Source organism: Alosa alosa, chromosome 19 (genome assembly GCF_017589495.1).
Source record: "Alosa alosa isolate M-15738 ecotype Scorff River chromosome 19, AALO_Geno_1.1, whole genome shotgun sequence".
NCBI classification, from domain to species: domain Eukaryota; kingdom Metazoa; phylum Chordata; class Actinopteri; order Clupeiformes; family Clupeidae; genus Alosa; species Alosa alosa.
In genome coordinates, this window is record NC_063207.1 from 3,264,601 (window position 1) to 3,331,838 (window position 67,238).

Consider the following 67,238-nt stretch of genomic DNA (forward strand, 5'->3'; position numbering starts at 1 on the left):
TTCAGATGCTAACTTGGCCTATCTAATTGGGTGCATCATGGGATAAAAAAAAAACATAATTAAGAAGACCCCAGACTGCTGAGCAGCTGAAATCCGATATCAGACAGGAATGGGACAACATGTCATCCTCAAAACTCTAGCAACTGGTCTTCTCAGTTCCTAAACATGTACAGAATGCTGATATATGAAGAGGTGAAGCAACACGTGCTGGCATTCAATTCAAAATGAACATATTTTTGTCCAAAAAACAATAACATTTGTCCTTAAACAGTTGATATGTTGCCTTTGACCTACTTCCGAATAAATATACTGTAGGGTTGACCTGATTTGTAAATCATAGCATTCTTCTTTTATTCACATTTTACAAAGCGTCCCAACATTCTGGGAATTCTGGTTGTATATTATATATTCAAACTGAATTGAGAGGCAAATACTGGACTGGTTAAGGAGGGAGTTTATTCTTATATAAACCTGCACTCATTGAAATATATGGAATGGCTTGATAGCTTTATAGGGCCATTCACACCAAGAAAGATAACTATAACGATAATGATAACTATAACGATAAAAGATAACTATAATGATAAATATAACTGTACAACGATAACTATAACTATAACAATAAAAGCGTCCACACTGACCAACGAGAAGGAAAGTCTCTCCTCATGTTGATGTTGAACCCTAAACCATGGCAATATTAACTAGACTGACCATGTTTTGCCGTTATCGTAATAGTTATCATTCTTGGTGTGACCGACCATTTAGACTGGGCTTCATGGGTCCACCGGTATGTGGGTTGTACTACAGCAATACAGCACAGTAGTGGGGCAAACGTGGCCTACTGGTTAGCGCTTCTGACCTTCTAACCGGAGGGTTGTCGGTTCAAACCCCGACCAGTAGGCACGGCTGAAGTGCCCTTGAGCAAGGCACCTAACCCCTCACTGCTCCCCGAGCGCCGCTGTTGCAGGCAGCTCACTGCGCCGGGATTAGTGTGTGCTTCACCTCACTGTGTGTTCACTGCGCCGGGCTTAGTGTGTGCTTCACCTCACTGTGTGTACACTGTGTGCTGTGTGTGTTTCACTAATTCACGGATTGGGATAAATGCAGAGACCAAATTTCCCTCACGTGATCAAAAGAGTATACTTATATACTATACAGTATGGGCTAATTGAACAAATAACGCTCTAACTCACAGATTTGAAAAAGACAAGTATGTATGTGGCATGCATATGCACGTGCGCACACACACACACACACAGAAAGAGACAGAAAGAGAGAGAGAGATTACTCTCATTCATACTGTAAAGTTGTTGTTTGATTAGTGATAGAAGGTGGACAGACTGTGTACACTCTGGAGATTTCTTCTGGACGTACAGTATAGGAGGGGAGAGAGCAGAATGTTTAGATAAGCGCACGTCCAATCACACACCCACTCCCCGTAACGTGACCCCACACCCTTACGTCTGCGGGAACAGCTACTGCTATTTAACTCCATCAGACCACCCGCTCCCATCACACCCAGCGACAGAACAGCAGGCAAGTAGCATCTCTACATTTCTATTATTGAGTAGCATCTCTACATTTCCATTATAGCATCTCTACATTTCTATTTTTGAGTACCATTCAAGCTTTTTTCTTTTACATTTTTTTGCTTTTCTTTTGGATTTACACCCTACACCCAAATTGTGTTTGATTGGAAGTTTCACCAAAAGGCTGATTAAGTAAATTCCTCCTCATTCTGTCAATGTCCGCGTATTAATAATGTCATTAATAATGTCACCTAAATACATAATCTGCCTCTGACTCATTAATAATGTCATCTAAATACATACTCTGCCTATGACTATAATACAACACTCTGACTGATGATGCAATATTTGTATGATTTTGAAAGATGTTGTTTGGGGGAGGTTAACAAAATTCTATAAATCTGATGACGGATGTGTAAATGATGTGATTGTGCTCATGTGTTCTAACAGAATAATGAAGACTCTTGTCCTGGCCCTCGTCCTCCTCTTAGCGGTCAGCAGTAAGTCCAAAAAATGTGTCATCTAATGTCCTAATGCTGTGGGACAGCCGTCATGTGGTCACCCAAGTCATTACTAATAATAACTCAATAGATGTGTCATCTGATGTCCTAATGCTGTGGGACAGCCGTCATGTGGTTCACCCCAGCCATTATTAATAATAACTCAATAGATGAAGTACTGTGTAAGGTAGGCTAAACAGTGGTATTTTTAATAACTCAATAGATGAAGTACTGTGTAAGGTAGGGTAAACAGTGGTATTTTTAATAACTCAATAGATGAAGTACTGTGTAAGGTAGGCTAAACAGTGGTGTTTTAAAGACTGTGTCACCTTAATTGTTTGTACCAACAAATGTAATATCCAAGTGCACACTGAATTTGTAATAGCAGGAGATGTGCAATTACTGTGAAAACCTTCCGGTAAGTCAACATGACAGATACGGTCACTAACTGATCGGTCATGAACCTTACAGTACGTGCTGTTACACAAACCTCATAGATAAACACACACACACACACACATATAGCAGCTGACTTGACAAAAATTGTGTGTCTGTGTTCAAGGTTTTGCACTGGACTGCAATCGCTGTGTTCCGGTGAAACCAGGAGGAACCTGTACTGTTACCACGGAAACCTGCCCACCTGAAAAAGATGCATGTGCATCAACCAAGTTCCTCACACCGCCCTGTAAGTCCCTTGTACCTATCTTTGGAAAACACACACACACACATGCACACACACACACACACACACACACACACACACACACACACACACATGCAGACACCATCACTGTAAAATGAAAGCATTGGCAACTGACCTGTCTCTCTGAGATAGAATGGAACTTTGACCCCGTTGAGATGGTGACTTCTCACATAGCCATAGTAACCGTGAATCATTAAGCTAGAGTGCTCCATAATGTGCCATACAAGCAGTTAACATTGACTTTTTCACTGCAGGAAAAAGAACACTAGAAATGCTTTGCTTTGGGGACTACACAGGGCACCATACTACACCATACTACAGACTACACAGGGCACCATACTACACCATACTACAGACTACACAGGGCACCATACTACAGACTACACAGGGCACCATACTACACCATACTACAGACTACACAGGGCACCATACTACAGACTACACAGGGCACCATACTACACCATACTACAGACTACACAGGGCACCATACTACACCATACTACAGACTACACAGGGCACCATACTACACCATACTACAGACTACACAGGGCACAATACTACAGACTACACAGGGCACCATACTACAGACTACACAGGGCACAATACTACAGACTACACAGGGCACCATATTACAGTACACTGGGTTGACTTTTTCACTATTGCCTATTTTCACTGCAGGAAAAAGAACATGCAGGAGGAGCATCCTATTGAGCCCTGATGAGGCTCTGATATTTAGTAGCCTTGATATCAGAGTCTATTCACCTCTGTAAACAAATTACTGACAGTCAAGGACGCTTGTCAAAAAAGTACAGGGAAGCTTTGGCCGCTCTGACGTGGAAGCATTTTACGTTCGATCATGTTCTATCTTACTACTTTATTTAAAGGCCGGCTATTCCGATTGGTTGCTGGTCGTTGGTCGCTGAACCGCGTCATAGCTCATTACCATAAAGTTGACTTACTTTCAACTTTCTGCTTGACGCCCAAGTCGCTCAAGACGCCCAAAAAAAACGCGCCGACGGATTTTCTGCTTCTGGCAGCTGAGAGAAGCCGGCTTCCATTGAAAATGAATGACTTCCTGACTCTTTGAAAGCTCAAGTCTGTGGCGGTGTGTATGTACAGTTATCCTCTGAAAACATTAGGAATAGTTTGCTTTGATGACTACTAGAGCAGCACAATTATCGCAACCAAAATCGCAATATGAACCAACGCAATTACATACACACACACACACACACACACACACACACACACACAGACACACACACACAAACACAAACACAAACACACACACACAGTCATGTGTATGCATTGATATTTAGGTTCTCCTCTCTATACAGATTCTTACTACCAGAAGTGCATGAGAATGTCTGACTGCGAGATGCTGCAGACCAATGCCTACATCAACATCAAGTGCTGCCAGAAGGACCTCTGCAATGTCTTCTAGAACCTTCCAGATTCCAGGTCCCAAAGGAGAATTTCAGCCCCTTCTGTTCCCTATCTAGATCTTCTTCTAGAATCTTCAAGGAGTTTCTAGAATCGCCCAATTCCAAAAAAAATATTGCAGACCTTTCAGCAAAGGCCTGGTTATAACTAGGACAAGACCGTTAGTCCAGTTCAGTAAAGAATGCCATTTAGTCTCCTTTAACTGAATGCTATAAAATGTAACTATAAAATGTTGGACATTTTTGGATGGTACTGTAATTTGCAAAAAGTAGTGGAGTATCTTTTTTTCCATCCTGTCTATTTTTGTTGTTGAATAAAAACAATATAAAAAAATAATGTTATAACATAACTTAATACAAGAACCAGACTCACTCTCTCTCCCTCACACACACACTCACACACACAGGCGCACACACACACACACACATTTCAATTCTTTATTTGGATTAGAAGATAAACTGTCGTATCAGATATTCAGACTCGGGCCAGAAATTAAGTCCAAATATCTTGTCTACAACGTAACAAAAATACACCATTATAAGTGCTGACGTCAAAAACGTATCCCAAAAAGAAGGCGCAAAAGTCCAGCAGAGTTCCGTGCAAAAATTCCTTTAATGACTACATAGCGCAAAGCCTGAGTGGATCGCACGATCGCACTCCCGAACAATTGTTGAACACCAACATTTATACCCCTCCTTAGATGCTGACACAACATTTGGCAACTTTGAACCCACAGGTGGCGTTATGAAAGGACCGTTGTTCGGTCTTGTCTTCGCAAGTCAGCACTATTGCTGCCAAGGATACAAACTTTTCGAAACAGTTTCGAAAAAGTTCAGAAGTTGACACAAAGTTCAAGGGTTTATACAGTGATCACAGGTCACACATCGTTCATGTTCACTCGTTTTCTCTCATACTAGCTGTTTTGAGTAGAGCCCGCCTCCGATGACATCTTTATCTCCGCAGCTGCAAGGCCAGGCATGCTTTTTTCAAACAGGCTAAGAGAGCGACAAAGAGAGACATAGGGATACAGAGCGCACATAGGGAGAATTCTGGTAGAATAGCTTCAGTATGTTAATAGTATTAGTTAAACTTGTTACCGTGGGCCCCGGCCGTGGCGTGACTGGCTGGGGCACCTGCACCGTACGCCAGCGACCCAGGTTCGATTCCCGCCCCAGGGTCCTTGGGGGTTGAGAAGTTCAGCTGTTACTGCACCGACGAACGGCACCAGCCAATCGAATTACGAACAAGCGAACAACAGACGGCACCAGCCAATCAAATTACGGTTACACCTTAAGTCATTTGCATAACTACCGTCGGGAATACCACTGGCATGCGTTGACAGAACGCAACTGTGTGTGGCATGCAATGTGAACCCTTCATAACCCTGAAGGGGACTTCCCATTGCATGTGCTGCACTCGCCGCTAGGTTGCTCTTGGTTGAGGTAATGTTCCAAAGATTTCTGTTGTGCTTGCCACCAAGCTCAACGCAAAACACCAATGACGTACACTTGAACTTCGACTGCGGCATGCGCAAGAGCGGCAAAATGCGGCAGGCCAGTTCTTGCGCGAGCAAGCCATTGAAAAGAATGGGTTTCAAAGCGCAGCGCTGCCATTTGTGAACCCCACTTGAGGAAACGTTTATGAAACGCTCATCACAATCTGTAAACGTAACGCTGGCTAACTTCACCTGCAGGGATTATATTATTTACTCTATACTGTATCAAGTTACATCACTGTTACAGGTGTATGGGAAATAATGCACTATAAAAACTGTGACCCTTCTGTCGAGAGAGATAAAATGGATCATATATGGATGGATGGGTGGATGGATGGAAAGTTGGATGAAAGCAAAGTGTAAAAAAGTGTCAGCTTTTGGACTGGACAGGAAGACGAGTGAAATAGATAAGAACAAGAAAGGGCAGTGAGACGAGAGTGCGAAACGAAGAGAGAGAAGAGTGAAAGGACAAAAGGAATACAAGTGAACAGAGAAGGACAAGACACAGTACAGGAATACAGGTGAACAGAGGACAAGACACAGTACAGGAATACAGGTGAACAGAGAAGGACAAGACACAGTACAGGAATACAGGTGAACAGAGAAGGACAAGACACAGTACAGGAATACAGGAAAAGTGCAAACAGTGAGGAAAGCTAGAAAGACAATGTCTCTCTCCAAGAAAAGAAAATGTCAGGTTAATGACAATATATTGAAAGAATTTCCATTTATACAGCCAGGTCATGATGAGGCAATAGCCCTCTATACGCTCTGCAATTCCTCTTTTACTGTGGGTAGTGGAGGAAGAATGTCTGTGGTAGAACACCAACAGACAAAAAAGCATAAAGCTGCCATAATTGCCCGTGCAGGGGTACCTACATTAACAACTTTCTTCAAGAGGGTAGAGCCCTCTCAAACAGAGTATGAGTTGGCTGTACAGGAAGGTTTGTTTGATTACCATACCATCAGACACAATCACAGTTTCAGGTCGATGGACTGCACAGCAGCACTGAACAGGAAGCTCTATGAGCCAAAGTTTTCATGTGCAAGAACGAAGTGTGATGCCATAGTGACAAATGTATTTGCACCCTGGACCATGACACCGCTAACCCACGATCTTGACCAGGCTTGCGTGGGGGAGGCATGTGGACAACCTCCAAGATCTGCACTCTTCTTCTGAAGAAGCTGCCCCAGAGGTCAGAAATTGAAAAGGCAGTAGCCACCATTGAAAGGAAATGCCCCAATGTAGCAATTAACGAAGATCAGCTTTTCGATGAGATATCTGGGGCCATATTCACAAAGGAGTACTCCTAAATCGCACTAAAAGATTTTAGCTAGGAGTTTTCTCTTAAAAGTTATTCACAAAGCCTTTCAGACCTACTCTTAGTAAGGAAAAATGACAACTCCTCAACTAAGAGTGAGTCTTCGTTGCTATGGATGACGATTACTCATGCACGAGCTTGACTGAAGTGACCACCTTGATTGACTGATGATTATAACGCTGGAATGATTCCAAACACCTCCCTTACGATGATGAGTGGCAGGTGACAGGTCTGAGAATGCGTGCGCTACACAAGGACGGAAGATGATAAATAACTGAATAAAAAGGCCTAGCCTAAATTAATAGAGTAAGGCAAAACAAATAGCCTAGTAGCCTAATGAAGCATACGGATTGATGCAGTATCTTTGCAACATTATTGAATTAATCTGTCACAATAGCCTATGCCTACATTTGCAAAGAGAACATTTTAATTTGATTCACAATTAAACGTTACATTGAATTTATATGTTGACAATGAGTAGTTTTGTTTGTTGTTGGTGGCGTTATTGCATCAGTTAGTTATGTCTACAATGCAAAATTGCTCCCTTGCGATTGGAAGCTCCTGTAGCCGACGATGTGTGTGTGTGTGTGTGAGAGAGAAAGAGAGAGTGGCAGACAGACAGAGCGGGTGGGGGGAGAAGGGAAATGAGATAGATAGAGGGGGGGAGAAGGGAAATGAGATAGATAGAGGGGGGAGGAGGGAAATGAGATAGATAGAGGGGGGGGGGGGGCAAGAGAGAAGAAGGAAAAAGATTTTTAAAAGATTTTATTTGATCAGGTCTTAAAGACATACAGGAGGTGGCGACCACACAGGGAAATCATTTGAGACGCTGGTGCCACTGAGTTCATGCATTTCTTTCACTCTCCGTTCCTCACTGCTGTGGATATAGTTCATTTCATTACTAAGGGTCATACTGTTGCTGATTGGGAAAAAAGAACACAGCTCTTAGTTAAATGTACTGTAATCATGTATTAGGGCTTCCTCTGAAATGACCTTGGTTTAAAACTGCTTCCACTAATTTACTTCAAACATTCCATCCACTGCTATGATTTCCTATGAATTAATAATCAACTGAGTGGAGAACATTGCTGCTCAAGGAGCTTCGTGATAGCAAAGTTTCCAGCTGAGAGCTGAAAAAGAAACTACTGTAAGATTGTGCGTCAGTATCTGCATGAAAATACTCCTCAGTGTTGGAGAACTGTGCCAACACAACATGATATTTGTCATTAAACAGCGGCCTACATCTGTGCTAGATATTTTAGGGAGGTCGTGTCACGGCGCAAAAACAGAATTAAGCTTTATTTAAAAGCTTCAGTAATGCCCCAAATGAAAAGCCAAGCTAAGAACGCTGAACTTGAGGCAGCGCAAGGATTTTGCTCTCGTCATCTGGCTAGAGAAAGGAAGCCCGGCATTGCTAAACCCATTCATGTGCAGAGGCAAAGAGAGGGACCCGACAGGTGGGGACTTACTAGAAAAACCAACTAACCTCTGTGGCGGCAAAGACCCTGGACTGTGGCACTGGAAACCCCAATCTCCCAGCCCACATGAAAGTGGAGCAAACCCATTTGCAGCCTGACAGATTGAGAGTGAGAGATAGAGAGCCTGTATGATACTCCCTGGGGATTACGCTGGGATGTTAAAGAGAGATTCTAATCTTTGACTTCACTGATAATAAAAATCTCCAAGATCTTAAACGAATTACACTTTTGTACAACAAAGCAATTCTCATTTTATGTTTACAAACTGTACACCCCATGGGCCTTATATCACTGAGCCAAGGGTCTTTACAAGAAAATAGTCTCTAATTGATATAATACATATTTTATTTCTTATATTACTGAGCCAAGGGTCTTTACAAGAAAATAGTCTCTAATTGATATAATACATATTTTATTTCTTTCCTGTGAATGTCTGTGAATAGATTGCAGAAACATTAATATCTTTATTTACTGTATGCTAAATAAAGAAATATGATATATGGCATATACAAATAATAATATATAGGAAATTATAATGAATTGGTGATAATAAAATCTAAAATGCATTGAAATGTAGCACAGCTGTCAGTGTCCACACAGTATTTCCCTGTATTTTCATAACATGTTTGCTATGCGGATTTCCTTCGGACTATATGGCTTAACATATTTAAATCTGCAAACTCCAAACACAGAGCTGTATCAGTTGCTCACAGAAACCTCAAGGACAAGCCTACCACTAAAAGCCTCATTCTGATACCTGGGTTGTGTCAGTATCAAGTAGAATGTGTAAAGAGAGTCCTTTAGAAAATCACTCTGAGCTAAAAAGCACAACAGAAAATTGAAGAAAATTGTTCACTCTTGCTTGAATAATGTTGTAGAGGCTCTTAACGCAAGCTACTACAGCTAACTAAAGCAATTTCAGACTGGGATCCTTTTGCCTTATATTCATCTCTTCCCCAAATAACCTAGCTTGGCTTGTCCCTGAATGCTGCTAAGAAGCCTATGATTAGAGTTTGATATTAAACAGAGGAGATTTGAACAAAGAGAAAAGCTGCATTTCTTTATCATCTCTCTATTTACTCTATAGCTTACAGACATCAAACATGTCACTCAGGCTTCTATTTACCCACATTCTGATATACTTACATGTGTGGATGTCATGCATTTCTATAAAACAATATTGACTGATTAATGCAAACAGAATCTGATGAATCCACTCTGATTCCCCCTCTATGAACCTCAATGTCATCCACTAACGCACCATCGCACCATATCTAATGCAATGAAGCACAGGCCTCACATCAGTAGGAACCTCAATTTCCCATCAAACACCTGGCCTTCATTCACTCTCTCAGCGCAGACATCCACTCACCCCCTGCACAACATACATGGACCATACAGTGATTAACTGGCAGGAGAGTGCAGCCAGAAACATCCCCTTGGCTTTCAATCAACCCATGGCAAACCAATGGGTAGTAGAGCCTTGCCGTCTCTCTCTCTCTGTCTCTGTCTTTCTCTCTCTCTCGTCTCTCTCTCTCTCTCTCTCTCTCTCTCTCTCTCTATATATATATATATATATGTGTGGTTTGGAAGGATTTCATTTGCCCAAAATAACGTTATATTTCATCTTTCTTTGTAGAGTCATAACTATAACATATGGCTATTATTACTATATCTGTAGTGAATATGTATCATTTTTGGCTTGTATTTTAAAAGGTTACACTTTGCAAAGATACATGATAAAAACTTGTTTAAAAAGTTGGTATAGCCTTTCCATTTCAAAATCTGATTGCATGCAGCAGTCTACTCTAGTGGATCACCACAAGCAATATACAGTGATGAATTATTTACTGTACAGCATTTCTATCCATCGTTAGTTGCAACAACTCTCATGCTTTGTCATATAGAACCATCAATCAGTCATTTCACATGTTCATTCATCCATCACAGTTTATCACCCTCTGTCTTATCCCCAGCACTCATTCATTCATTCATTTAATCATCTGCTCACTCGCTCACTGTAAATAACATTCTACCCCGTATTCCACACTGTATACGGTGCGTTACTCACAGTGCCCACGGATCTGCTTTGATGGCTCTCGCTTTGTTTCTGTGTGGAGATTAATCTGGGTGAGATTTGGCATCAGCTGCGCGTCCAAACACTGAAAACATCCAGAGCAGCAACATCAGCAGTAGTTTCTGTTGTCACAGTTTAGTAGAAGTAGTAGTGGCAGTGGTAGTGCTACAGTAGTAGTAGTAGTAGTAGTAGCAGTAGTAGTAGTGGTAGTAGCAGTAGTAGTGGTGGTAGTGGTGGTAGTAGTAGAAATTTAGATGAATTAAACCCTGTTGTAGTAATTCAGCAGAATTTACCTGTCATAGATTCTTTCACAAAATGTCATGCCATCGTTGATGATGTCAAGTAGGTAAGGCTGGACTTGTAACTGGATGGTTGCCGGTTCGAACCCCGACCAGTGGGCCGCAGCTGAAGTGCCCTTGAGCAAGGCACCTAACCCCTCACTGCTCCCCGAGCGCCGCCGTTGAAGCAGGCAGGTCACTGCGCCGGGATTAGTGTGTGCTTACCTCACTGTGTGTTCACTGTGTGCTGTTTGTGTTTCACTAATTCACCGATTGGGTTAAATGCAGAAACCAAATTTCCCTCACGGGATCAAAAAAGTATATATATATATATATAATTTCTAAAGAGAAACGTGTCTCCATCAGATCGCTCTCAATGCCATTGAATGCTATTTTACCTCTGTGAGTCATGGTCTTTACTTCACGATTGCACATATCTTTGGCTCTTTCTTTCTCAGGGACACACCACCTCACGTCACTTAAATGTAGAAGCATCTTTGGTCTCCTGTTCAGCTTTGACACCTGTCTATATATATATATATATATATATATATACACACACCACCCTTTCATGGACATACATTACCGTAAATATATGCTGTCACTGAATAGTTAAAAATTACATTTTATTGAGAGAAAGTCCCTTTCTAAAACAGGGTTATAAATCTGCTTTAACTTGAAAATAAAACATTTTACGTAAACCACCTGTTTTTTAAGAAACTCATATAGTTCACACACATACTTTTTTAAAAAAGGGAGAAAACTTTGATATTTGGATGCACTTTTTTATTTGCATGTTATCCCCCCTTAATTAGGGATGAAATACAGATGTTATATAGATATTTCATAGATTGAACTATTAAAAAAAAAATATATATATATTTTGATGACAGGGTGGACCGATGCATTTTGTAGGTGTGTGCACAAAATGTCCCCGTCAGGTAAATGTCTACCCGGATGGTCCGACAGGGTGGACAAGTTTGGACATATTTTGACAATGATCAGGGTGGACATTTTCACCTTTAGTTAACAGTTTACTCGCAATGAACAGTCACTGAGTCACTATCTAGACTTGTTGTAGAAGACAATTTGGTATAGTCATACCAACATATTATGAAAATATTGAATTCAAATCATTTCTGGCATATTTAGTCCCTACAGGGTGGACATGTTAATCTTGGACAGATCAGGACTTTAAGGCTGCATTAAGGATATTTCATCCACAATCAAATTAAAGCAACTTCATATGATCCTTCTTGATGTCAAATATAGACTTTTCACTACAATAAACTCATTACTAGATAGCTAACAATAAGATAGCTCTTCTGTCATGTTTCCAGTGTTGCCAAATAAGGCTGGAAACAGCAGGCTAAACTTCCATATTTGGAACACACGCGGCTGCATGCATGGACAGCGACTTGAGTGAGTCAGTGAAACGCGGAATTCTAAATACCAAATTGTGAAACGGATTCGTGGCGGTTTTTCAAAAGATCTCTAGGCTACTGCTAATCTTGCACGTAGCCTACTTTTATCTGAAGCACAGTTGAGTATCCAGCGGATTCAAATAGACAACAGGCAACTGACCCTTGTCTGGGGCACGTAACCCTCCCAAAAGTTTGTTTTGTTGAAATAACTTGAGGCAAAACCTCTGTCCTTGGTTCTGAAATCACGTGAATCGGCGATTATTCTTTGTCAAGACACACCCTCAGTAGGCTATCTGTAGCCAGGAAATCTATATCTTCAAATAACACGGAATCCAAATGAACTAAAACTATACTGCGTAGTTGCCTAATCAGGTAAACAATTACTCACAGAGACAAACGCTGGTATAAACTATACAAGGCGTTCACTACACTTCCCAGTGTGCTAAGCCTCAAGGCAGGATAGCCACCATGTTGTCGCCTGTTTCACTGACCTAAGGGGTAGGCGTTGCCCTGCACAAAGTATTTGGCATGCCTAGTTTGTCCTTTTTGACCCTTGTTGGTCAGAACTAATCATTGTTTGATGCGCCTGAAGTCATGAATACTTGCAGTGTGCTGCGAATTCCCTCGCAGGCGGACTGGTATGTCCGCTTCTGCAAAGGAAAGGAGAGGTGAAAGTTCACAGTGGCTTGGACATATCAGGTGACAATGTGGAGAAGTTGGTCCAGCGCTGCACTTTAATTTTCAGAACTTTTGGAATGACTAGCGAGGGAGTTTCAAAATATTGCGAGGAAGATGAGGACTTGGCGTTGGCGTACTACGACGATGACGACGACTTTGATACGTTCACGGACGGAGATGTTGACTGTAGCTGCGAGGACGGAGGTAACATAGTTAAATCTCGAAACTAATGCTCGAAACTTGATCTGGAGGAAAAAATACCGTTCCTGCTACAATGAGCAAACGGTTGGTTAAAGCTACCCAAACATTACCTCGAATGCGCACTGACGCAGATAGCCTACTAAACATGTTATTGCAGTGTACTGGCATGATATCAGTATCAATTGCATTTACAGTACTCTGTCATTCGCTGTGCATGGTCAGTGAATCAATAACACCGCTATAACTGACTACCGTAAAGACCCCGTAACATACGGCCAGGGAGGTAGGCTAGTGAGGCGCCTGAATAACTCGCATAGGAGAACGAAGGGTGTCTTCTTGCGAGGGGAGTAGACTACGACTAACATGTTGGCCTGTCGGTAAAATAACTGGCCTGGTTTGTTAAAACATTACGGGTGTATTATTTTAGATAGATCAATGTTACAAAATAGTTTTGCATCATAGAAAAATGTGCCTCGCCGTAATGAGGTCATGTCAGTCTACATTGATATTTTGACTAGTTATTGTTACATTGCTTGTTACGAGATGAGCGGTTAACCTGCTTAAATCAGACACTTCTGAGTTATGCAATGATACCAGGCAGACCAGTAGACCACTGACTGTTCATATATTCAGACATATTCGGAGGCTTCGAGTCTATGGTGGCCAGATTCCAAAGGCTGTATTTTAAGGCTTACTGCGCCTCCGCGCTCACCAAATGCAGCTCGCATTCCACAACAGGGAGCTATCAAGGTCACAGCCTTCAAATCAGCGAGCATGTGATTAGTGGGAGGCACTGGAGTGCCGGTATCCACTTCACTTCCCAACAATGTTGATGACTTGATCTACAACGTGTTACAGATCGCTCCCGTCTTGTGATACAAACTGACACTGGCAATGCCAAACTGGGAGAGGACCTATAGGAGGAGGCTATAAATCGCTGCAAATGTCAGCCAAGTACAGTATATGTCTATCATGTGCTTTACAGCGCTCACCATTTTTAAAATATTTGTTTTCACCAGCATATGAGTTGTTGCAGAAGGGTTTAATGAGACTCTCATGTCAACCTTGTTCACTGAAGTGTATTCCTGGAGTCTTGTGTGTTTTCATGGTCTGATCTCTGAGACCTCGTTCTTTATTGCTGTTCACTGCAACGACATTGCACAGACTTGCATCACATTGTCCTTACAGTTATCTCTCGATGAAATTATTTGAAAACACATTGTGAACTTTTGTGACGACTACTAGGCTTTGGATCACGGTAGAGTCAGTGCACATAAACATGTATGAGGGTGTGTCTGTGTTCTTCTGGAAGTTCGACTCATGGGCGGATTATGAACTTTCAGGCCCCTGGGCCCAGATGTATTAAGGGCCCCCCACTAATTGTCGCATATGTGGGAGGGGGGGTTTGGGGGTCCTCCCCCAGAATTTTTTTATTCGCTTGATGTGATTTCCTGTATTCTGGTGCATTTTGGGGATGGCCAATACTAAATTCAATCAGATTCATAGCCTATATCCTGATTTGTTGATATTGAGGCAATGATTCCATGCAATGGCTTGGGCTTCAGGGCCCCCTGACCCCTTGGGCCCCTGGGTCTGGGCCCGGTAGGCCCGTGCAGTAATCCATCCCTGGTTCGACTGCCAGGTGCTCCTTTGTATGCAAAATTGTGTGTAATATCTATTTGTTTGTGTGTGCACACACATTTGCAATACCTGATATTTTCTACTGGGTCGATTCTTGGATTCCAGAATGGTTCAAAGCATTTTTGTATCTTGTTACAATATTGTTTATCCTCCCAATGAATTTTAAAAATATTAACATGTATGTGTGTGTGTGCGCGTGCATGTGTGTGTGTGTGTGATATAGCTGTTATTTGTATTCTACTAGGCCAATTCTTGGATTCCAGAACGGTTCAAAGCAATCTTTGTATTTAATTATTGTGTGTGTGTGTGTGTGTGTGTGTGTGTGTGTGTGTGTGTGTGTGTGTGCGGTATTAACCCCACCCAGTCCTGGGCTTCAGCGACCCCTTCAGCAGCGAGGTGAAGCCCCGCATTCTGCTGATGGGCCTTCGCCGCAGCGGCAAATCCTCCATCCAGAAGGTGGTGTTCCACAAGATGTCTCCCAACGAGACGCTCTTCCTGGAGAGCACCAACAAGATCTGCCGCGAGGACGTCTCCAACAGCTCTTTCGTCAGCTTCCAGATCTGGGACTTCCCAGGCCAGATCGACTTCTTTGACCCCACGTTCGACTACGAGATGATCTTTCGCGGCACAGGGGCGCTCATCTTTGTCATTGACTCACAGGTGACGTAGCACAATCACATCTTTAACAATGGTGCAGTAACTTAGCAGGAATGAGTACAGAGGACTCAGCAGAGAGCAATGATATATGTTTGTATGTATGTATAAATGTATGTACAGTATGCTGTCTGTATGTATATGTGTATGTACTGTATGTATGTATGAATGGATGAATGAATGTACTGTATGTATGTACTGTGTATATGCATGTATGTACTGTATTTGTATGTATGTACCGGTATGTACAGTACAGTATATGCAACCCTGCCACTACATTTATACAATTTGAATCTATTTGCAATTCATAGGTTTAAGAAAATGCATTAGGCCTTAGATTAAACAAAAAAACACAGACATGTCCATCCTCTCCTTGAAGTGTAGATTTGACAAAAGCCACTAAGTAGAGGCATGAGAAAAACTTCCATCACATGGTTCACTTTGATGAGCTATACATTCACCTGTTTATCCAGCCTACACTTTTTTCTTCTAGTGGACCCCTAACCCTCTCCCCACCTCCTTTCACCTTGTTCTGGTTTCATCATGGAAATTTTCCCCAGGCCAGCCTTAGGCAGATAGGCCCCCTGAGCTTGTTTTTGAACTTTGTCTTTGCTACAGTCACTGTAGGCTTACCCTTAGGAGAGTAAAGGCCTTGGCCTTCACAAAACATGATGAGATGATACTCATTGCTCAAGTATGAGAGCTTTATTATTTCATAATTTGTGATTTTAGCTGACATTAATTAAAAAACCCTTGTCAACATTAATTAAGTATCCACTACATGTTTTACTAAAAGATTAATTACATTTGAAAGGGAGTGTTATCTTATGAAAGAGAAACATGTCATAAGAGGAATAAAAAATGAATTCATAAATAAACAAAGCCATTGCAATGTTTTGGTTTGTTTATTATTAGTGTTTGGTTTACTGTATAATCAGAGTTAGTTGTGTTTGACTTTATAAAAAAAACAATTTAAAGTGATCTTTTATAGAAGTAAGATGGAAAAGCCTTCAGGGGAGTTTAAGAGAGAGTGAGCATGCAACTGTAGTCCACCAGCAGGAACAATCCCTAAAAAACATCAAAGCAGAGCAAAAGACTACCATGGCTTTAGCAAAAGACTGGCAAGGGCTCACCACAATCTCTGCTTGGCCTGTCCTTCATATGTGCACACTTGCAAAGTATTTTACCCCTGATAGTATTTGGGACTAGTCCTTCTGGAGTTTGTTCCCCATAAAAAACATAATTTGCATCACTTTGCCAGTTCCCTTGTTCTGTTCCTTATGTATATTTAGAACAAATCCACAAAAGGGTGTAGGACAGCTGCAACCTTGATTCTATTTTATTTATCACCTGAAAGAAGATTCATCACTAAATAGAATAGTGGATCTCGCTGAAGAATACTGGTTACAACAATAAACTATATTTTCATAACAATTACACTTTATCATGATAAAATCACCAAATAGCACTTAGGCTTGTTATGGACTTTCTCCTCACAAGATGTTGTCATGAGCTCTCTCTCTGCCTGGTAACACGCGCTGATTGAAGTCTGATGACCTCCACCTGTTCCTGCTCTGCTCTGCCTCACCCTCGTTTACCTACCAGCTGCACTGCATTCACCACTCATCATGCCCTGTATATAAAGCCTTGCTTTTCAGTCCACACTTGTCAGATCGTCTGCAACCAGCACCAGTTACCTGCCTGTTTTGGAAAACGCCTCTGACTCTTTGCCTGTGATCCCGGACCCGCTCGACTACTTCTGTGTTCTCCAGCCCCGGACTTCCCGGATCATCCAGCTCCTGCCATCGCTGTTCGGCTACTGGGGGAACACACACACGCAGACTCTTGGAACTCCTGTACCCCCCCCCGCGAACCCTGAAACCCCTTAACCCCCAACCCTTAAATAAACTTTTGAACGTGACGCTTTTGTGGTCCTCGTCCTGTTTGGTGTCTGACAGTACGATCTGACCAAACATGGACCCAGCGCACGGTCGAACCAGCATGGAAACCGACGAACCAGAACCACCCACCGCCATGCAACGCCTGGAAGAGACAGAGAGAGAGGTAAACCGCAACACTGCTGACATTGCCTCCCTACTTCAAGCCGGCTACCAACAGCGTCAGCAGTTCCAGCAGCAACAGCAACAACTTGCAATGATCATTCAACTTCTCACCAACCTTTCTCCTCTGCCTGCTCCCACCGGCCCAGCCCCAGCCAGCCTGCTCACCGGCCCAGCACCCGAGTCTCCTGCCCAGTCCACTGCTGCCGTGGCTGCCGGAGCCCCAGAACCCAGGATCGGCAATCCAGAGCGGTTCAGCGGCGACCCAACCCAGGTACGGGCGTTCCTGACGAGCTGCCGTGTCCAGTTTACCCTGCAACCCAGGACTTTTGCCACTGAAGGGGCGAGGGTCGGTTACGTGATCACTCACCTGACGGGCCGAGCTCGACTCTGGGGAACGGCGGAGTTCGAGCGCCAGACCCCAGCATGTGCAACCTTCAACCTATTCGCAGAGGAGATGCTCAAGGTATTCGATTTGGAATCCACAACAGCCGAGGCATCTCGGACCCTGATGAGTATTCGCCAAGGCAGAAGGACTGTTGCGGATTACTCCATTGACTTTCGAACTGTGGCAAGTCGGAGCTCCTGGAACATGGAAGCATTGGTGGATGCCTTCCTCCACAGCCTGGCGGACTACATAAAGGACGAGCTGGTTTCCCATGATCAACCCCCCACTCTTGATGAAGCCATTGCTCTGGCTGTCCGCGACGACCGCCCAGGATCCAGGCCCGCCCGTCGTGAGAGAGGGCCCAGAGTCCATCCACCAGCACACGGAGTGTCCCAACTGCCCTTCTGTCGCACCTGCCACACCATCTAGCCAGCGGACCAGTCTGAACCGATGGAGATCGGCGGCGCCTCCCCTAACCCCTGCAGAGCCAGCGACGCATCACCTCCAACTTGTGCCTGTACTGTGGTGGTGATGGTCATCGAGTCGCCACCTGTCCAGCAAAAGCCGGAGCTCACCAGATGTAGGAGGAATCCGGATGAGCTCAATGAACATTCAGCCCTCCATCAGCCGTAAACCCCTCATCCAAGTCTGTCTTCACCTTTCTGATTCCACCCACACCCTGGCAGCCCTGGTGGACTCTGGCGCAGAAGCAAACATTATTGACACAGGACTTGCTCGTCAGCTGGGCTTGGAAAGCCATCGCTTGTCCACTCCTGTTCCAGCCCGGGCCCTGGACGGTCACGTAATTGGCACAGTTACCAGCATCACAGCCCCCATCTCAATGATGGTGTCAGGAAACCACCGAGAGACCATCCGCTTCCACCTGCTCAGCTCTCCAGGCCAACCCCTAATCCTGGGCTACCCTTGGCTCCGTCTCCACAATCCTCACCTCGATTGGGCCTCCGGAACTGTGAAAGAGTGGGGAAATGCCTGCCACCTGACCTGTTTGCGTGCTGCCTGCTGCCCCGGCTCAGTACCCCCAGCACTGCCCCGACATTTCTAATGTCCCTGAATGTTACCATGGCCTCCGAGAGGTGTTCAACAAGACCAAAGCCACATCTCTGCCCCCCACACCGTCCGTACGACTGTGCCATTGATCTCCTCCCTGGGACTGCTCCACCCAAAGGTCACCTCTACTCACTATCCCCTCCTGAAAGAAAAACTATGGAGGATTACATCAGGGACTCCCTGGCAGCTGGACTCATCCGCCCGTCTTCCTCTCCTGCTGGTGCCGGGTTCTTCTTTGTGGGAAAGAAAGATGGTTCTCTTCGCCCCTGCATTGATTATCGAGGTCTGAATGATGTCACAGTGAAGAACAGGTACCCTCTGCCTTTACTCACCTCTGCTTTTGAGTTGCTCCAGGGATCCACTATTTTCACCAAACTGGACCTTAGAAATGCTTACCACCTAGTCCGAGTAAGGGAGGGTGACGAGTGGAAGACTGCATTCAACACCCACACCGGCCATTATGAGTACCTGGTAATGCCATTTGGCCTCACCAACGCCCCAGCGGTATTCCAGGCGCTGATGAATGATGTGCTGCGGGACATGCTGAATAAATTCGTCTTCGTGTACCTGGACGACATCTTAATTTTCTCCAGAACTCTGTCCGAACACACCCGTCATGTCCAGCTGGTTCTTCGACGGCTCCTGGAGAACTCTCTTTATGTCAAAGCGGAGAAATGCGAGTTCCATGCTCAGACTGTGTCATTCCTGGGATACATCGCCGCTGAAGGCAATATCCAGATGGACCCCCGCAGGTCTCGGCAGTTACCTCCTGGCCAGTTCGGGGAATAGGAAGAAGTTGCAGCAATTCCTCGGTTTTGCCAATTTCTACCGGAGATTCATCGGAACTACAGCTCCGCCGCCCCTCCCCTCACAGCTCTGACCAGCATCAAACACCCCTTTTTTCTGGACCCCAGAGGCCAACACAGCCTTTCATACCCTCAAGGCCCGGTTCACCACTGCCCCATCCTCCAGATGCGGATTCAGACCGGCAGTTAAGTTGTCGAGGTGGATGCCTCAGACGGGGAGTCGGGGGCCATACTCTCTCAACGGGCAGAGGAGGACAACAAGTTGCACCCCTGTGCATTTTTCTCTCGCCGGCTTTCACCTGCAGAGCGCAATTATGATGTTGGAAACCGTGAGCTGTTGGCTGTCAAGCTTGCCCTGGAGGAGTGGCGTCACTGGCTGGAGGGGTCCACCGCCCGTTCCTGGTCTGGACCGATCACAAAAACCTCGAATACATCCGCAATGCCAAACGTCTTAACCCCAGACAGTCCCGCTGGGCCTTGTTTTTCACCAGATTCAACTTCACCCTGTCATACCGCCCAGGTTCTCGGAACACCAAGCCGGACGCTCTCTCCCGTCAGTTTCATAAGGATGGCGCCCTTCCCAGGAACCTGCATCAATTCTGCCCGATCCCTGCGTCAGAAGCTGCCCTGACCTGGGATATCGAGGAGGAAATTCAAGAGGCCCTCCGTGACCATCCCAGTCCCAGTGCATGCCCAGACGGTCGTCTCTTCGTCCCAGAGAATTTGAGGTCCCGGGTCATACAGTGGGGACACAACTCCCGCCTTGCCTGCCACCCGGGCTCCGCCCGCACCTGCCATCTCCTTGCCCAGCTTCTGGTGGTCTTCTTTGAGAAGGGATGTCCGAGGAATTGGTCCGTGCCTGCCCCACCTGCAATCAGAACAAGTCCTCCCACTCGGCCCCAGCTGGTTTTTGCTCCAGCCCTTGCCTGTGCCCACACCCACCCTGGTCCCACGTCTCCTTGGACTTTGTAACTGGCCTCCCACCATCAGGTGGGATGACGGTCATTCTCACTGTGGTTGACCGGTTCAGCAAGATGGCACACTTCATTCCCCTCCCTAAACTGCCATCTGCCAGAGAGACTGCCCAGGCTGTTCTTGATCATGTCTTCCGTCTACACGGGCTGCCCAGGGATGTTGTCTCTGACCGAGGTCCGCAATTCACCTCTACATTCTGGAAGGAGTTCTGCCGTCTTCTAGGGGCCACAGTGAGTCTCACCTCTGGGTTCCACCCCCAGTCCAATGGTCAATCCGAGCGGGCAAACCAGGAGCTGGAGAAGGCGCTGCGGTGCATGGTTTCTCGCAAACCCCAGGCTTGGGCACAACAACTGATGTAGATAGAGTATGCTCACAACTCCCTCACCTGCTCTGCCACTGGTATGTCACCTTTCCAGTGTGTGTATGGCTACCAGCCCCCCCTGTTCCCCAGCCAGGAAGGAGATGTGTCCTGCCCGTCTGCCCTCGCCTATGCCCGCCCGTTGCCGTCGTCCCCTGGTCACAAGCTCGTGCCCGCGCTTACTCAAGTCAGCTGTCAGCTATGCCACTGGGGCTAACCGCCCGAAGATCGCCCGGCACCCGCCTACCGTGTTGGCCAGAAGGTGTGGCTGTCAGCCAAGGATCTCCCACTGCGGGTGGAATCGCGTAAACTGGCACCTCGATTCCTCGGCCCGTTCCCCTATCCAGAGGGTCATCAGCCCAACCGCAGTCCGGCTCCAGTTGCCAACCTCCATGAGGGTGCACCCTACTTTCCATGTTTGAAAGTCAAGCCCGGCGCATGAAAGCCCGCTGGTCCCGTGCGCTTCCTCCTCCTCCTCCTCCTCGCCCTCGTTGGCGGTGGGCTGGTGTACACCCGTTCGACGCCTGCTTCGGGTCCAGTCCAGGAGGTGGGGCCTCAGTATCTCGATGGACTGGGAGGGCTATGGACCTGAGGGAGAGAACCTGGGTGCCAGCCAGTCGGATTGTGGACCCGGACACTCATCGCCCGACTTCCACCGTCTGCATCCTGATCAACCTGCAATCCGTAGGGGCCGCCCCAGAGGGTCCCCTAACCGTCCTGCCCGCCCGGCTTCCTGTCCTGTGCCTGACCCTGACCCTGTCTCGGTACCTGTCCCGTCTTCTGTCCACGACCCTCCAGCTCCCTCCGAGGATGAGGATGTTCCTTTCGGACCGCCGGAGGAATTCTAGCCCCCACCACCGCTCCCCTCCGCCCTCCCGGCGTGGGTGTCACTCTTTGGGACTTCTGGGGCCGTCCCTTAGGGGGTTCTGTCATGAACTCTCTCTCTGCCTGGTAACACGCGCTGATTGAAGTCTGATGACCTCCACCTGTTCCTGCTCTGCTCTGCCTCACCCTCGTTTACCTACCAGCTGCGCTGCATTCACCACTCATCATGCCCTGTATATAAAGCCTTGCTTTTCAGTCCACACTTGTCAGATCGTCTGCAACCAGCACCAGTTACCTGCCTGTTTTGGAAAACGCCTCTGACTCTTTGCCTGTGATCCCGGACCCGCTCGACTACTTCTGTGTTCTCCAGCCCCGGACTTCCCGGATCATCCAGCTCCTGCCATCGCTGTTCGGCTACTGGGGGAACACACACACGCAGACTCTTGGAACTCCTGTACCCCCCCCGGAACCCCTGAAACCCCCTAACCCCCAACCCTTAAATAAACTTTTGAACGTGACGCTTTTGTGGTCCTCGTCCTGTTTGGTGTCTGACAGATGTATGTGACCGTAAGAAGAATAAAGTGCACTGATGCACTGGCAGTCCTCTTTAATAACTTTTCTTTAGACTTACAAAGGTAAAAATACTTTATGTTTTATCTGGAGGGACAATCTGTAGTATAGACGTGTAATTATATTTTGAGCCTTGTCAGTGGGCTAAAGTAGCAATTTACTTTAACTCAGTGAGAATGCCCTCAAGGCTATGCCACAGTGTATGCTATTTAATTGCAAATGCTCATTTCGTTCTTACTCAAAACTACTCTTATTATCTGACTGCATCTCCAGCTCTGCCTCATCTAAACATTCCTTATTCTCCGATCATCAGAGCTCTCGGAGTAGTTGCACTTTGGTCAGAAGATTTGGAATGCGATGTACAAGACAGTTTGTCTACATGGGGAAAAATCGCTATGTTCTCTAAGAATCCAAATGATCAGACGATACATTTGAAACTACCACACAGAATGTATTTATTTGTATTCTTCTCTCCATGTCTCTGAATAGTCATATATGCCCACAAGGGGTAATTGGTGCCCTTTTAAATATTATACTGGCTCTCAGCCTGCTTAATATTATTCCATTGCAGTCCATTACAGTAGTCCTGACGGAAATAAATAAATGCATGAATACTTTTCTCAGTATCTGTTAAAAATAGGTCAACATGTAGAAATTATTTGAAGGTGCTAACACAACCCTGTGAATGTCTCTTTGCACAGGGCTCAAACTTGAGATTCTAATAAAATATAACGGCAAGATTGAGTTTTCTTTTTTTTTTTTCGGTTTAGAAGCACTGGAAGGGGTGTTAGTCTGTTTGAGTTCTTTTCTGAGCTAATTAGAAGGACTTGCAGGACTTGAGTATTGGTACAGCAGTATCCCTACCAACCCACTGCCTTCCTTGGATAGGAAGGCATAGAATAGGATGGGGTGTGTGTATGCACTGATTCAGCTTGACTCCTGTCTGCTCATGATGCGTATGATCCCAGCAAAGCACTACCCTGGCTGGATACTTGGCCAAACAAGCTTTCTTCTCACTTCACATGAAGCAAATTTGGAACATGAACTCATGATTTATTTATTTTTTAATTAGGCTTTATCACGTTAATTTAAACTGTTAATGTTAATGTAATGTTTATTGATGTCATCGCAAGTCTTTTTGGGAAAGCGTCTGCTAAGAAACATAAACATAAACATAAACATGAACTGAACCTTATGGACACAGTAATCTAATGGGTAATGCTCCACTGCAGGAACTTGCAGGGAGCATTATCCCATTGTGTTTGCATTTGTTTTATAACAAATTCATCTCTTGATTCAACTTTGGGGAAAACCAACATTATCTTGACGTACTCTGGTTTTGTGGTCTAATGTTGGTACTGCCACAGGAAAATGTGTTTTGTTCAAGTGTGTATGTCTAGTACAGGGGTGGGCAAACTGCGGCCCGCGGGCCGAATCCGGCCCGCCGAGCATTTCATTTAGTTATCAGGCTGCTCGCTATTTTTTTCCTGCGATAGAGACGACGTTGGTTAGCTTTACTGCAAACTGCTTTTCACTCTCCTTAGATAACGTTTACAATGTCAATGTCAAAACATGATGTTAAATAGAGATAACATCATGTTAAACTAAGTTAACTCTTAGTTATCTCCTTTGCAGCAGATCTAACGTGAACATTATGCTGTCCATTTAATTGGGAACGCGTCTGCACTCACGAGAGGGAGAGAGCCGCAGGTTCCAGCTGGCTTGTGATTGTTGATAATTGATATCTCCTTCTTATAAGAAAGTTTTAAAAGGAAATCATGAAGGCAACAGTAGTTCCCACTACTGACCATTTAAAAACTGTGAGAGGGCCCAGCCGTAGGTACAGCACTAACCATAGCGGAGCAGGCAGAAGATCATTGAGAAATAAACGTGAATTAAAGCGACTGTCTTAAAGCGACAGTGCACAATTTATACATTTGTTAAACAGCATAAAATTAGCAGTATTTTTAAGCAATTCATATTTTAAAACAAATACTTTTCATACTAAATTAGGCTATAAAAAATGTATTTTTTTATGCGTGTGGCGTTGGTGTGGGGGGGTGGGGGTGGTTGTTGTGCGGCCCGCCGGCCAATTTTCAAAACCCAATGTGGCCCTTTAGCCAAAAAGTTTGCCCACCCCTGGTCTAGTAGTTCCTACCAAATATTCTAGAACAGAGCTCCATTCTAGAATCTTTGGTTCCTACAAAAGAGGAGCGTAGCGCTCTAGAATCTTTGGTTCCTACACCACAATAGAAACAGACGAGTGTAAGGGACATTTCCTCTACATGTCTTTGTCGTCCCCCCAAATGCCCAGTGGAGTTCTTACAATGGAGAGCTGCATAATCATCCAATTACAGTATCTTTCCCCGTGTCTATGCAGCCATGATAGGCTTTTCTATGATATAGATGTGCTTTAGATCCCATCTCATCTTCTCTTTCAGGATGATTACATTGAAGCGTTGAGCAGGCTTCACTTGACTGTGACCAGAGCCTACAAGGTCAACCCTGATATCAACTTTGAAGTCTTTATCCATAAAGTGGACGGGCTTTCGGATGACCACAAGATAGAGAAGCAGAGGGACATCCACAAACGAGCCAATGACGACCTGGCAGACGCAGGGCTGGAACGAATACACCTCAGGTGCTTTTGACGGCTTGAGCTGTGAATGGCCGCTGTGTGTGAGACATAACTTGTATTGAATTTGGCAAGTGTGCTACAATTGTCTCTGTAATTGCAGTAATTGTCCAAATGTTCCCAGTCTGAAAAGAGTCCATGGTAACACTTTATTTTAATGTGTCGCTGTTACAGTCTACCTACCTGATTAGGTACAGTGGTACAACCTGTGTAACAACATATACTATCAGGTACTCTCATTGTACTTGCATTATGTATTTGTGGGTACCTACATATAGTTGTTACATTGTAATACTGAGTGCTTTTACAAAACTTTGCCAATTTGCCAACATTTTCATCAGAGGCAAAGAGCTGACCTGAGGCCTGCTGGATGGGGTAAATCTGGTCATGGTAGATTTGATATACAAACCATTCTTAGCTCCAGTCAAGGCCTCATTGTCTTCAGTGTACATGTAACAGCTGTGCTGCTACAACCTTGTTACTCTTTGATACAGTGGAATAAACGTATTAAGTGTACCAGTTAATTACTTACATGTACATATGACATACATATACATATACATATGTATGTTGTGTCTTCGATGTCTTGGAACAGGTCTACTAATTCACATGTACTGTGTGGTGTAACAGCAGACACGTTTCAACACATCAATTACAGGATGCATAACATCATTGACAGGATGTATATAATTTGTACATGTAAGTACTTAACTGGTACACTTTATTTTAATGGGTTTATTCCACTGTATCAAAAAAGTAAAAAGTGCAGTAGAAGAGGGGTTTAGTAGATTAAGTGGCAAGGGCTGCATAAAAAAGGTGGGGGAGGATTGGGATTGGGCGGGGGGCACCAACAAGGAGCACCCAAGAGCAACAGGGGCAAGGAAAAACTCCCTTACCAAGGAAGAAACCTTGGGCAGATAGATCCACGGCTCAAGGGGCTAACCCAACTGCCAGGGGTCTTGGTGTGTGTGTTGGGGGGATGACAGGGGAGATGGGATAGTGTGCCAGGGGAGTGGGATAGAAAGGCTAGGCAATCAAGGACATGGTTAGATAGATAGAGGAGAAATCAAAAATAATAAATAAAAAGTTCTATGGAGATGTGCAAAAGTTGGAGAAAGTCAGGAGAGGGATGTAAAAGTGCTAAAAGTCATGTAGGTGTGTGTGTGTGTGTGGGGGGGGGGTCATGAGTGCTGAGGAGTGAATGAGTGCAAATTCAGTATAGTGTGAATTTTCAGAGTTGGGAAATGTTTGAGAGTGCTGAGGAGTGAATGTGTGCAAAGTCAGTATAGTGTGAGTTCAGAGTTCGGATGGCCTGGGGATAAAAACTTCTCCTGAGTCTCTCAGTTCTGGCTTTGTGACTACATAGGCGTCTTCTTGATTTCAGCGGTAGGAATAATCCATTGTTAGGATGAGAAAAGTCCTTCAGAATCTTTTGGGCTCTTAGGAGTACTCTTCTGGAATAGATATCTTATTATTCCATATATTATTCCACTGTATCAAAGAGTAACAAGGTTGTAGCAGCACAGCTGTTACATGTACACTGAAGACAATGAGGCCTTGACTGGAGCTAAGAATGGTTTGTATATCAAATCTATCATGACCAGATTTACCCCATCCAGCAGGTCTCAGGTCAGCTCTTTGCCTCTGATGAAAATTTTGGCAAATTGGCAAAGTTTTGTAAAAGCACTCAGTATTACAATGTAACAACTATATGTAGGTACCCACAAATACATAATGCAAGTACAATGATAGTACCTGATAGTATATGTTGTTACACAGGTTGTCCCACTGTACCTAATCAGGTAGTTACACTGTAACAGCGACAGATTAAAATAAAGTGTTACCGAGTCCGGTAAATTTACCTGGCAACCGTTCCAAGAAATCCTGTTGATCGTGGGACTCCATTTTAGTGAGTGGTTGAAGTGTCTGACATGTCAAACAGTACCTGCTCATTCACCGTGCTTAATGCCAGCCCTCATTGCCTGCAGAGAGTGCTCTGAAGGAATGAACAGGATGATAGGAAAATTATTTGCCTAACTGCTTTTCAACCATTCCATGATTTCTGATCTTTGTAAAGGTTGCGCAATAATTTTTGCAACAATAATTGCACTAATTAAAACAGCTCCTCTAATGTATGTGATCATGAACAATAATTGCACTAATTAAAACAGGTCCTCTAATGTATGTGATCATGAAAACGACTGTTTAATACTTCTCTTTTTCTTCCTCTTCTTCCTCCTCCTCTTTTTCTTCCTCTTCTTCTTCTTCTTCCTCCTCCTCTTTTTCTTGTCTGTCACCTTAGCTTTTATCTGACCAGCATCTATGACCACTCGATCTTCGAGGCCTTCAGTAAAGTGGTGCAAAAGCTCATTCCCCAGCTTCCCACCCTTGAGAACCTCCTGAATATCTTCATTTCTGTAAGTCCCCTGCCACTCATTTTTGCTGAGTTTTTCTTACCGAGGCTCCCGACATCAAACCCAGTCTACTCTCCCTGCACTCACAGCCAAGGAACAGTCAGGCAGAAATCTTTAAGTCACCAACTGCATGAAGGAAAGGAAAACATGTCTCAGTCTGCTGCCGATTACACACTTTTTAATGTTATTTTTAGTGGGTCATTATAACCATCTTTAAGTGCAAAAACTGATTCCAACCATATTCTAGTTTTCATTTCATAAAGGCAGACATTAATAGGGACTGAAACCGTTATATCACCAGCTTTATTAATGTATAAGAAATGCAAGTTTTCTTTTGAGAACATTGTTTAAAGCACAGGAGAAGAGACAGATGGTAACTGGCTTTATTCACAAACAACAAGAGGGAGTTTGCCAAGTTAGCCAAACAACAGCGTTGTCTTAAGCAAAACAAGAGCAGTGGATGAACTGGTATGATGTTGAGAAGAGGAAGATCAGCTGGAGACGAATGGGCCACAGAGGCTAATAACATTTAATTCACTGTAGGAGCCAAGGCTTTGAACCAGTTCATGGAACGAAAACGAAAACCAGAAACTTTTGCCATTTTGCTAGGAACAAAAACGAAACCAGAAACTTTATGATTTTTTTATGTTCCGAAACAGAAACAATTTTTTAAAATAGTGGCTTTTTTTGTTCCTGGGAAGGTTTGTGTCTTCAATGAAATGGTGAGGGTCACCTCCTGTCATTCAGTGAATGCATGGAGAGTGCAGACAGAAAGAGCTTGACCCTAGCAGGCAATCAAAAGGCCTATGAAGTCTCCAAATCTCAATGATTTCATTTCACCTGTTTTCTCTTTTTACTAGGCCGTGACGAACATTGTTGGAAAAAAAATAGCATTAACGTTAAGGCTACAGCTTTAATTTATTTGGAAAAACGTAATAGTCCTCATTTTGCTATTTAGACAATGGGAAGGCATCCAAGAATCTGATATTACAGTACCCACCAAAAATATACTCTATATGTGACAGCAATTTTGTTTGACAGGAAATTATTCAGGCTAAAGGCTATAGGAAGACACTGGTGCAGCTTGTATAAAGCAGAGGCCTAGTGTTTTATTATGTTTGCTGTAGGATAGAGTCTAAAAGACAATATTGTGACTATTAATAGCTAGGTTGAAAAAATACATATATTTTTGTCCGACAGCTGACATGGAATGTTATTAACCGGTTCAGGAACAATATTTTTTTGTTCTAACCGGTTCGGGAACGTCAATTTTTTAGGGTAGGAAGCAAAACCAGAAACGTTAAAATACTGTTTCTGTTCAGAACGAACCAATTGGCAAAAAAAATCTGGTTCAAAGCCTTGGTAGGAGCCACTTACTGTATGCACTTCCTAGTCCACAGAACCTCAGTCAGTGGGTTGGTGAAGATGGAGCCTGCAGGCGATGTATGGGGTCATGGCTCTTTACAGCATGTTCTGTCTGGTTGTTTGACTAGTTTGACCCAGGGTTGTCACTGACAAGAGCTGTATAAGTGTTATCTGAGGCTACTGAAAAGGCGAGCCAGTGGTTATGGGCAGGGTAGGAATTTCACGGCGGCCACGACGGCCATGGCCGTCGTAGCCCCTTGCGCTTGGTCCGTGAGGCCCCTTTGAAAAATCAGAGGTTTACAGGCCACGGTGGCCTTGGTGCCCCCTTCTTTCAATATTCTGCTTTAAACCTACTAATAGCAATTTTGTTTAGCCTGTGGCCTGTCAAAATAATCTTAGCATTCACAGCATAAATTTATTTAGTCTTTTACGCAGTGGAGAAAGTGACAGCAAAGAAAGAAATTGCGTCCAAATTCACCCATTCTCAGTTGAACTACTTTCATGCGTAGCCTATTCATCACACAGACATCACAAGTATCACATGAAAGAGCTTTTCTCAGCTTTGTTAGCCGATAATTGCTGTGTTGAACGGTTCACAGAAAAAGTAAATAATATAATTAAATTTAATCATACATTCTACTGAAGGTTTTGCGTCCCATGATCTCCCTACCCATTCATCTCGGTGGAATACTTTCACGAACCCTTCTTTTTAACACATGACAAACCATATATCAGAATAAACAGGAGACCTTACCAACACAAAGGTGTAAAGTCCCCTGTACAGTTAGCCGTTCCAGAGTAATCCAGTTTTGAATTTGCAGTAAAGTTCGACATACATGGATGTCTCCAAATTTGGGCTTTAAGTTTTACAATGTGTTTAAATTGTTCCACATGATTTCATAACGGGCCAAATACAAAATAAATGTTACAAATATCAGCCTAGATATTGGTAAATCAGAGTACAGCTGACTAAGAATTTGTGAAAGTAGCCTTAATGATCACAAAATGCTAAGCATGCATCTAGGCTATTTGAGTTTCTTAAAGCTGAGCTGTGATTAAATTGTTCAATACATGATTTCATAACAGGCCAAATATAAAATAAATGTTATATATAGCCTAGATAGTCAGATGATTTACAGTTCTATGTAATATGTTATGTTTTCATTTCATGTTTTTGTAATGTTTCATACAGTGATGCAGGTCTACTGCAGTGAATAGGCTAAACTTTGATCATTTCTATAGCCTACTACTGTATAGTTAACTTTGGCCTTGGTGCCCTGACATGTGGCCTTTGTGCCCCCCACCAAATATGCCCAACTGAAGGCCAAGTGGCCTTGCCCCCAGAATGGTGAAATTCCAAGCCTGGTTATGGGTGTTATTTTTCGTGCTCAACATTTTTTTATTAGAAAAGACTTGTAGTGTTACACTTCCAGTCACAGTTTACATTGAACATGCAAACCACAAATTACAGCACGGTACTCAATATGCAGTACAGCTGATGAGACAGAAAGGGAGATGGTGATCGAGTTCAAAGAAAGCAATTACAATGACAGCATCAACTACGTAGTATGGTCATGGCTGTTATGATCTGAATTGACCCAGAGATATGTCAAATCTTGTCACTGTGTTTCTGGAGAGGTACTGTACTTATCTCAGTTTGTAGCGGGTCTCAACCCATCGTGAGTGTGGAGGGGGGGTCAAGGATGCCAGACACCACTGTTGAGCCCTGAGGTGTCGTGGGCTTAACCCTTAAAGGAGTACCGTCACTGTCGGTGACGGGAATGTTGGGAAATTAACATTCTAAAGAATATCTGGGTTCATTGAATTCAACATAGAATTTTAGAACCTTCAATTGTTACGGAACTTAGAATGTTCAAAAACCTACACCTTTAAGGGTTAATTCAATGGAATGCCAATGAAGGTGGATGTCTGCCTTGACCCCAGTGAACTGCACATGGTGGTTGTTAAGTTGGTGGTTTCTTTCTCCCATTTTGGCTCTTTGTTCAGGTTATTGGTAACGCGTTTTGTACTGTGAAGGAGGGCCTTTATGGATCCCGGGTATAACATACGGTGTATTTGCAACTGTCACAAGTCGAGTCTACATTGTCGTTGAATCTTGCGCTATGCGATGTAATAGGAAATAGGCTTCGCTGTAGCAAGGAAATGTGTCCTTGTATGTCTTAAAAGTCTAGGTGTTTCTCACAGTTCACCAAGAAATGAAGCTAATTTTAAATCAATGTTCAGTGCATTTTATAACTGCAAACATAAATAGCCAGAGAAGTAGGGCTTTCATAATTCCCTGTCATAAATGCCTGAACGGTATCCCTAGAAACAGTCCTATGGATATAACTTTAATTATACTGTGCAACCGGAAAGTTTTCAGACCCTTTCACTGCATTGAGCATTGAGTGTAGATTGATGAGAAAAAATGAATTGAATCCATTTTCAGATGAGTCTGAGAACTTTCCATTTGCACTGTACATGTATCACACAGTTGAACGCAAACACACACACACACTATCTCTCTCACACACACACACACACACACACACACACACACATGCACTCTTACACGTAAATCCTTCTATCCTTGTAGTTCTGCTTAAGGCTGGGATGGAGTTTGTAATCTTGCTCAGGATTAGTTGTCCAACCAAAATGTCCAAATCTGATCATAAATAAGTTTGACTTTAGCCAGATGATGGCAGTAGAATGCAAATAACTACAAAACTATTTGAAGACAAACCAATCTGTCACAATCTGTTTTTCCAAGTCTCTATAATGCATGATCTTTGGAGAAGTGATATGGAGTGACCATTTGACCTTTATTTTAACGGTTAAATAATTTGAGAACCAGTTAATTTTCAATGATGATCTGGCCAAGAGGCATCAGCAAGTCAGCCCACACAACAACAACAATAACAACAACACTAAACAACACATACATCACATGTACTGCACAATATGGCAGACATATGCAACAGGACGAAGACTATTATAAAAAAAATAGTAAATCAGAAAGTGTAGAAATGGCTTATCAGCGGGTACAACAATCAACTATGTTTGTTGCAATGTTTGCTTTAGATGAGAGCTGTGAGTTTGAGCGAATGTAGTATGGTGTTGTTTTCTCCAGACTCGCTGTAATAATTGATTGAATCACTGCACACATCTTTCCACAGTTATTTCAGAGCAGCTGCATGTCTTCCGCCAGCCGTAAACATCAATAGATGAATACAGTGATTGATTAGAAGCACAAAATGCCATTACACTGAATAACATGTATCTGCGCTCAATAACAGCATTGGAACTAAAACGCATTTTATTATGCGGAACTCAACTCCTGTCAGCATAATTATGTTTTTACTGTAAGTACCCTTCAGGGTGATGGGATGTATTTATTTATTGCCTGATTAACAATTATAGAATTAATGTACTGCATTATGTTATTATCATTTTATTTTATTGTCGAGTAATAAGTATAACTGCAATCATCTCGGGAATCTCAGTAAAAGCTTTTAGCTTCTGTCATTTCTGTTCGGGCTGGGAGACAAAAAGTTGGGAGACACTAAGTTCAATGCCGTTCCTCAGCACTTGAATTTACAGTAATTGGTCTATTATGTTATGCTCATGCTGCTTCAGTAAGTTTTTGTCTCCGGTGTGTGTATGTGTGTGTGTGTGTGTGTGTGTGTCCTCAGAACTCAGGCATTGAGAAGGCCTTCCTGTTTGATGTGGTCAGTAAGATCTACATTGCCACGGACAGCAGTCCGGTGGACATGCAGACGTACGAGCTGTGCTGTGACATGATTGACGTGGTCATCGACATCTCCTGCATCTACGGGTACGTTTGCACTGAAATAACCCAACCCTCTTTGCAGTGACCCTCTTATGTCGTCTGATGGAAATCAATGGTCATTTGGTTCTCCTGTTTCCCCACCAATAAGATTCATGAAACACACAGCAGCCAGACAGTCAGTCAGACAGACAGACAGACAGACAGACAGACAGTCAGCCAGTCAGACAGACAGACAGACAGACAGGCAGACATTCAGACAGACAGACAGACAGACAGACAGACAAACAGACAGACAGCCTATTCAATCTACTTCACTGCAGTTCCATGAGTCATACAGTGGCCCAGCTCTATCGGAATAAAAAGAGATGGAAATTAGTATAAGTATATATACTCTTTTGATCCCATGAGGGAAATTTGGTCTCTGCATTTATCCCAATCCGTGAATTAGTGAAACACACACAGTGAGGTGAAGCACACATAAATCCCGGCGCATAAACAGCGGCGCTCGGGAAGCAGTGAGGGGTTAGGTGCCTTGCTCAAGGGCACTTCAGCCGTGCCTACTGGTCGGGGTTCGAACCGGCAACCCTCCGGTTACAGGTCCGAAATGCTAACCAGTAGGGCACGGCTGCCCCTATTACGCAACTGAAGTGCGTAACCTCAAGACACCCTCCCCATCTCCTGCTTCCTCCATCTTATGCCTGGCTTGTGGAAAATGCTCCTTTTGGAGCGTATTAAGGCTGGGCTTCCTCCTCCATCTTATGCCTGGCTTGTGGAAGGTGCTCCTTTTGGAGCGTATTAAGGCTGGGCTTCGTTCGGCCCTCCGGGGGCCTGGGAGAGAGGAATCCTGGCCCCCCCTGTCCCAGACTGAACCGTGGTGTGGGAGGCAGGCTGGGGCCGGGGATGGTACGGACGCGAGGAGGCCGGAGGCCAGGGCAGAGCCCCAGGGTCCTACAGCTGTCGGTTTGGAGTCGTCTGCAGAAGCAGATGAGCCCTGCGGTCTCACTTCTGTTGCCAGGAAAGCACAGAGACACGGAAAGAGAGAGGGAGAGAGAGAGAGAGAGAGAGATGCTCCGAATCAGTTGCAGTCTGGCTATTAATCCATCCAAACATGGAAATGCCTGATACACACACAAACACAAACACACACACACACACACACACACACACACACACACACACACACACATGCACACACACACACGAGAGAGAGGGAGGAAAGAGGGAGGGAAAGAAGTAGAGAAGTTTTCCTCCATATCTTTTCATGTATGCATTTTTTTCGGAAACTTTGAAAATAAATGAAATTCTGTCATATTTTTCATCTTCCATCTAATTTGACTAATGAATATTGTGACCCGATTTGCTGTCTCAGTGTGCTTACATAAATATGTTCACATTAACTCATTTGAAACAGCTTAGAAGTGGATGGTTTGTCTTGTGTGCCACAGTACAGTTAGTGCCTCCGCTTCAAGTATCAAGGGAAATCTACCATTCCTTCCCCCAGATCTCGTCACGTAGAAAAAAAAAAGGTTTAGCTTAAATCGCTGCTTTAATTATTCTGTGTAATTCTAGTTTTGCACTACATCTGTTACGCTTTAATGAACCCCTCATTTGATTCATTTCTCTTTCATCCTGCTCGTTCTCAAGACCCACAGTATGCCGTACATTTATAGACTTCTGGCATAGAAGTTTGCCGATTGAGGAAAAAGAAAGACAAAACTGACATTGAAACTAAAAACTCTAAAAACTATAATATTGACACCGAAACATTTATATTTAAATTGAAACTTTTGACACTTAAAAGAGACACTCATTAAAATCAAGAACAAATGTTTTTTGGTTCGCTCTGATATACCTTTTTGATGAAGATGTTCTCTGCATGATGGATTTTTCAGCATTTGCTTTTAACTGACAGTTCTTTCTGGTGCCTGCTGTCGTTCTGTCTCTGATGGCCTGGTAGGGGAGAAGCAATAAACACATGATTTGCATAGACACAGTGAGCAATTCACCTCTCAACAGTCTGAACTTGCCTGATTTTGAATGCTATAGTTTGTAGGTATTGAGAGTAGTAGAGATGTCATCCTATAGATGTTACCATTCATCCTATAGAGATGTTACCATTCATCCTATAGATATTTCATCCTATAGATGTTACCATTCATCCTATAGAGATGTTACCATTCATCCTATAGAGATGTCATCCTATAGATGTTACCATTCATCCTATAGAGATGTTACCATTCATCCTATAGAGATGTCATCCTATACATGTTACCATTCATCCTATAGAGATGTTACCATTCATCCTATAGAGATGTCATCCTATAGATGTTACCATTCATCCCTTAGAGATGCTACCATTCATCCTATAGAGATGTCATCCTATAGATGTTACCATTCATCCTATAGAGATGTCATCCTATAGATGTTACCATTCATCCTATAGAGATGTTACCATTCATCCTATAGGGATGTCATCCTACAGATGTTACCATTCATCCCATTGAGATGCTACCATTCATCCTATAGAGATGTCATCCTATAGATGTTACCATTCATCCCATAGAGATGCTACCATTCATCCTATAGAGATGTCATCCTATAGATGTTACCATTCATCCTATAGAGATGTTACCATTTATCCTATAGAGATGTCATCCTATAGATGTTACCATTCATCCCTTAGAGATGCTACCATTCATCCTATAGAGATGTCATCCTATAGATGTTACCATTCATCCCTTAGAGATGCTACCATTCATCCTATAGAGATGTCATCCTATAGATGTTACCATTCATCCCTTAGAGATGCTACCATTCATCCTATAGAGATGTCATCCTATAGATGTTACCATTCATCCTATAGAGATGTCATCCTATAGATGTTACATCCTATCGATGTTACCATTCATCCTATAGAGATGTCATCCTATAGATGTTACCATTCATCCTATAGAGATGTCATCCTATAGATGTTACCATTCATCCTATAGAGATGTCATCCTATAGATGTTACCATTCATCCCTTAGAGATGCTACCATTCATCCTATAGAGATGTCATCCTATAGATGTTACCATTCATCCTATAGAGATGTCATCCTATAGATGTTACCATTCATCCTATAGAGATGTCATCCTATAGATGTTACCATTCATCCTACAGAGATGTCATCCTATAGATGTTACCATTCATCCTATAGAGATGTTACTATTCATCACATAGATGTTACCATTCATCCTATAGATGTTACCATTCATCCTATAGAGATGTTACCATTTATCCTATAGAGATGTCATCCTATAGATGTTAACATTCATCCTATAGAGATGTCATCCTATAGATGTTACCATTCATCCCTTAGAGATGCTACCATTCATCCTATAGAGATGTCATCCTATAGATGTTACCATTCATCCTACAGAGATGTCATCCTATAGATGTTACCATTCATCCTATAGAGATGTTACTATTCATCCCATAGATGTTACCATTCATCCTATAGATGTTACCATTCATCCTATAGAGATGTTACCATTTATCCTATAGAGATGTCATCCTATAGATGTTACCATTCATCCCTTAGAGATGCTACCATTCATCCTTTAGAGATGTCATCCTATAGATGTCACGGACAGAAGACGACCCAAGAGCGCAAGTTCAAATTCAGAGTCTTTTTATTGAAGGGTTCAGGGGGGAAGAGGAGTGAGAGAAACGTGAGGTCTTGGAGGTTCCGGTTCCAGGGGTGCTAGGAGTGCCAGGGGTGTCAGGGGTTCCAGGGGTTCTCGGGGCTCTGGGCTTTTCCAAGTTTCCGGGGGGTTCCAGTCCAAGGTGCTGAGTGTGTGTGTCCCCCAGTGATCGAGCGGCGTCTCGGGCTGAGGGTGGTGACGCTGCCGGGGCTCGCATTTGCCTGGTGGTCGGAGGCCTGGGGAATCACACACACAACAGCAAGGTGAACAGCAGGCAGTAGTACAGACCAGGGCTAGGCACTAAACGTGGTGAGAGACAGAAGGCAGATTCGAGTTACCGGGGGGGCTGAAGATCGGAGAGTAATCGAGAAGATCCGGAAGGCAGGTCGGGATAACCGGGGCAGTAGAACAGGGAGGCAGTCAAGAAAGGATCCGAATCACAGGTAGGAGTCAGCGCGTAGACAGGCAGGCAGGCAGGTTACTGGTCCAGGTTTGAAGACGATCTGACAGGGCTTGGCTGAAAAACAGGGCTTTATATACTGGGAGAGGTTAGTGGAGAAATGCAGTGCAGCTGGCAGAGTAATTAGAGCAGAGCAGGGCGGAGCCAGGTGGAGCTCGTTAGGCAGAGTAGAGAGAGAGTGAGCAGAGTGGCAGAGAATTTAATCAATTAAGGTTGTTACCAGGGAGAGAGAATGCTCATGACAGGACCCCCCCCCTAAGGGACGGCCCCAGAAGTCCCAAGAACATCATCATGCCGGGAGGGTGGAGGGGAGCAGGCGGCGGGTCAGGACTCCTCCGAGCGGTCCGAGTGAGCATCCTCATCCTCAGAAGGAGCTGGAGGGTCACGGTCGGGAGACAGGACAGGTACTGAGACAGGATCAGGGTCAGGCACAGGACAGGAAGCCGGGCGGGCAGGACGGCTAGGGACCCCTCTGGGACCGCCCCTACGGTTGCAGGCTGATCAGGATGTAGTCGGTGGAAGTCAGTGATGAGGGTCCGGTCCACTATCCTCCTGGCCGGGATCCAGGTCCTCTCCTCCGGACCATATACCTCCCAGTCAACGAGGTAATGGAGACCCCTACCCCGTCGCCTAGAGCGGAGCAGCCGCCGGACGGTGAAGACAGGACCGCCATCTAAGAGGCGCGGAGGAGGCGGCGGCGGAGCCGCAGGGACCAGGGGACTTTCATGGACCGGCTTGACCTTGGAGACGTGGAAGGTGGGATGGACCCGCATGGAAGTGGGCAACTGAAGCCGAACCGCCGTTGGACTGATGACTTTCTGCACAGGAAAAGGACCAATGAAGCGAGGCCAGCTTTTATTGATTCAACCCGCAGCGGCAGATCCCGGGCAGACAGCCAGACCTTCTGACCAACCCGGTAAGTAGGTGCTGGGGCCCTCCGTCGGTTGGCACCGACGGCGTAGCTGGTTCCTGACTTCAGGAGCATAGTGCGAGCCTGGGCCCAAGTGCGGCGGCAGCGGCAGGCATAATGCAAGAAAGCAGACGGACAGGTGGCATCCGCTTCCTGGCTGGCAAACAGTGGGGGTTGATACCGTGGACACACTGAAAGGGGAGAGCCCGTGGCGAACTGGTGAGTGAATTATGGGCATATTCCACCCAGAGCAGGTGTTGAGCCCAGGCCCGGGGATTTTGGGAGGTCACGCACCTCAGTGCCTTCTCCAGCTCCTGGTTCATGCGTTCAGTTTGGCCGTTTGACTGTGGGTGGAATCCAGATGATAGGCTGGCAGTGGCCCCAAGGAGATGACAGAACTCCTTCCAAAAGGTTGCTGAGAATTGCGCCCCCGGTCTGACACTATATCCTGGGGTAGGCCATGGATAATGGAAACACATGTTCCAGGACCACCTGGGCGGTCTCCTTAGCAGAGGGTAGTTTAGGAAGAGGCACGGCGGGTCATCTTACTAAAGCGGTCAACAATGGTAAGGATGACTGTGTCCGTCCAGGGCTGGAAGACCCGTAAAAAGTCCAGTGAAACGTGGGACCAGGGCCGCTTTGGGTACAGTAGGGGTTGCAGCAACCCAGCAGGAGGCTGGTTGGGGGTCTTGTTTCGGTTACAAGTGGGACAAGCTCGATGAATTCTTGACCTCCCGTCTCATCCGCCCACCACAGAACCGCTGGCGGACCAGATGAAGGGTGCGCAAAGTGATGCCGGATGACAGGCCAGGCGGGATTCAGCTCCCCACTGGATCACAGGGTGACCTGAGATTTGCTGGAACAAACAGACGGTTGGGGCCCTGGTGCTTGGGCCTGGCTGGTTCCGGCGAGCCTCCATGACCTGCTTCTCGATCTCCCAGGTGAGGGGCACCAATACGACAAAGTGGCTGGGAAGAATGGGAGCTGGCATGGCGGTGATCTCGCCCTTCTGAAACATCCGGGGAAAGGGCATCAGGTTTGATGTTGCGAGATCCCGGGCGTAGGAGAGCCGGAAATTGAAGCCGGTAAAGAACAGAGACCACCGCTGTTGACGGAGTTCAGCCTCCTGGCTGTTTGGATATACTCCAGGTTTTGTGGTCTGTCCACACTACGAATGGTTCCTTTGACCCCTCTAACCAGTGCCGCCATTCTTCAAGGGCGAGCTTGACGCCAGCAGCTCGCATGTTCCCAATGTCGAAGTTGCATTCGGCTGGGGTTAGCCGACGGGAGTAGAAGGCACAGGGGTGCATCTTGCCATCCTCGGCTGCTCTCTGAGAAAGCACTGCACCCACTCCCACGCCCGAAGCATCTACCTCCACCACAAACTGCCTTGCTGCATCTGGAGGATGGGAGCGAAGTGAAACGGTCTTGAGGCTATTGAAGGTCTTTTATCAGCAGCTGCTGTCCATTGGTACGGCTGTTTAGTGCTGGTTAGCCGCCGAGTGGTGCAGCCACTGTGCTATAGTTTCGAGGAATCCTCCTATAAAAGTTCGCGCAGCCCAGGAACTGTTGTAACTTTTCCTCGGTGACTGGACTGGCCAGGACGCGACAGCCGACACCTTCGCGGAGATCCATCTGAATGCTGCCCCTCGCGATCACATACCCCAGGAATGAAACGGTCTTGGCATGGAACCGCTTCTCTGCCTTCACAAAAGAGAGTTCCAGCAGGTGGCGAGGACCAACTGGACATGGTGCGCAGGTTCTGACAGAGTCTTTGAGAATATTAAAATATCGCCAAGGTACACAAAACGTAATGTATTTAGCATGTCCCGAGGATATCATTCACTAGGCTTGAAAAACTGGTGGGGGCATTGGTGAGGCCGATTGGCATGACGAGGTATTCTATAGTGGCCGGTTGGTGTTGAACACAGTCTTCCACTCGCCTCCCTCTCTCACCCGCCCAGATGGTAGGTATTGCGGCTATCCAGCTTCGTGAATACGGTGGCTCCTGCAGCAGTTCGAAGGCAGACGAAAGTAAGGGCAGTGGTAGCTGCATTCTTAACCGTGATGTCGCTCAGACCGTAATCTATGCATGGACGAAGAGAACCGCCCTTCTTACCGACGAAGAAGAATCCCGGCCCCGCGGGGAAGAAGACGGTCTGATTATCCCGGGCAAGAGAGTCATTAATGTAGTCTTCCATGGCCTTTTCTTTCCGGGGCTGACAGTGAATACAGACGACCCTTGGGAGGTACTGTGCCAGGCAGGAGATCAATCGCTAATCATAGGGTCTGTGTGGGGGTAGAGATGTCGCCTTGGATTTGTTGAACATCTCTTTTCAGGCTGTGGTAACAGGTCGGAACATTGGATATGTCCTGGGTAGCTTAGATATTTCCCCGTGAACTGGCAGGGTGGCCCCCCTTAAACAGGTCTGGTGACAACTCCCTTCCCACGACGACTGTTCCTGTCTCCCAGTCGATGTGGGGTTGTGCTGACGGAGCCACGGGTATCCGAATGAGTGGTTGGCCAGGTGAGTGTAGGAGGTGAAACTGATGGACTCTTGGTGGTTTCCTGACAGCAGAATTGTCACAGGGGCTGAGATGAGTGACCGTGCCCAGATGATGTCCATCCAGGGCTCGCAGGAATGGGTTGTTCCAGTTGATGATGGTTCGCTCCAGAATCCACAAGGGCGGCCAACGATGAGTCGTGGTCGGAAAGCTGAAGAAGGCATGAAGCAGGGTTTTCGGATGGAGGGGAGACTGAAGACTTGTTGAGCTCACCCCGATCTCCCCTACACCTGGTGAGCTGCTTTTTTGTCGGACAGGTGGCGACCACGGGTGATTTTCACCACCACAGTAGAGGCAAAGGTTGAGGTTAGACGGCTCCACGCCCTCGAGTCAGGAGGCACGGCCATCTCCATGGCCTCAGGCTGATTGAGTTGGCCTTTGGACTTGACAGGCAGGGGCTGACAGGAGGTATCGACTGGAGCGCGGATGGCAGGTTGACTGGAGACTCCCTCCGGTCTGTATAACGGCGGTCAATGGCGCATCAAGCTGAGGGCGGGTCGCGAGAAACAAGCTCGCCTGATATAGTCCGCCGCTGTGGAGGAAGGCTTGCAGCAGTGCCTCTGAGTTAAAACAAGCTTTTACCCGGCCAGGGTAAATTTTAAAGTCAATGGAGAAGTCTGCCACTGTCCTGATTGTTCTGACGGATGGTGAGCAGAGCTTAGACGCCGGCTGTTGGGACAGCCTAGATCAAAGACCTTAACATCTCCCTCCTCAAAGGCACTGAAGGAGGCATTGGCTGGGGTTTGGCCGGGTCGCATTCCGCCGCTTCCCACAACCGAAAGCCTCGGCCGGGTGAGATGGGTGATGACATACCCCACCTTGGCCCCCCGCTGAGAACGTCCTGGGCCAGTAAATTTAACTGGATTCGCAGCTGCAAGAATGGTCTTACTTGCTCCTTGGTTTACATCGAAACGCCCGGTCCCAATCTTTGTCTAGAGCGGGGATCTGGTGGCAGCACCACCGGGTGGGACAGGGAAACAGAAGAAACCAGGGGTGGGTGCAGGTGGAGTAGCCGGGTTTGAGAGTAGTTGCAGGGCTTGGGGCTAACAGTTGTTGCTGCAGTTGGAACTGTTGCTGCTGTAGCTGAAACCGTTGCTGCTGCTGTTGAAGCTGTTGCTGTTGCTGCTGGATCTGTTGTTGCTGCTGGTTGATTGCTGTTGTTGTTGGTTGCCTAGCTGGAGAAGGGGAAGCGATGTCGCCAGCCACCTGATTGATGTCTCCCCAGTGCTCCCAGTCGCTGTAGGGCAGTCATCTCGGGCTCTTCCTCCATAGTGGTCAGGGAGGCGCTATCCATGATGGTCGATCGCTCTGTCACGGACAGAAGACTCCACCCAAGAGCGCAAGTTCAAATTCAGAGTCTTTTTATTGAAGGGTTCAGGGGAAGAGGAGGGAGAGAAACGGAGGTCTTGAGGTTCCGGGTTCCAGGGGGGGTGCTAGGGAGTGCTAGGGGTGTCAGGGTTCCAGGGGTTCTCGGGCTCTGGGCTTTTCCAAGTTTCGGGGTTCCAGTCCAAGGTGCTGAGTGTGTGTGTCCCCAGTGATCGAGCGGGCGCCTCGGCTGAGGGTGGTGTGACGGCCGGGGCTCGGCTGCCTGGTGGTCGGAGGCCTGGGGAATCACACACACAACAGCAAGGTGAACAGCAGGCAGTAGTACAGACCAGGGCTAGGCACTAAACGCGTGGTGAGAGATTGACAGAAGGCAGATCGAAGCTACCGGGGGGGCTGAAGATCGGAGATAATCGAAGATCCGAAGGCAGGTCGGGATAACCGGGGCAGTAGAACAGGGAGGCAGTCAAGAAAGGATCCGAATCACAGGTAGGAGTCAGCTGGGCCAGGACAGGCAGGCAGGCAGGTTACTGGTCCAGGTTTGAAGACGATCTGACAGGGCTTGGCTGAAAACAGGGCTTTATATACTGGGAGAGGTTAGTGGAGAAATGCAGTGCAGCTGGCAGAGTAATTAGAGCAGAGCAGGGCGGAGCCAGGTGGAGTCTCAAGGGCAGAGTAGAGAGAGAGAGTGAGCAGAGTGGCAGAGAATTTAATCAATTAAGGTTGTTACCAGGGAGAGAGAATGCTCATGACAGGACCCCCCCCAAGGGACGGCCCCCAGAAGTCCCAAGAACATCATGTGCCGGGAGGGTGGAGGGGAGCAGGCGGCGTGGTCAGGACTCCTCCCAGCGGTCCGAGTGAGCATCCTCATCCCTCAGAAGGAGCTGCTGGAGGGTCACGGCCTGGAGACAGGACAGGCCTGAGACAGGATCAGGGTCAGGCACAGGACAGGAAGCGGGCCGGCAGGGATCTAGGACCCCTCTGGGGCGGCCCCCACGTGATTGCAGGCTGATCAGGATGTAGTCGGTGGGAAGTCAGTGATGAGGGTCCGTCCACTATCCTCCCTGGCCGGGATCCAGGTCCTCTCCTCCGACCATATACCTCCCAGTCAACGGGTATTGGAGACCCCTACCCCGTCGCCTAGAGGAGCAGCCGGACGGTGAAGACAGGACCGCCATCTAAGAGGCGCGATAGGAGGCGGCGGAAATGCAGGGACCAGGGGACTTTCATGGACGGCTTGACCTTGAGACGTGGAAGGTGGGATGGACCCCAAGCATGGAAGTGGGCAACTGAAGCCGAACCGGCCGTTGGACTGGATGACTTTCTGCACAGGAAAAGGACCAATGAAGCGAGGGGCCAGCTTTTAGGGATTCAACCCGGCAAGAGGCAGATCCGGGCAGACAGCCAGACCTTCTGACCAACCCGGGGGTAGGTGCTGGGGCCCCTCCGGTTGGTTGGCACCCGACGGGCGTAGCTGGTTCCCTGACTTCCAGGGAGCATAGTCAGCAGCCGCCTGGGCCCAGGAGTCTTGGTGAAGCGTGGCATCACGAAGAGCAGACGGACAGGTGGCATCCGCTTCCTGGCTGGCAAACAGTGGGGGTTGATACCCGTAGACACACTGAAAGGGGGCAGCCCGGGGGCGGAACTGGTGAGTGAATTATGGGCATATTCCACCCAGAGCAGGTGTTGAGCCCAGGCCGGATTTTGGGAGGTCACGCGACCTCAGTGCCTTCTCCAGCTCCTGGTTCATGCTCAGTTTTGGCCGCTTGACTGTGGGTGGAATCCAGATGATAGGGCTGGCAGTGGCCCCAAGGAGATGACAGAACTCCTTCCAAAGGTTGCTGAGAATTGCGGCCCCGGCTCTGACACTATATCCTGGGGTAGGCCATGGATACTTTTAAACACATGTTCCAGGACCACCTGGGCGGTCTCCTTAGCAGAGGGTAGTTTAGGAAGAGGCACGAAGTGGGTCATCTTACTAAAAGCGGTCAACAATGGTAAGGGATGACTGTGTCCGTCAGAGGGCGGAAGACCCGTAAAAAAAGTCCAGTGAAACGTGGGACCAGGGCAGCTTTGGCAGTGGGGGTTGCAGCAACCCAGCAGGAGGCTGGTTGGGGGGTCTTGTTTCGGCCACAAAGTGGGACAAGCTCGGACTTGAATTCTTGGACCTCCGTCTCATCCCGGCCGCCACCAGAACCGGCCATGGACCAGATGAAGGGCGTGCGAAGTGATGCGGGATGACAGGCCAGACGGGATTTGTGCCCCACTGGATCACAGGTGACCTGAGATTTGCTGGAACAAACAGACGGTTGGGGCCCTGGTGCTTGGGCCTGGCTGGTTCGAAGAGCCTCCATGACCTGCTTCGATCTCCCAGGTGAGGGGGCCGCTCGACAAAGTGGCTGGGAAGAATGGGAGCTGGCATGATGGCGGTGATCTCGCCCTTCTGAAACATCCGAAAGGGCATCAGGTTTGATGTTGCAGATCCCGGTAGGAGAGGCGTGAAATTGAAGCGGGTAAAGAACAGAGACCACCGCTGTTGATCGGAGTTCAGCCTCCTGGCTGTTTGGATATACTCCAGGTTTTGTGGTCTGTCCACACTTACTTAATGGTTCCTTTGACCCCTCTAACCAGTGCCGCCATTCTTCAAGGCGAAGCTTGACGGGCCAGCAGCTCGCGGTTTCCCAATGTCGAAGTTGCATTCGGCTGGGGTTAGCCGAATGGAGTAGAAGGCACAGGGGTGCATCTTGCCATCCCTCGGCTGCTCTCTGAGAAAGCACTGCACCCACTCCCACCGCCCGAAGCATCTACCTCCACCACAAACTGCCTTGCTGCATCTGGAGGATGGGGAGCGAAGTGAAACGCGTGTCTTGAGGCTATTGAAGGCCTTATCAGCAGCTGCTGTCCATTGGTACGGGCTGTTTAGTGCTGGTTAGCCGTGAGTGGTGCAGCCACTGTGCTATAGTTTCGAGGAACCTCCCTATAAAAGTTCCAAAGCCCAGGAACTGTTGCAACTTTTTCCTCGAGACTCAGGGACTGGCCAGGGACGCGATTGCCGACACCTTCCGGAGATCCATCTGAATGCTGCCCCTCGTTGATCACATACCCCAGGAATGAAACGGTCTTGGCATGGAACTCGCACTCTGCTCACAAAAAAGAGAGTTCTCCAGCAGGTGGCATGAGGACCAACTGGACATGGTGCGTGTGTTCTGACAGAGTCTTTGAGAATATTAAAATATATCGCCAAGGTACACAAAAACGAATGTATTTAGCATGTCCCTGAGGATATCATTCACTAGGGCTTGAAAACTGCTGGGGGGCATTGGTGAGGCCGATTGGCATGACTCCAGGTATTCATAGTGGCCGGGTTGGTGTGTTGAACACAAGTCTTCCACTCGTCTCCCTCTCTCACCCGCACCAGATGGTGGTAGGCATTGTGAAGGTCCAGCTTCGGAATACGGTGGCTCCCTGCAGCAGTTCGGGCAGACGAAAAGTAAGGGCAGTGGGTAGCGATTCTTAACCGTGATGTCGCTCAGACCCCGTAATCTATGCATGGATCGAAGAGAACCGCCCTTCTTACCGACGAAAGAAGAATCCGCTCCCGCGGGGGAAGAAGACGGTCTGATTATCCCGGGCGCAAGAGAGTCATTAATGTAGTCTTCCATGGCCTTTCTTCCGGGCTGACAGTGAATACAGACGACCCTTGGGAGGTGCTGTGCCAGGCAGGAGATCAATCGGCAATCATAGGGTCTGTGTGGGGGTAGAGATGTCGCCTGGATTTGTTGAACATCTCTTTCAGGCTGTGGTAACAGGTCGAACATTGGATATGTCCCAGGTAGCGCTAGATATTTCCCCGGTGAACGGGCAGGGTGGCCCCTTAAACAGGTCTGGTGACAACTCCTTCCCCACGCACGGACTGTTCCTGTCTCCCAGTCGATGTGGGGTTGTGCTGACGGAGCCACGGGTATCCGGTGAATGAGTGGTTGGCCAGGTGAGTGTAGGAGGTGAAACTGGATGGACTCTTGGTGGTTTCCTGACAGCAGAATTGTCACAGGGGCTGAGATGTGAGTGACCGTGCCCAGATGATGTCCATCCAGGGCTCGTGCAGGAATGGGTTGTTCCAGTTGATGATGGTTCGGCTCCAGAATCCACAAGGGCGGCCAACGTATGAGTCGTGGTCGGAAAGCTGAAGGCGGGCCGGCGAAGCAGGGGTTTTCGGATGGAGGGAGACTGAAGACTTGTTGAGCTCACCCGGTCTCCCCTACACCTGGTGAGCTGCGGCTTTGCCGGACAGGTGGCGACCACGGTGATTTTCCACCACCACAGTAGTAGGCAAAGGTTGGAGGTTAGACGGCGCCGACGCCCTCGGGAGTCGAGAGGTACAATCTCCCCCCATGGCCTCTCAGGCTGATTGGAGTTGGCCTTGGGACTTGACAGGCAGGGGGCTGGACAGAGAGGCATCGACCAAAAGTGATGGCAGGTTGGACTGACCCTCTGAGTCTGTAATAACGGGCGGTCAATGGCGGCATCAAGCGAGGGCGGGTCATGAGAAACAAGCTCGCTTTTGATATAGTCCGCCAAGCTGTGGAGGAAGGCTTGCAGCAGTGCCTCTGAGTTAAACAAGCTTTGACTGGCCAGGGTACCTAAAGTCAATGGAGAAGTCTGCCACTGTCCCGATTGCCCTTGACGGATGGTGAGCAGAGCTTGTGACGCCTCGCTGTTGGCGCAGCCTAGATCAAAGACCTTAACATCTCCTCCTCAAAGGCACTGAAGGAGGCACAGGCTGGGGTTTGCCGGTCGATTCGCCCGTTCCCCACAAAAAGCGAGCCTCGGCCGGTGAGATGGTGATGACATACCCCACCTTGGCCCCCGGAGAAGGTCCTGGGCTGTAGTGCGAACTGGATTCGCAGCTGCTCAAGAATGGTCTTACTTGCTCTTGGTTTACATCAAAACGTTCCGGGTTCCCAATCTTTGGTTCAGAGCGTGGGGATCTGGTGGCAGCACTGCGGTGGGACAGGAACAGAAGAACCAGGGTGGGGTGCAGGTGGAGTAGCCGGTTTGAGAGAGTAGTTGCAGGGCTTGGGCTAACAGTTGTTGCTGCAGTTGGAACTGTTGCTGTTGTAGCTGAAACTGTTGCTGCTGCTGTTGAAGCTGTTGCTGTTGCTGCTGGATCTGTTGTTGCTGCTGGTTGGATTGCTGTTGTTGTTGGTTGCCTAGCTGGAGAAGGGAAGCGATGTCGCCAGCCACCTGATTGATGTCTCCCTCAGTGCGTTCCAGTCGCTGTAGGGCAGTCATCTCGGGCTCTTCCTCCATAGTGGTCAGGGAGTGCGCTGGGTCCATGATGGTCAGATCGTTCTGTCACGGACAGAAGACGACCCAAGAGCGCAAGTTCAAATTCAGAGTCTTTTTATTGAAGGGTTCAGGGGGGAAGAGGAGTGAGAGAAACGTGAGGTCTTGGAGGTTCCGGTTCCAGGGGTGCTAGGAGTGCCAGGGGTGTCAGGGGTTCCAGGGGTTCTCGGGGCTCTGGGCTTTTCCAAGTTTCCGGGGGGTTCCAGTCCAAGGTGCTGAGTGTGTGTGTCCCCCAGTGATCGAAGCCATGCCTCGGCTGAGGGTGGTGACGCCACCGGGGCTCGCCTGCCTGGTGGTCGGAGGCCTGGGGAATCACACACACAACAGCAAGGTGAACAGCAGGCAGTAGTACAGACCAGGGGCTAGGCACTAAACGTGGTGAGAGACAGAAGGCAGATTCGAGTTACCGGGGGCTGAAGATCGGAGAGTAATCGAGAAGATCCGAAGGCAGGTCGGGATAACCGGGGCAGTAGAACAGGGAGGCAGTCAAGAAAGGATCCGAATCACAGGTAGGAGTCAGCGCGTAGGCAGGCAGGCAGGCAGGCAGGCGGGTTACTGGTCCAGGTTTGAAGACGATCTGACAGGGCTTGGCTGAAAAACAGGGCTTTATATACTGGGAGAGGTTAGTGGAGAAATGCAGTGCAGCTGGCAGAGTAATTAGAGCAGAGCAGGGCGGAGCCAGGTGGAGCTCGTTAGGCAGAGTAGAGAGAGAGTGAGCAGAGTGGCAGAGAATTTAATCAATTAAGGTTGTTACCAGGGAGAAAGAATGCTCATGACAATAGATGTTACCATTCATCCTATAGAGATGTTACCATTTATCCTATAGAGATGTCATCCTATAGATGTTACCATTCATCCCTTAGAGATGCTACCATTCATCCTATAGAGATGTCATCCTATAGATGTTACCATTCATCCTATAGATGTTACCATTCATCCTATCCCTTGTTCCTCTCAATGTCAGTGTTGCAATGTTAGTGTAGAAGTTGTTACTAACTAATGAAACAATATTTAATTGAATTGAATTGATTGTGTCTTGACTGTGTTCCTTGCCAGTCTAACTGGGGATGAGGCTGGATCGCCCTATGACAAAGAGTCCATGGCCATCATCCACCTTAACAACACCACGGTCATGTACCTGAAGGAGGTCACCAAGTTCCTGGCCATGGTGTGCTTCCTGAGGGAGGAGAGCTTTGAAAGGAAAGGTGAGTGAAAGCACCTGTGGGCAGGAGACATTTTGTTTTTGTATTTTTCTTTCATCTGCTTTCACACCTCCTCAGAAATCTCAGGCCTCTCAGACAGCCACAGTTGACTTGAGAGGCCGCCCATCTCTGCTCTGAAATGAGCTGGAGCTTTGTGAGCTTGTGGTGTGCAATGTGTGGTAGGGTAGCCCGTGACCCCTAGTTCAACTCCAAGGAGTCAGACGTGCGAGTGTGTACGTGACTATCTGTCCCTGCTCCCTCCTGCAGGGCTTATCGACTACAACTTCCACTGCTTCAAGAAGGCCATCGAGGACGTGTTTGACGTGCGCCTCAAGGTCCAGAAGAGCCGCAAGCTGCTGAGCCAGCGCAGGTGGAGTAAACAGAACACTCCCAACGGAGCCCACGTCCAGCCACACTGACCACATCACGGGAGAACGTCTGGCTGTCACCCTGTTCCGGAACAATCGCCATGGAGCCTTTTTTTAGCTCTTTTCTTTTTTTTAGATGTGTTAGATGACATGTGAAGATTAACAAATAGCATTTTTCTTTTCTTTTCTGTAAATCATAAAACTCAGAAAAATGAAAATTGTACCTGGAAAGTACAATGTTTTTATATAATAATATGATATTTTGTTTTTTTGTCAGTAGTAGCCAAAGAGATCATCTCCAAACAGTTGCCTTTTTTCATTATCCACATAGGCTACTGATTTTGATTTTACTAATGTAATATAGGACGTTGTGCCAAAAGAGACCTATTTGATTTCATCGAGTAGTGTTACACTGTGTGAATTAGTGAAACAATGATTGCATTTGTGTAAATAATTTGCATTCAATCAGAGCACCTCCCTGAGCTGTGACTTAACTGCTGCTTTACCTAGTCACAGTGTATCAGTGTTATCATTAAACAGATGTGAAAAACCTAGACCCCTGCCATTATAGACCTACGTATATTAATATGGCTCTTCATTGCCGATATATACCTGTATTAATATGGCTCTTCATTTGCTCAGATTGTAAGAACATAGGCTACTAGTATTTTCAGGTCACCTGTTTTCTTTCTTAATTAGAGCATACATCTTTTCTTAATAACTGACATTGAAACAAGCCTTTCATAAAACATAAACATAATCTCCTTAAAATGGGTCAATACCTTGCATGTCAATATGGTTTACATCTGTTTAGAAAGTGGACTATCAAAGTTTGTTCACATTCAACTTGCTGTTATTATATTTAGACAGTGACAGGTCAAATGATTATTCTCATTTTTTTCTAGGAGTTGCTTGAATGCTTGAACTTCTTCAGCTTTATGTTTCAAAGCAAAAAGATTTATAATCACAACATGTTTGCCCTTTGTTTTATTACTAATTTGTTGCATATTTCTGTATTTATTTATTTATTTTGTTAAATAATAAAGATGGCATTTGTTACGTCCGTCACCTGTGAGTAGGCCTATATTGAGAACTGTAAAACATTAAATAACATGCCAATATATACAAGCTGGTCACGTGCCAAGGACTTGTGTACTTGTGAAAGTACATTTCAGACAAATAGGAAATCTTTACGCAAGTGTGAGCACCAGATGCACTTGTCTAATCTGATCATAATATTGGACCCAGTAGGTCTATGTGGAGTGACTAAGTATACTGCAACAAATTATGGCTATAATATTGACCCTTATGAATTTGAGAACTGAAGGGAACTGGAGTTACTTCCACTGAATTATATAGTTGAATGGCCAGAATTATAGCAATGTTTTGGTAGAGGTTGCAGGGAGATTAATCTAGTAATCTAGCAACGGTAGGTAGCCCACATGACATGACCACTGATGTCTCTGGGTGCAATCCAATCACATGCATTAGCCCGCTAAATGTGTTCGAGATGCTGTCAACAAGCGGCCAAAGGGTCTGATTGAACTGGCGCTGCTGGGGCGCTCTGCGGGCTAAGCACGTCCACGGCTAATCTCCCTGGGTTTCCTTACCTTACATGAGGACTGTGGTGGTTGTGTGTCTGGTTAGGTCACTGCTTGTTACATAACCGCCACGGCTCTCTCGATGGACGCTAAATCGTCTGTGTGGTGAAAACTACAATGTGTTACATAAGACAATTTCATGTTTAGAAAAAATAATCCTTCTCGCCGATCCCCCCCGCCCTTCTCTTTCGGTATCAGTCTGACCCATCTGTGGCTACGAGCTCTCCCGTTGCTGGCATGAGTCGTTCTTAAATTTAGAAAAGAAAAAAAAAATCTCGGACATCCTCCCTGGATATGTGTATTTATGACACAACAGCAGTGTTTCACTAATACGAATTTCTGGGTGGCTCGCAGACAAATCTGGCGGCTTTCCCCTGCCATTTGTCGATTGTTTTTTTTGTGATTGCTGAGTTAAAGTTTGCTCTGACGCTGCTGATTATGTTAATTAAAAGCGGCAGGATCTGTCACAGCAGAGTAGAATCGATGTAGGCCTACTGTGTAGAATAGATGGTGGCTGTCGCTGAAATAAACAGTTGCTTCGAAGTGATTTATTATGTCTATTTTTTAATGTTATTCATGGTGCCTTGCAAGAATGTGACCTGCAGTTTTATTGTAGACAATAGGCTACTTCTTAAACTTATGTTTTATGATCACATAATCACATCATGCGAATCCGTAGGCTAGGCCAATCTAAACATTTGTTTTAAAGCAGTTGTTTTAGACACCTGTTACTGTGTTCTTAATGAGATCCCACTACTTGCCCAACGATCTTTTCACCCAGGCATGGGTTTTTCACATAGCAGAATTCACCAATTAGCGAAAGCAATTTGACTAAGAAAAATCATGCATTTTCTCCATGGAATTACATGGTAGAAGACGCTGAAAGAGAGCTATGCTTCTGTTTTGTGTTCTAGATGACTTTCTCATCAGTGCGTTCTATGGGCTCTTTAACCCAAGGCAGCAATCCACGTTTTAAATCAGATTAAAGCCAGATCAGTGTCGTATAGAATAAAGTAAATGGCTAAAAGCAACAGATGTGCACCAGTGTTGGAAAACATTGCTCACAGAATTGGTCACGAATAACACGTCGTCTGTAGATGGTAACAAACATGTGCTCCAGGCATGAAGAAACATGTCACTGTCACTGATTGCTCTTTGGCACGAGGTCACGCCAGCATTTGCAACTATCTCGTGTGACATTAGAATAGGAATGCATGATTGTGTTGAACCATAAGACCAAACGAAAGATTGCATTTTTGCAGCTATGGATATGGATGTCTGATGATGGGAGTTCATTCCATGGACTTGCCTGGTGTTATTGCAATACTATGGGGTTGTGGAAAGCTCTCCGTTCTAATACACACCGACCTCGGTGACGAAAATGTGACGTGCAACACGGGGGGTATAGAGTGATAGTTGTAGGCCTTATTATGCGTGGGCCTTCAGATGCAGCAGGTGTGTGATTTCCAAAAACCATGGCGGGAGAACCGACTGCACTCTGGTTAGCTTGCATTTGCTTTGCTGTTGCTTAGAATGTTAGATTCTTGCGATAGATGTCTTCAGACAATAAAAAGTAATTTGGAAGGGAAATTGAAGAGAAGAGTTGCCCCCTGCGTTGGCCGTGATTCCGCTTTGAAAATCAGAGGTTCACAGGCTACTGTGGCCTTGGTCAGTGGCGCCGCCAGTCGTAATCCTGTACGCACTGTGCGTAGGCCTACAATTTATTCATGAAATCATTCAATATTACAACAATAAAACTAGCTTGTGTAATGTCTTAATTGAAACATGCTTCGCGCACAAATGATAGCCGAAAAGAGAATGGACATCTCAACAAGCAGTTCTGGCGCTTAAAAACGCAATGTTCAGTCATAAATCCTTCAAGCTTAGGCCTAGTGCTCGTCATGAAATGAGAACAGCAGCTTAATATTTTTCAGGTGTTTAACAGTAGGCCTAGGCGCACTGTTAGCAGTTATGCCGAAGGCAGTGCGATTATTGCATTCTGTCACTCTGTTTGGAACATCGCAGTTTGGGTTGATAAGATTCAGTTAAGTATGGATCGTCTTAAAGTTTGGGACAACCAAACAGCAGTGTAGGCAAAGCAAATCCTACTTGTTAGGTTACCATAGCTGTCTTTTCTCTAGGCCTGGGCCTATCGGAAATCGCGACATAAGCTCATTGGTTTATTTTTTCTTTTCTTTCTTGTTCGCGTGTTGGGTAGTGAAGCGATAATGCATTTAAAGCAATGTACATCATGTGAGCCAGAGCCGATATGGCCAGAGCTGCTGCTCGTGTGCTCAGTAAAGGTATTTCTGTCTCACCCAAAACTCTTTCATTCATCAAAGTAGACTACACAGAGCCGGTACTGCTGACTGAGATAACAATGTAAATACATGGCACGAGCTGTGCCGCAACAAGCCCAATGCATGATACATTATGTTTACTGAGCTAATCCATAATCACGCCTGATATCTGCTCACTGTTGACAAGCTTACCCTGTTTACATGTCACCGTTCTGTCAAATTGTATACAATATGAATTATATATGATTTTGACAAGGATTGCAGTTATAAGCAGTCTTCACTGGGGAGACAGCTAAAACTCTGGTCCCTTTTCCCTGATTTGTTCCCTTTGAGGAATAGTTTAATAGGCAACAGAGTAGAGCCAGCTACCCACGCATGGTCATGATTGGCTTCATCAGGCTCTGAAAGTAAGACTGGCATTTTTGCAGTTAGCTTAGACCAGATTCAGAACAACTATTTGTTAGATGCAAAGGCTGCTAGAGAGCGTTGTCACTGCAGATAATGAACAGGTAAGCCTACTGGGTACTGTGAGTTTGCACAGGCTTGTTTGTAGACTGATATTTTTGTATGAACCTTGGGATGGAAATTGGAACAGGCGTGTTTGTCTGTTCATCAAACCTGAAGGTGTTTGTGTTTGAATATGTCCAGCCAAAAATGGTTTCACTCTTTACTTTGAGATTTTGCATTAACCTACTGAAGGTCCATCAACCATACTGTTTACATGCCTTCTGTATGGATAGCAACAAGCAGAATAGGTACACATACCGTCTTACCGTCTTAACTGCCTGCACATTGAGAGCGATACTCAACAATCGGAGCCATTACTCCCGAGACTGTCTGAACACTGAGAGAGAATTGTCCATGACTCACACACCCACTGTGTTATACAAAACTTTAATTCTACAATTCATATCTACATAAAGTATTTATATTGATATACAAGTAGATTGTTTATATAAATAACTAAAAAGGCCCACAGAACAAATCAACAGTAGCAGACCAGCGCATGAGGTTGTCTGTAGACTGGTGCTGGTAAAGTAGGCCTATAAGGAATTTGCACAAAGTGAAAAGAGTTTTTTACACAGAAAGGTACTGCTCTATTTTGCCTCACCTTAATGCCATCATAAACTCACCAACATAGACCCAAAGCATTGGTCCAAATGATGCAAGACTTCATTAACACTTTAGTTAAGATGCACATGTTATCCATCAATACATAATACATATGGGTCTTGAACTGTATATTGAGCATCATTACACACGTATAAAGTCTTTATTAAACTATTTCTTGTTCTTACTGAAAAGATGATTTGTTCTTGGTACATCCTTGATAAGCTACCAGTTGTGTATTAATATATAATATGGATAATATGAATAGAAGCTCTCTAGCCTTCTAATACATTTGTCACTATAAGTCATATCCAGACAGTGCAGGTTATTAGGAGTCTATAGACTCTCTATTTTGATCCATACTACCAGTAACCTTAGATCAAGTTTAGCGCTAATACACATATTAATTATGTAGAAATAGCTAACATGAATAGCTAACATGTGTTCCCTAATCTGCAGTGCTACCAAGACCTCTTGGATGAAGAAGCTCTAATAGCAGCAAATGAAGGATTCTTTGATTAGAACACATCAAGCTTAACACTCATTAAGCAAAACTCATTATTTTAACACAGACAATTTCTAGAATATATTTATGATTAGTTTTGCAAGCTATTTGATGTATATAATATGTGGTTGCTGAGGGGGGGGGGGGCTTGAACAGTTGTGTGCTGTGCGTATGTACTATATAGTCACCTAATTGGCAGCCTCCATAAATAGCCTACTCACTTCCACTCTAATTAGGCTGTTATAGATGTCATTTCCATAAACACTTAATTCATGGAGGATTTCAACACATGTTGCAGTGCCATTGGCATATCTCAACTTTAGTCACTGGCTTCAGAAGTGTCTGTGGCTCTCTCTTGGCACCCGGCACCCTTATATGAAAAAACCTATAAGCTTTATTAAAACACTTCAGCTGCAGAGCATTGCCATGAATAATTCTACTTGTGATCGTTGTGCCAAAATGGAGCCTTCACTCCGTGAGGCTAATAGTACTTAATCAATGCAGTACAACATAGTAGTGTTGTCATTGCAAAAAAGAATGTGTGCAATGTCCCGTACACAGTATAGAATCTATAGGCAAAACAATGGATACTTCTCTGCCGCAGCAATCCGCGTGCAGAGAATGCATCCCTTCTTTACTGGGAGATTTGATTATGATGATGTTGCTTCATTGTCCCTCTCGCTGTTAGGGAAACTTCACAAAGTTAGATAGAACTCTCTGCGTCTGAGGAAGCCTGCCAATACATCAAAGTGTCTTTGTGCTTTTGACCTTGTGGCAGAGGGCCAGCCATGGGAACAAATAAAATCCAGAGGCACATTGGCCAATTATTTATTTATTTCACCTTGGATAATGTGAAAAGGCTGATCTGAGTGTTTAGATTCTCCGTCTTTGTTCTCGGTCCTTGTATAGATCCTTTATGTTATTGTTGTCCGCTTGGCACAGCTTCAGTTCAGCTCTCGGTGCCAGCCATGCTGATCATTTGGAGGTGCAGTGTCCTGGGAATCCCCCCAAATCCCTGCACAGTAAGGAAGCACTGCACATCAAAACATCCCCCTCTTCAATGAGAGCACTGACTTTCAATTAGAGTAAATCTGAATAGCTGATGTGGTCCTGCTGTTTGCCCCGTAGCCAAGGCTTGATGTAAGTCTTTGGGACACGCAGTGAGGAAGAGACATGCCAATGTGGTGTTGGGCAGATACATATGCAAAACCTCTTTAAGTATGTCAAGCTTCTTATAATACATCAGTCAACTTAAAAACAAATTAACCTTGGGTATTTAGTAGTATTGTGCTTTTATGCCATTTAAATTGTAAATATTTTTGTTTGAACATGCTCACACATTCAAACACACACGCATACACAAATAAACGTGCGCGCGCACACACACACACACACACACAGAGAGAGAGAGAGAGAGAGAGAGAGAGAGAGAGAGACTCTTTAGCAAAATCCCAACCGCACAAAACCGAAGGACGGATTTTTTCCCTTGAATATTGAAAGGCCAGACCAACTTTTTACGTAACGCATCATTTAGAGACATTGGCAATGCTTCAGATCGGTTGCGGACTCTCGGAGAGCGGGGCTTGCAGGGCGTGGCAGCCGTGAATTGCTGTGAAATCCCGGATAAGCCGAGCCTGAGCGGCAGCCGAGCCCGCGCTGAGTGGGCGGAAAAGCGCGTGAAAAAAGAGCCTCGCCATCTGCTGCGCTGGGGTCCAGGGTAACGCGGTTCCCTCGAGGCAAGCTCCTCATGGAACTGGGCTATGGCCAAATGTACCGTAGCCTAGTCCAGAAAACACTCCCGTGCTTGCCACTGCTCTCTGCTTGCTGCCGTTCAAAGATTGACGCCTCTGGAGAGAAAGAGAGAGCCTCGAACCCAACGGGAAATCCTACTCTCTCAAGCATCCCTCTTAGAGTTGAATCGACTGAATTTGGAAACCTAATTAAAGCTCTAGAGTAGCATTAATAAAGACGTAAGGGGATAAAGGCTGATACAGTTGATATATAGTATTTTCACGATCAAAATGACATAATTTCCCCATGAACTATATTTCCTCATGCGCTCAATCTTACCCCGGGCCAAAACCTCGCCTTCACTAAAGGTTAACAAAGGTGCCCACCGCACCGGTGGATAGATGTGCCATTAAATTCGCCGGAGTCCAACATGAGCAAACACTCTACTAATGGATAGCCGAGGTTACGTATGCACACTAATCCTAAGGGTTTTTTTGTTGCTCTCCAGCAAACTGGAGGCTGTGTCCAGATGCGTAGGCTAAGCTAGCAGTGCTCTCGCATTGGCTCAGCTTACATGCGATGCTGATGCTGACTCGCCATGTGGGCACGGAGATGCTCGAGGTCTGAGCACCAAAGAACAGCTGTACAGCTGTGAACCAATGACAAACGGGAGACGGCGCTAAGCGCAACAGCATCTTCAGCGGTGATATTTAAACCACTGACTGTTGGCAATGCAAGTTTTGTGTTTGACGGTGAAGATGATGCTGTTTCCCGCGCGGATCTCACATGGACTGGATGGGGTTTCTGGACTAACCTGTGGATACATGAGCCTAAACGCATGATGCCTTATTTTCTACAGTCGCTGTTTTTCCTTCTCTGCCTGATCATTGTCGTTGAATGCCGAAAACATGGAAATAGAGAGAGAAGGTGGACGGGACCAGTGGAGACTCAGAAGCATGGCACGTAAGTGTGTAGACGTCTCTTGCGTCTGCGTCTCTTCTCCTTAAAGATTTTCCGACTGCTTTGCGCTGAGCACTTCAGAGAGGTAATTAACCTGAGCTCCAAGCTTTCACGTCGCGTTTATGTTATTTATTCGTTTCACTTCAATTCAATTTATATTAAAAAAATATATGTTGGCTATGATGTTAAAGAGTATGATGATATTCATGAAATATAAATAACAATGTTTTTTTTATTATTACTTATTTTTTTAGAAATCTTGGTAAACATGAACATTTCAATATTTTGTTTGGATATTGACGAGAAAGATGAGGATTGTGCAGATGAGAAGAAATGTGATAACAATTAGAGATCATCGAGACACATAAGTCTTCTAAACCCCCATTTAGCGTTTTGGATAGTCTTTAGTGTTTACCCGCGCTGAGTTGTTCTACGGATAGATAATTAGCCCGCGCTCGTAGCGCGCCTCAGACCTTAATTGGGACAGAGCGCGAGTGGAGCGGAGACACTGGCATGACCCAGACAGCGCGTGCCCCCTGCCCAGTGCATCAATGGGCATGCGGTGCTTTGTGCATTTCACTCGCGGCCAAAAAGACCACGTGTCACCAGCACGTTTCGCCCATCTGCCAGTGTACATTTGTGGTGCGCTGGCATGATAGGCATCAGTATGTACTTAACGCTTTGCAGCGGTATCACATTAAGGCAGTTTAATCTTTTGCTTTTTATTCAAAGTGGAAATTGTTTCCTAAACACAAAAGCTATCCATTTGTCTCCATAGGCTAGATTTCTGGTTTGTTTTTAACATTGCCTGTAACATCTACCACAAAGAACATGTGCCATTGCCTGCTAAGTGATGCAAAGCCAACAGAAGAGGTTGGTCAGAGGGAGTCTGAGTCACTGTTGTCCCCATCACAAACAATTCATTTGATGTAAAAAAAAAGACAGAAAAACAAACAAGCCAAAAACAGACTCATTTTAATGAAGGTATCTTACTCACCACTGTAAACCAGTGGATACTACATTCTGTCATATACTATTTCTGAGAGCCAGTGGAACAATAAGATCATTTTAGATAATGAGAGATTATATTAAACAGGACCCCAGTTATCTGCAGTACAGAACTCCCCCAGACGTGGGCCAGCTCCACCCCAGGGTCGCGGGCTATGGTAGGGCGCTCTGAGGATGATTAATAATTGATCAGCAGTAAACTGTGTCAGTTTTGGATACGCCAGTACTAACCACATCAAATATTACAGGACTGATTATATAATAGTAGTGGCATTATTGAATAATGAATAAATCAAATGTTATTAAGCCAGTTTAATCCTCCTGAAAATGATTCTCGTTGAATAGTATTGTTTTAACAGTTGTGTCTCCTGCACATTGTAAATGGTGAAATAATTAGTATTAAATACAGTATGTAGATCTACAACACCTCACTGCCTTATTATATGCTGCAAGGGGATATTAAGTACCTAACTAAAATAGTAAACTAAAATAGTTGTTGACAAGATATGATTTCCTGATCATGTTATTGATAGTTCACTGACTAAGAAGCCACCTGATGTAACCAAATCCAGGAAGATGAAGACGGAGCAGATTCTTCGCGTGGATGACCATGATTTCACCATGAGGCCAGCGTTTGGAGGTAAGACCCTTACACATTTGCATGCACTCACTAAAGGAAAACATCACCCATGCAGCTGTTTATCCAAAGTGAGCCTTTGTGTTGTTCTTGTTGTTGTTGTTGTTGTTGTCGTTCTCCCTCTCTGTTGTCCCACAGTAAAGGCTCATTTCCATTGACTAACCCTCTGATCCAAGGTCAAAGCATGAACTCCGTTCGGGTCATGTTCCCCACAAATGTCACCAACACCAAAGGGTCACTAGGAAGCATCATTCCCTTAAAAATGCCTGAAGATGAACTTGAAATTATTGTTATCTTCCCCCAACAAAACACCTCTTAATTTGTACCAAATCCTCCTCTTAACTGGGTAACAGAGCCCTTTAATCTCTTGCTGTGTGGTGGCCAACTTCTTAATTACACCTTGAGCCGTGGGCAAATCGTCTTCATTCCTCTCTGCAAATTCCTGCATGGGAAAAAATGAAGGTTGGCTGTTACATAGTGCTAGTGCCTTTGGAGTCTATAATAAAAAAAAGTCATTTTTTTGGTGGTTGAGACAGTGCCAAGACACTGTAGCTTGATGTCTCTGACCCCCCCCCCCGTGCAAGGTGCCCATGTAATGAGACTCATGTGAGTTGTCTCTCATCTAGTTCTCTCTCATGTCAAAATGTCCTGCAGCTATTCTACCCAACATAGCTCTTCATGTGAGGAGCCTCCACGAACGCTTTGCTGGGTTCCTGCTCTGGCCTTTATAATGCAATTCGACAAGTGCAATAGAACAGCATAGCAGCATCTCTGTACCAGCTGCGAGAGCAAGAAATCCTTTTCCTCAAGCCATGGAAGAACCTTGAAAGCATCAAGAAATGATTTTTAATGTGGAATGTTTAATGGTAATTTCTCCTTCAGCTGTATCCTTGTAGACAATCTCTCACCTGCTCGGTTCCTCTTAATATTCCCTTAAATATGTATTCCCCCTCCTGTTCCACTGTATCTATGTAGCAAATGGTTTCTTAATTTGCGGGGAGAGAGAGAGCAGCGTGTCGGAATTCTCTCAGCTCAACGGAAGAGTTTCTTTTGGAAGTGTGCTGCTAACCCAATCTCCAACAGGAAATGACTGTTGACTGTTGAATGACTTCAGTCTTGGGCTGATAAGAGGAAAAGCTACATTCTCAGTTCCGTTTTCCTCTTTCTAAAGGTACTGGTAAAGCTGCGAGATTACAGCAGATGCTCAGAGGCTCAGTTCATTTATTAGAGCCCAGAGCTGAAGGCACATAATGTCATCAGATGCACAACGAAAGACTGAATACAATCATCAATAGGAGCTGAACAATTTGGTTGGTCACACAATTACAGCAAACAAATTGCAATTCTGTGTCATGATGCATAATAGAAAACAGAATCTGTAGATTAGATGTAACGTCCTGCTCCTGAAAGGGACAAAACAAAGCCTGTGATATCATACAAGATAAATCTGTTTCTTTTCACTACTCTGGATGCATCTCTGTGGGATCAGGGAGTTGCAACACATTGGGATTTAATCATATTGAATAATGCATGACTAACAACGCTAATCAAACATGTTCACCTGCACACTGGGCCCCAGTGCACTATAAGTGTATTCACAATGCAAGCGTGAAAGGAGGAAAAAAGAACTCATTGCCTGTAATTTCACAGTGTGTATCAGCAGATATATTGCTTAGTTTCATGCAGAAGCCCCCCCCCCCCCCCCAAGGCTATCTGCAGGATGATTCCTGGCTCAGATGAAATCGTGAGAGGCTTAAAGCTGCTCTTTGTGAGGGATTTAAAAGTTGGTAGCCAAGACTTAAGAACCATGGACACTCCACCTAATGCTGATTGTTAGTAGCATTGGTCACTCTGCACTCCGTGCATGAAAGGGAGAATAAGCAGCTCCAGATTGACTGACTGGATCTATGTGGGCTGGCCTGTTCTCTCTCGTTAGTTCTCTCTCGCTTTGGAAAGAGGTGTGTCTGTGTGTGTGTGTGTGTGTGTGTGTGTGTGTGTGTGTGTGTGTTTGCGTGTGAGCTGCTGATTGGTGAGAGTTAGTAAGCCTGTGGACCTGTGCCTTGCTCTCCAGGTGGGCCAAGCATTGCTTCGCTAAAGTCATGCACATCATGGTAAATACATCCTCCTACCGAGTGTCCGGTAAGGATGAGCTAATTGGTTGCAGCGAGGCAGTGTCTCTGTTTGTGTGTGTGTGTGTTTGTGTGTGTGTGTGTGTGTGTGTGTGTGTGTGTGTGTGTGTTTGTGTGTGTGTGTGTGTGTGTTTGTGTGTGTGTGTGTGTGTGTGTGTGTGTGTGTGTGTGTGTGTGTGTGTGTGTGTGTGTGTGTGTGCATGTGTGTGTTTGTGTCGTGTGTGTGTGTGTGTTTGTGTGTGTGTGTGTTTGTGTGTGTGTGTGTGTGTGTGTGTGTGTGTGTGTGTGTGTGTGTGTGTGTGTGCATGTGTGTGTTTGTGTGTGTGTGTGTGTGTGTGTGTGTGCATGTGTGTGTTTGTGTGTGTTTGTGTGTGTGTGTGTGTGCGCATGTGTGTGTTTGAATGTGTTTTGCTTTCAGACTTGGATTTGTTGCTCTCTGCCTCTGCCTCGTTGGTGGTTCTAGCTCGCTTGGTGCCTGAGGCGAAGAAACAATTTTGTGCCGCCGCCGCCTCCACTCCACTGTGGCGATGTTGAAGTGGGGGTGTGGATGTGACGATGTGGATGTGGGGGTGTGGATGTGGGGTGTGGATGTGACGGATGTGGGGGGGTGTGGATGTGGCGATGTGGATGTGACGATGTGGATGTGGATGTGGGGATGTGGATGTGGATGTGATGATGTGGATGTGACGGTGTGGATGTGAGGATGTGGATGTGGGGGGTGTGGATGTGGGGGTGTGGATGTGGGGGTGTGGATGTGGGGGTGTGGATGTGACGATGTGGATGTGAGGATGTGGATGTGATGATGTGGATGTGGGGGTGTGGATGTGGGGGTGTGGATGTGGGGATATGTGGATGTGGGGGGTGTGGATGTGGGGGTGTGGATGTGGGGGTGTGGATGTGGATGTGGATGTGGGGGTGTGGATGTGATGACGGTGTGGATGTGGGGGTGTGGATGTGACGAAGTGGATGTGGGGGTGTGGATGTGATGATGTGGATGTGGGGGTGTGGATGTGGGGGTGTGGATGTGACAAAGTGGATGTGACGATTTGGATGTGACAATGTGGATGTGACGATGTGGATGTGACGATGTGGATGTGGGGGTGTGGATGTGGGGTGTGGATGTGGGGGTATGGATGTGATGATGTGGATGTGGGGTGTGGATGTGGGGGTGTGAATGTGACAATGTGGATGTGGGGGTGTGGATGTAGGGGTGCTGCTGGAGGGTGGCCGTCTCCTCTCTAATGCATGTAGGAGAGCGGCTGAGGGGTTTTGAGGCAGGAACGAGCTTCTGTAAGAAATGCTTCTGTGTGTGTGTGTGTGTGTGTGTGTGTGTGCTACTGTAGGAACGTGTTTCTGTAAGACATTCGCTTGCCACCTTAGGCACCTGCTTATGTTCTTTCTTTTTTATTTTATTTCAAAAATCACCACTGCTTCACAGAAAATGAGTGCCCACCGGTTCTGGGCTCTGAAGGAGCCTATTGTTGACTGAGCTGTCCAAGTTCAGGTTAAATGGCTGTAAGCAGCTTCTTCTCTATGAGTTTGGAGGGGTAAGCACTACTGTTAGTCCAGCTCGCTCTAAAGGATGGGTCATGACCTCTGAGAGAGAGAGAGAGGTGATGGGAAATGCACTGGACTGTTAATCCAGTGAGAAGATAGCTTTCACTGCATGCATTAAGCTCATGGCTAAATTCCATGCAGAAGCAAAGCACTCAAGTCTTCCCCATAGCAAGCACATGGTGTAAGAATGGCCATGAAACGTGTCTGAAACATAGTGTGAATGTCACAGTGAGTGCAGACATGAAATATCTATATATAATGTCTTGGTATGACATTAGCTAATATGATGGATTGGTTTCAGTGAAGAATGCCCTCATGACAGGAGATGGATTGTGATATCCACTGTTTCAGAAGTGGTTTGTTACTACTATCAGCAGTGCCCGAGGTTGCTGATATATTTGGCACGTGAAAAGTATTGGAGCATAATTCATCTCCCGTTACAGAATTAGACTAAGATCGTTATCGTCTAATTGTGCTAAGGACTGTATCAGAACTGGCGCCATCTTGCTCCCAACCCACCACATTGGCATGAGGAGGCATGTCATGGCATGGCACACTGTACATGCCCTCACAGCTTTGGCTCAGAACAGCAGAGGCACTCCTGCCACACATACCACATGGCCATGGCAATTGTCCACTATAAATCATTCAAATGGCATGCATCGCCACATGGGCATCTAGGGTGGTAATCACTTATATTTTATTAACTTTTAGATTTTTTGGAGAGAGAGACAGAGAGAGAGAGAGAGAAGCTTAGCTTAAACATTGCTGTCTGTTGGGTGAGCCCCAGCCATCTGGGACGGACTTTGACTGTATCTCAGTGCCATAGCTTGACTGACGAGATTAATCTGGCGGAGGGTTCTGCTGGCTTGGCCGCGTGGATTAGCACATGTTACAATCCCTCCGACTCGCCATGCCTCAGCGCGCCATGCCTCGCTGACATCTGTTTGTCCACGACGACTCTGTCCAAATATGGAGGGGGGCAGGTCCATCCAAGCTCCATTTGATCGCTAATGATACGTGTCCAGGAACAGACAAATTAGCGACGACAAATCGTTTCATGTGCATTGTTCTGTCACATAGACACCTGTTTGTGATGGTCAGTGCACGATTCGTGCACACTTATCTTATATTGTACACTGTCTTGATACATTTTATTGTGCTTCATATCAAGCAACACATGAATAGTTAAACGTATGGTTGCAGTTTTTCCTCTGGAAACTAATTAGATTTATGGATACACCAATTCCAGTGGAGGTCAGATGTTGCAGATAAACAGGAATGTAGCGACAGGGGGTGGATTGGCACATATTGATTTCTCCTAGGAAATGTAGTTCTATGTTTGTCATTCAGCTAATTTGAAAAAATGTCACCGATAACAGAAGTTGAGTGTTATATGTCCTCTAACTGCAGGAACAAGAAATACAGACAGCTGTACACCTCTAAAATATTCCCAAAACTATGTGTGCACAGATGGTTGCATATTGTCTTTTGGTAGATGTCATTTATCTTGCCCTTGAGTTAAACAATCTCCACAGTCACCAAGGTAATTGTATAAAAATACAGTGTTTTATTCTAGTGTTCCTGAGCACATAGGATCAGTTGAGGTGACTGTTAACTGGTAGAGTATGTTTTGCTGTCCATACTTCAGCCATCTCTCTGATAATCTAATCGGACTACAGTTGGTGAACTGTACAGTATAGTGTAGGCTGTAGTCTATGTGGTTGAAATCTCATCTAAATCTTTCCTTTAACCTGCATTATTTGCCTGCATATGGACTGTATGTACGTGATCATGGACCGGTCAGGCCGTGGTCAGGGCTTAGAAGTGTTTGATATCTTCATAATCCTAATCCCGACGAGATGAAGGTGAAATGGAATGGCTGAAAGTGTTAGCGAGTGTTATCCACCGTAACAGGACAGTCACACACTGTGCTAAGTGTCTGTCTGTGTCGACATCAACGTTGAAAGCCAAAGCCTGCAGCATGACATGAGAGCTCACTCAATCTCTCTCTCTCTCTCTCTCTCTCTCTCTCTCTCTCTCTCTCTCCCCATGAGGAGAAAAAAGCCCTCACAAGCACAGATGTCACAAGCACTGTTTCTCCCTCTGTGGGCAGTGAGAAGATTGCAGACGCTTGTCTTCTCAGCATGTGCAGTGCTTGCTGCAGGGTCAAAGCAGCTGTGGCACAGGAGATTCCATTCTATTTCATTCCAGGTCGTCGGGTCCCTGTCATCACCAGGAGAGATGTGCTTTCAAACCTATCATCTTATCTGTATTTGACACATAAAATGTGTCACGTTTTCCTCCTCTCTTTTCTATTTCAGGCCCTGCTGTTCCAGTCGGTGTCGATGTGCAGGTGGAGAGCTTGGACAGTATTTCAGAAGTAGATATGGTAGGTCGGTGACTCACTGTGTCTAACCTCCAGGCCCAAGTCAATTTGCTCTGCATTTCATGGACCTTGTTTCAAGTCGTTCCAACTTCATACGATCGTAACAACTTTCTTTTTTCTTTTTTGCGCCAGTCTTTGCAATTGCTGCCTTCAGTTGTGCAAATTGATGTGAAATATAAAAAGAGACCGGAGCTGAATATTTCCTCTCTCTTTTTTGTTTGGTGGCGTGTTCCCCCGCTCTGACAGATGACACGCCTGCTCTGATGCAGATTTGCTTCTGTACTCCCCGGTGGGAAAGCCTCTTTGTGATGTAACAAAGACATTTTAGGACTATTGTTGACGATACATAATTATGGGCAGCACCAAATGTTGGCTGTTGCATAACGCTGGGGAAAGACAGATATGGCAAGAGTGAAAGATGATCTGCTTTAGTGATTTAATGTGGCAGAAGTGCAGAATAGGTCCCTCTACACCCCGTCCAGGAAGAATGAGCCGAACGTGAATGCTCTGCTGTGGCCATGACAGGAACCGTGTCTCTTCAGATGGAAAAATCAAGGACTGCCATGGAAATTGCATGCAATTATTTGATGCACAGCAGTGGACCCTTGTATAGAAAATTGAGCCATCTAAATTCACCATTGTTAGTGCAGAATAGATAAACCCATTCTGATGGACGTCTCAATGCCCACCTCCTCACGTTCTTGTTTTGAAACGCATATCTATATGTGCCCATATGCATATAAAAAGGTATACCATACACATTTCCACTTACTGTTGACTTTCATATCTTACTGACTATGCAGTATGGTGTCTTCCAGGGCCATGCAAATAATGTGTTTGTGTATGCACTGTGCTTGGCGCATGGAGTAAAGGCATTTTTCCAAAAAATCTTAATTTCCACAAAACCTTACTCCATTGGAACTTCTGAATAAACACCTGCCCAAACACACTGGTGCGTGCATGCCCATACACACTCACACTCACGTACACTGAGGCTGACTGAGAGTTTGAGCAGCTGCTGGAAGGTGACTTAGTCTGAAATTCCCCTCGTTTTTTTAGATACCAGCTTGTAAACATCATTGTTTCACATGTTCTTTACCTGCAGTACTTGTGACTGCATATGAAACTGCCTACTTGAGAATAACATGCATATTTGTCTCATATGTCGTGTTATATATGGCAGTGCTCTTTAAAGGAACACATAATTTTTTTGGAAAATAAGCTTACTTCCTGTCTACCCCAGTGTTAGATAAGAGGATAGGCCTACATGCTCTTCTTTTCTTTATATGTGTACATTTGTCTCATATATATGGCAGTCCTCTTTAAGTATTCAGTCCTCTGTAAGCGGCATTATTTATATGTCTCACGTCCCATCATGTTCCATATATTATTATTTCAGCTTTTCCTTGATTTGTATCATGTGTACGGTACGTGTTGTATGTGTCATCACGAGCCGTGCTGATTCATTCACACAGCGGGACGAGACTGGGGCATAGTGCATAGTAAGCTTAGTGAAAGAAGTGTGTTTTGTTAACATGGGCATAGTGCATAGTAAGCTTAGTGATAGAACTGCCTTGTGTTAACATGGGCATAGGGCATAGTAAGCTTAGTGATAGAACTGCCTTGTGTTAACATGGGCATAGTGCATAGTAAGCTTAGTGAAAGAAGTGTGTTTCGTTAACATGGGCATAGTGCATAGTAAGCTTAGTGATAGAACTGCCTTGTGTCACTGTAACATGAGGATAGGGCATAGCAAGCTTAGTGAAAGAAGTGCCTTGTGTTACGTAACATGGTTTGGCTGTGGCAGCTCAGGGAAGCAGATGCCTTTAATTCATTGTTGCCAGTTCAGATGCGGTTTTGGTGAAGAGTCCTTGAATGCTGAATGTCCAACCATACTTTGTGTCCAGGCAGGCAAGGCAATCATGCCAATGCTATGTCAGGAAGCTCACAGCTGTTGCTGGGCAGATAGATAGATAGATAGATACAGTAGATAGATAGATAGATAGATAGATAGATAGATAGATAGATAGATAGATAGATTGAGTGATTGATTGATTGACCTTGAGTTGCTGTGGGGACAATGTGATAATGCCCTTGTAATATAATTGACATATGTAAGTTGCTTTTGGAAAAGCTTCTGCTAAATGTGAATGAAAATGGCGGACTGCTTGTTGCGCAGGACTTCACCATGACTCTGTACCTGAGACACTACTGGAAGGATGAGCGGCTGTCCTTTACCAGCACCACCAACAAAAGCATGACCTTCGACGGGCGCCTGGTGAAGAAGATCTGGGTGCCCGACGTCTTCTTCGTCCACTCCAAGAGGTCCTTCATCCACGACACAACCACAGACAACATCATGCTGCGCGTGTTCCCTGATGGCCATGTCCTCTACAGCCTCAGGTAGATGACGGACCTGGTGATTTATCTGAATATGTCAGAATATCTCTATTAAACTTTTTAAATTAATAGTTAAGAAATCAGATGTGAGACATCTGTATTCTGTAGCTATTGAAATTATTATGAAATAGAAGTGTCAATCAGTTGGACCTATTTCACACTGTTTATAACTTCCATATTTAGTATGTTATGTATGAAATGCAAATCGGGTGTGTTTTTATTTGGTTTGCCATGATATAAGTATGAATACACAGACCGTATGCAGCTTTTAACAAGCTACTAAAAAAAGAACTACAGCTATCACTGAAGAGGAAGAAGAAACAAACAAACAACATCTAAACAAACAAACAGGTGCATTTGCATGTTGGTCGCGTC

General features: G+C 45.6%; 3 protein-coding genes across 6 annotated transcripts in view; all 3 read left to right on the forward strand.

Moving 5' to 3' along the window:
- Positions 1 to 1,473: 1,473 nt before the first annotated feature.
- Positions 1,474 to 4,529, forward strand: ly97.3 (lymphocyte antigen 97, tandem duplicate 3). Its single transcript, XM_048270718.1, has 4 exons — positions 1,474 to 1,536; positions 1,980 to 2,029; positions 2,592 to 2,714; positions 4,070 to 4,529. Exons 2-4 carry the CDS (start codon positions 1,984 to 1,986, stop codon positions 4,174 to 4,176), a joined length of 276 nt encoding a protein of 91 aa, XP_048126675.1. The 5' UTR covers positions 1,474 to 1,536; positions 1,980 to 1,983; the 3' UTR covers positions 4,177 to 4,529.
- Positions 4,530 to 12,727: 8,198 nt separating this feature from the next.
- rragd (ras-related GTP binding D) lies at positions 12,728 to 49,604 on the forward strand. 2 transcript variants are annotated; one of them, XM_048228155.1, is made up of 7 exons: positions 12,728 to 13,131; positions 15,134 to 15,429; positions 24,915 to 25,114; positions 27,411 to 27,525; positions 32,580 to 32,722; positions 48,023 to 48,171; positions 48,436 to 49,604. In XM_048228155.1, the coding sequence occupies exons 1-7, from the start codon at positions 13,005 to 13,007 to the stop codon at positions 48,585 to 48,587; spliced, it is 1,182 nt and encodes a 393-aa protein (XP_048084112.1). In that variant the 5' UTR covers positions 12,728 to 13,004; the 3' UTR covers positions 48,588 to 49,604. The 2 variants fall into 2 exon arrangements, with proteins under 2 accessions (XP_048084112.1, XP_048084113.1); XM_048228156.1 differs by lacking the exon at positions 12,728 to 13,131 and adding an exon at positions 13,836 to 14,073.
- Positions 49,605 to 56,318: 6,714 nt separating this feature from the next.
- Positions 56,319 to 67,238, forward strand: part of gabrr2a (gamma-aminobutyric acid type A receptor subunit rho2a) — a 19,369-nt gene continuing 8,449 nt past the window's right edge. The window contains exons 1-4 of one of the 3 annotated variants that reach the window (XM_048228601.1): positions 56,319 to 56,746; positions 58,285 to 58,391; positions 64,399 to 64,466; positions 66,643 to 66,866. In XM_048228601.1, coding sequence (XP_048084558.1) covers positions 56,622 to 56,746; positions 58,285 to 58,391; positions 64,399 to 64,466; positions 66,643 to 66,866 — 524 coding nt within the window. In that variant the 5' untranslated portion in view covers positions 56,319 to 56,621. The remainder of the gene's footprint in view (positions 56,747 to 58,284; positions 58,392 to 64,398; positions 64,467 to 66,642; positions 66,867 to 67,238) is intronic. The other 2 variants (XM_048228602.1, XM_048228603.1) reach the window with 2 other exon arrangements.

What these genes read in the sequence shown, in the direction of transcription:
- ly97.3 (XM_048270718.1), top strand. Translation starts at nt 1,984, where the DNA reads ATGAAGACTCTTGTCCTGGCCCTCGTCCTCCTCTTAGCGGTCAGCA. An exon ending in CCTCCTCTTAGCGGTCAGCA is followed by an intron (nt 2,030 to 2,591) that starts GTAAGTCCAAAA and finishes TCTGTGTTCAAG; the next exon opens with GTTTTGCACTGGACTGCAAT. An exon ending in CAAGTTCCTCACACCGCCCT is followed by an intron (nt 2,715 to 4,069) that starts GTAAGTCCCTTG and finishes CTCTCTATACAG; the next exon opens with ATTCTTACTACCAGAAGTGC.
- rragd (XM_048228155.1), top strand. Translation starts at nt 13,005, where the DNA reads ATGACTAGCGAGGGAGTTTCAAAATATTGCGAGGAAGATGAGGACTTG. An exon ending in TCTTTGTCATTGACTCACAG is followed by an intron (nt 15,430 to 24,914) that starts GTGACGTAGCAC and finishes CTTCTCTTTCAG; the next exon opens with GATGATTACATTGAAGCGTT. An exon ending in GACATCTCCTGCATCTACGG is followed by an intron (nt 32,723 to 48,022) that starts GTACGTTTGCAC and finishes GTTCCTTGCCAG; the next exon opens with TCTAACTGGGGATGAGGCTG.